Source organism: Pleurodeles waltl, chromosome 10 (genome assembly GCF_031143425.1).
Source record: "Pleurodeles waltl isolate 20211129_DDA chromosome 10, aPleWal1.hap1.20221129, whole genome shotgun sequence".
Lineage (NCBI taxonomy): Eukaryota > Metazoa > Chordata > Amphibia > Caudata > Salamandridae > Pleurodeles > Pleurodeles waltl.
In genome coordinates this window covers 32,351,323-32,423,411 of record NC_090449.1, presented here as the reverse complement: position 1 = coordinate 32,423,411, position 72,089 = coordinate 32,351,323, and the positions used below count along the sequence as shown (strand labels likewise).

Genomic DNA, 72,089 nt, shown 5'->3' with positions numbered 1-72,089 from the left:
AGATCTGGGTTTATTCCATCGTTTTTTTGCTGCCCATGCCATTCCAGTTTGGACCCAGCCATATGCAAATCAGTCTTGACCCTGTTCCCCATGGGAACAGTCCAGCCCAAACTGCTAGGCCAGGTCTTCCCTGGACTGGAAACAAGCATCCTGGGACCGGTTTCGGGGTTTCACCCCTCATCAGCCAGGCTAGCTTGAATCCAGTGGCATGGGAAGCACGGGACCCACGTCTGGGCATACCCTTCCCACTTAGGGCGACAAATGCAAAAACAACAAGTGATGGACAGAATGCTGAACATTGTCAAACATTCACCCCCAGTCACAGATCTGGGTTTATTCCATCGTTTTTTTGCTGCCCATGCCATTCCAGTTTGGACCCAGCCATATGCAAATCAGTCTTGACCCTGTTCCCCATGGGAACAGTCCAGCCCAAACTGCTAGGCCAGGTCTTCCCTGGACTGGAAACAAGCATCCTGGGACCGGTTTCGGGGTTTCACCCCTCATCAGCCAGGCTAGCTTGAATCCAGTGGCATGGGAAGCACGGGACCCACGTCTGGGCATACCCTTCCCACTTAGGGCGACAAATGCAAAAACAACAAGTGATGGACAGAATGCTGAACATTGTCAAACATTCACCCCCAGTCACAGATCTGGGTTTATTCCATCGTTTTTTTGCTGCCCATGCCATTCCAGTTTGGACCCAGCCATATGCAAATCAGTCTTGACCCTGTTCCCCATGGGAACAGTCCAGCCCAAACTGCTAGGCCAGGTCTTCCCTGGACTGGAAACAAGCATCCTGGGACCGGTTTCGGGGTTTCACCCCTCATCAGCCAGGCTAGCTTGAATCCAGTGGCATGGGAAGCACGGGACCCACGTCTGGGCATACCCTTCCCACTTAGGGCGACAAATGCAAAAACAACAAGTGATGGACAGAATGCTGAACATTGTCAAACATTCACCCCCAGTCACAGATCTGGGTTTATTCCATCGTTTTTTTGCTGCCCATGCCATTCCAGTTTGGACCCAGCCATATGCAAATCAGTCTTGACCCTGTTCCCCATGGGAACAGTCCAGCCCAAACTGCTAGGCCAGGTCTTCCCTGGACGGGAAACAAGCATCCTGGGACCGGTTTCGGGGTTTCACCCCTCATCAGCCAGGCTAGCTTGAATCCAGTGGCATGGGAAGCACGGGACCCACGTCTGGGCATACCCTTCCCACTTAGGGCGACAAATGCAAAAACAACAAGTGATGGACAGAATGCTGAACATTGTCAAACATTCACCCCCAGTCACAGATCTGGGTTTATTCCATCGTTTTTTTGCTGCCCATGCCATTCCAGTTTGGACCCAGCCATATGCAAATCAGTCTTGACCCTGTTCCCCATGGGAACAGTCCAGCCCAAACTGCTAGGCCAGGTCTTCCCTGGACTGGAAACAAGCATCCTGGGACCGGTTTCGGGGTTTCACCCCTCATCAGCCAGGCTAGCTTGAATCCAGTGGCATGGGAAGCACGGGACCCACGTCTGGGCATACCCTTCCCACTTAGGGCGACAAATGCAAAAAACAACAAGTGATGGACAGAGTGCTTCCCATGCCACTGGATTCAAGCTAGCCTGGCTGATGAGGGGTGAAACCCCGAAACCGGTCCCAGGATGCTTGTTGCCGGTCCAGTGAGGACCTGGCTTGGCAGTTCGGTCTGGACTGTTCCCATGAGGAACAGGGTCAAGACTGATTTGCATATGGCTGGGTCCAAACTGGGGTGGCATGGTGAGCAAAAGAACGATGGATTAAACCCAGATCTATGACTGGGGGTGAGTGTTTGACAATGTTCAGCATTCCGTCCATCACTTGTTGTTTTTGCTTTGTTGCCCTAAGTGGGAAGGGTATGCCCAGACGTGGGTCCCGTGCTTCCCATGCCACTGGATTCAAGCTAGCCTGGCTGATGAGGGGTGAAACCCCGAAACCGGTCCCAGGATGCTTGTTTCCGGTCCAGTGAGGACCTGGCTTGGCAGTTCGGTCTGGACTGTTCCCATGAGGAACAGGGTCAAGACTGATTTGCATATGGCTGGGTCCAAACTGGGGTGGCATGGTGAGCAAAAGAACGATGGATTAAACCCAGATCTATGACTGGGGGTGAGTGTTTGACAATGTTCAGCATTCCGTCCATCACTTGTTGTTTTTGCTTTGTTGCCCTAAGTGGGAAGGGTATGCCCAGACGTGGGTCCCGTGCTTCCCATGCCACTGGATTCAAGCTAGCCTGGCTGATGAGGGGTGAAACCCCGAAACCGGTCCCAGGATGCTTGTTTCCGGTCCAGTGAGGACCTGGCTTGGCAGTTCGGTCTGGACTGTTCCCATGAGGAACAGGGTCAAGACTGATTTGCATATGGCTGGGTCCAAACTGGGGTGGCATGGTGAGCAAAAGAACGATGGATTAAACCCAGATCTATGACTGGGGGTGAGTGTTTGACAATGTTCAGCATTCCGTCCATCACTTGTTGTTTTTGCTTCTTTCATACAACCAACTTTGAAAAGACTACTGCTGACTGTGGTCTTACTTCATTGTCCATCTCGTCCATGACCACATTGCAGCACACATCAACACACCGGAAGCAGTGTTAGGGTATAAAATATAAGACAGTGTATCTTCAGATAAGCAGGCCGTTAAAATCAGTTGGCCCCTCCTGTACATCAGCCCCACAACAGATATTCTAGAATAGTGCTTGTAAAATGCATAGCAGGGTCGGCTTTAGCACTGTTGGCACCCTGTGTGACAGTGTTTTTTGGCACCCCTAATCCCATGACCAACTCCTCGGATTCCCTCACTACCACCTGGCAAATGTGCCCCTCATCTCTCCATAGCCCCCCTGTCACATGCCTTCATTTGTTTTAAATCTCTAGAAAAAGGCAGCTTTACTAATCCATTCTGCTCCACATAAAATATAGTTCTGTTCTTTGCAGCAGATATATCAACCCTCTACGCAACTTTATGGCAAGTCAAAGCTGCTGCTAGACAAAACTTCCATCTATCTCTCTGGCAGGAACATTAATCACAAGAGTTATCTTGACATTTTAATTGCTTCCTGAAGGCTGGATGTACAAGGAAGTTTTCAGCAGGTGCATTTAAATCCCAAGTCTCTAAGTTAATGCTAAACACAGCGCCCCCTGAGGTCAGCGTCGCCAATCCAGGTCAGCACCCGGTGCAGCTGCATCGCTCACATCACCCGCACCACCCTAAAGCCGGCCCTGGGGAATAGCCACATGTCCTGATTAGTGTAAATAAATAGTCCTGCTGCTTGAAGGGTGGATGTGGATTCGGCACTTAGTGGGTGTGAGCAGGAGGAACAGGGCATAAATAGAAAAATGTCACATTTTTAAGGACATCAGGATGTTCACATTCTTTAAAATTTTCTAATATTAAAAGATTTTACACAGTGGTGAGAGCTGCACTAAGGATGTCTTGAAAAAGTTAATGCAGATGGTGCATATATTAGCACAATAGGTTGCTTTTATTTTTCAAAACACTTCTAGGCTTAAAGAACAATTTATCAAACGAAATAGGAGTTCTACTATGAGAATTTATCTGGAAATGCATGGTTATACTGTATATTTCCGTGCACATTAGGCTGGTGGTGTTTTAATTGCCATAGATTTAAGGCTTCAGAAGTGTTTCCCTAACGTTTTAGAACCACAACCCAATTTTTCAAGAGACAAACTTTTGCGACCCACCTAGATTTAATGGACATGAGGTGAGCAATTTGTTTTTGTAACTAAAGCATTGTGTGGTAGCATCATATGGTGTCATTTGCAGACAGCACATTTTCCATTGGAAGGGACATTACATTTGCATAGACATACCATTTTACTAATAAAACTATATATCATACAGAAATTATAATGCGTGGAAATACGGTTTCAATGAATATTTATTATTTGTGCACCACCAAGATTAGTGTCTTGATTTGTTTTCATCTTATGGAAATCTTTGCTACCATCACTCTTCAGAATTACAAAAAATGTGCTTCGCTTTAACTTTCCTAATTGAGGGATGTGTACAGTTTATTTACAACTATTTGCATTTTGGTATGTTTTATAAAATATGACAACTCACTGCCTTTCCTTTCACACACCTGTACCTCAGCAAGATTCACTTTTTCTTTCTCTGACTGTAAAGTGAGAGGTATTTTAAAACACTGATCTGCATATTTAAAAAGCAGCAATGTGTCAGAAGAGATAGCATGACATTTGAACCCTGCCTCTGAAATGCAGCAAATGTTACAAGATAAATACCGAATTCAATAAAGGCATCTTTATTTAATGGGACAATACCCAAGGTCTGCTAATACAACTGGTTTATTGATGCTGCTGGGGTCTTCCAGAGGTCCTTGGACCCGGGCTGTTGCAGGCACAAGCTGGAAAATGTGCAACTTGCATCAGGAGTAAGATGTGCACCTTTTAATGACAGCATGTATGCAACTGAAGCACTGCACAGACATTTTGGGAATGCAGGCGTGAAAATGTCCTGGTCCTTGCAGGACCTTGCTTATCTGGTCACTGGAAGTCACACACGGGTTGCTTACACATTACCCCCAGGTCTCACCAGTCTTATTCCCATTCCTCACAGTTTGTGAGGAATGGGGCGAGGACAACCGGGCCAGGAGTAAAGAAGTTTACTGGTAAGTAATAGAGCATTACCCCTAGGTCCCTCCAGTCCTCGTCCCATTCCTACTACTTTGTGAGGAATGGGACGAGGACAACAGGACCAGGAGTAATGAAGATTACCGGTAAGTAGTAAAGCATTATACGTTCACCTGCAGATGCCAAACTGCACCCGGTGAATGCACCACACAATAGAGGCACTTAACGTAAGGGTGTGGCAGATGCTGCAGCACCTCCAAATGTCCTGGAGAGATTTCCTGCACATGGGCACATTTTTTTAGCCTGAACTTTTATACCACTTGCTGGTATTGTGTGGAAAAATAAAGCAGGCGGGAAATGTTTACTCCCTTGTTTTCACCCTTTGCAAACGTTCTAAATATTTCAAACTATATCACCAGCTTTGGATGGAAAAGTATGACTCGTTGCATTTTAATGTGTGGTGTAATAGAAACAAAAATTTTGAGTGCAGTTAAAAAAAAAAAAAACTTTACTTATTCTGATGTACTCAAGTCTAATTCCACTCTGAATATTGCTCTGTGTTTAAACTACCTATTTTAGTGATCAGTGCTGTACATATTTATAAATATCTACTTTTAAAGTAACACAGTTCCAAGCCCACACATCAGTGCATTCTGTGGTATCATAGTCAGATCTACGGCTGTGAAATTCTACGTTAGCAGATGTAATTTAGTCTCCTTGCTTTCTTTATAGGACGTTTGGTCCTCCATGGCAGGTACGCGAACTCACTAAGCTACTATACCATTCATGGGCATTGAAAGCTACTTAGTAGCTTCGCTCAGAGAACCATGATGGCATTGATTGGGTACTACTGTGCAGAGGAGATGGTAGTTATGAATGCGAAATTTCCACAATATTTGCAGACATTCCACAGCTGTACGCAGCCAGGGAAGTGGCCCTTGAAGATTTGATGACTACCAATAAAGTAACCACTTTGTGGGCATTAACCAACGTTTTTAGTGACTACTCCACACATATTTAAAATTGTAATCTTATGCCTAAAAGTAATGTGTGACAGGATATGGATAGACACCACAAGTCACTCATTTGTGCAGGAGGCTTTGGTGAAGGAAATACTTTTAATTAAAATAATTTTTCGTCAAAGAATAAAGGGAACAAAAATATTTTGCACATTTCTCTAGTATTCTTACTTTATATGTTAGGGATAGGAATTTGATAAACCTCTTATGGGAAAATTCATTGAAACGTGTTTTCTACTCAAATGTCATTTTGAAGACAGGCAATTTGGATGTAGTTCTTGACTCTTGCTATACCACTTGTCCCTGGGTCATGCAGTCTGAGCTTAAAGTGCATCAAAGTGAGAAAAGGTGCACAAACACACACGAGTTTCAAGGAGGCGCAGGGGAAGAGGAATCTTCATGTAGTAAAAAACAAAAATTATTTGTGCATTTCACTAATAAAGAAATTGCCTTTTTTTTCACAATAAGGCCAGGCAGCATTCAAAGTCGTAGACGACATAGGAATACTCTAATAACATTCATGACATTTTAATGGAACCTTACTTCTCAGGTTTGGGTTTGTAAATGTGAGCATGAGTGGGCACGTAATATCTCTTGCTGAGATTATGAATTTCTTTGTCAATGAGGCCATTAGTGCCTACCAATTGAGGTCATATGTGCCATTCAACTGCTGGCTAGGAGTTTGCCCCTTACTCTCTGATCTTATTTGACGGGGTGTTTATATTTATGTAGCGTGCACTACAAAAATGCCCCTTTATGTTGTTTAGAATTCTTTACTTGGTATTGAATTGTCAGAAATATACATGCACACACAAACTTTTTACTTCTAATCTAAACTGTGGTCAGAAGAAAGTTTGAAACACCCATCTGAGAGACATAAGGGTCTATTCACAAAGGGAACTTTACACCTGAATAAATATGCACACGTAAGTTTACTCTTACCTTTTGAAGTGATTCTACAACCTTTGGCTATGCCACATTTCTGTTTGTAAATCTACTACAAAGTGTAGACTTACATGTCTCTACCCTCTGAAACATGAGTGAACACAAATTTACAACTCTAAAGTTACCACAGCTAAAAACAGAGTTGTAGCGGCTGTGTGTGGCACTGGACTTACTCCAGGTCTGAGCTGGAGTACATTTACTAAGGTTTTGGTTCCTTTTTGGCTGTATTAACTTTAGAAGTGCTGTTTCTGAGTAGCGATGGGCCTACATTTTATATTGGTTGGTGACTGTCCCCGCCCAAACCCATTCTTAGTCCTTCCTAAACTCTCCTTATACCTGCTTAAACCCTTCCCATTAAGCAGTCAGTATTCCTCTTTTCCCAGTCGATCCCTCTGGTTCCTCCCACACTTTCTCCTATGTAGTAAACTTACATGTGTAAGTATCTCCCTATTGAAAAGACAGAAGAGGTGGAAATTTACACTTGCAGGTTTGTGAAGTGCATTTTGTGGTAAGAGGTACTACCAAAGTACTACTTCAGGTACTACAAAATGAAGTTCGTGAATAGGGCCCATAATGCTTAGGAAGAAGCTTGTTCACAGCGCACATTTACGTTTATCAAAAATGGTTAAATAAAACTGCATACAAAAATACAAAACTACATTAGGCTCTTCCTCTCAGGGCAAATTGCCTACTTCTTGTCTATTAACTGATTCTTGCATTCACAGTTACCAGGGGCCATATTTACGAACGCTTTTTCCCATAGACATAGAATGGGTAAAATCCTTTCGTACATCTGGCCCCAAGTGTGGTGAGGCCTTTTTTGGTGAGACTCTGCACTCTCTCAGAATCCAAACTTTTTGCTTGCAGGTCTCTTTGTTATGTTACATGCTATACGGCTACAACACTCAGCTCAGTTAACAATATCATTTCAGCCATTTTACTTGTGAGAAATATCTATTAGTTAAGGCTAATGTTTCAATTTGACACAGATAGGCTGCTACACAAACATATGTATACAGTTAATCCATTGTTCTAATACATTGCAACATGAAGGTGATGGCCAAATACATTTTTGTTGAGCTTCACAAGGCCCCTACATCTGGGGACTGTTGATAACTATGAATAATTAAATACATTCACAAGATCCTTTTCAAAGTATAACAAGCTAAGAGCAATGAACCTATGCCTCTTATGTTAAGTTTCTGATGTGGTTCTGCACCAGTCGTTTTCGTGGTTTAGTAACGTCCAAACGCCATTTTGATGGATAAAGAGCTCACAAAATGTAGGAAAATAGCATCTAACTGCACCGCAGAATCCTATTTTTGCAAAAATCCTTTTGAGAGAAGCTGAGGTTTTGAGGAGTGAGGGGTGTTTTCATACAATATACAGTTTTTGAGGGTTTGTTTTAATAAAACCACCATGATTTGTGCAGCTCATTACACTGGCCAACAACCCCACTCTTAAAACAGCTCCAGGACCTCTGGTTCTACCCCATGGCTGCTTTAGCGACGGAAGTCACAGGACAAGGACCAAGGCGTGCACTCTCTACAGGAGAGATTAGATTAAGAGAAGAGTTCTCCTTCATCATCACCCTTAAGCAGGAGAAGTTTCTGAAACCAGTCAGTAATCATTGACTGTCTCGTGCTCTCTTGACACTCGAGCGCCTTCTTTCCTGCTTATTGGTGTACTGTGCACCACAAGGCTTTCAATGCCCCCAGAGCACAAGGAATGCTTCTGTTGAAGCAGACAAAGGCTGAATGAGAGAAGGGAGCATGTCCTGACTCTACGGAACGTCGAATGCACAAATAGATTTAATTCCTAGCAATAATTACTCTGTATAAATGCAACAACACTCTCTGATAGCATGCAGCACGTCTAATGCTACAAACGTTGTATTTGTTGTCTTTCTAGTAACTGTCTGCAGCCATGGCTTCGGATGCAGAAATGGCTGTGTTTGGGGAGGCCGCGCAATACCTGCGGAAGAGTGAAAAGGAGCGCCTGGAAGCCCAAAACAGGCCTTTTGATGCCAAGAACACCTGCTTCGTAGATGACGAAAAAGAGCTTTACGTCAAGGGAACGATCACGGCTCGGGAGAACGGAAAAGTCACTGTTAAAACTGACGACGGAAGGGTAAGATAAATAATGGCGCTACATTGTAGTCTTCCAGGCTCTGCTTCTCTGTAGCTTTAACTTCAATTCAATTTCCTCCCCTATAGACTGTGACTGTCAAAGACACTCAAGTCTACCCTCAGAATCCTCCCAAGTACGACAAGATTGAAGACATGGTCATAATGACCCATCTGAATGAAGCCTCCGTGCTGTATAACCTCGCAGAGCGTTACGCAGCCTGGATGATCTATGTAAGTACAATCAAAATGAGCAGCCTGGATGATCTACGTAAGTATACGTAGGTATGATCAAAATGAGAAAATCATAAATTATGCTGTGGTGAGTCAGAGCTCAAGATTTACATTAAACCAGTTTGCCTATTGAAAATGGCTATAATGTAACCACTGCTCTTACAATTTGCAGGGGGCATAATACAAATACGCCTTCATAACTTTACCAACACACCTCTGTATAAATCTCTCTTTATGCTGTTTTGACTCCTACAGATACTATTTCTTGCCTTGGCCTGCCTTGATTATGTAACCTGTGGGCACAGCCACTGAAATTAAGTGATTGTGCGGCTGCAGCGATTTTTGCATAATTACAGAATTGCCATATTTGCCACATAATCCATCATCTGCTGCATAATCTGCAGTTTTTACCCCCAAAAAATTGTTTCTAGTTCAAACGGTTAAAAAGTTACTATAAACGCAGTGACAAGTGTTGCGGCGCAGTGGAAGGCCCTTTGTAAATCACCTTTCTGTTTCTTATTGCTATATCTGGGTGTTAAAATGGTACTACAGAGGGGCAGCCAATGCCCAATGTTACCTAGTTTAAAAATGGCAAAATAATGAAACTATACTATTACAAAATGTGGCCCATTATGCCGCATAATTTGCCTTTTCTTGGTGCTTAATTTACTCAACCCTTCAGCATAATTTGCCTCTCTCCTTCTGCATAATTCCAGTGGCCCTGCCTATTGGTACACGTAAATATAAAAAAGAACGCCTATAAACGATCAGTTTTTCTCTTCGACTGTTACTCCTGCATATTCCTTTATCCAATGCATTCACTCAAAACCATGCTTGACGGTGTTTGCTTCACCTTTCATTTTCCTTTCCCTCCGACTCTAGTAGGAAGCCCATTTCCCTGGCAAGCAAGCATTCTTCTTTATAATCCCCTGACTGCCCAGTCTGCATTCACTAAGCAGTCTGTGACTTCCCTCCAGTGTTACATGCTGTTGAGACTTACAGGTGCCAACAGTGATAACATGATTTCTTCCCCTTTCTTATGTGCTCACTTCAGTTATCTCACATTTTAACATTAATCTGCGGTCACCAGTTCATTAATGGAGCAAACTCAAATGTCCATCTTCTTTCCACCTAGACAATTCTGTGGCGTAATTACTGTTAGGAGCCTACTGCCCATTTTGACCATGGAGGCAGCCCACTTTAACCACCAGTGCTGCACAGTTCATCAGGGTTGCCTATGTTGATAAATATTTTTTTTCAGATTATGTGTATATTTCTAGTTATTTCTAGTTTCTTTAGAAAATATGTATTGCTACTATGTCATAACAATAAAATACACACACAATCTTTAAACCTGTTTGACTAAGTATATTTTACCCATGGTTCTAATTATGTATTGTATGTGCAAAATGTGTGTGTATTCATGTGTGTGTATATATATATATATATATATATATATATATATATATGTGTATGTATGTGTACAGGGAGTGCAGAATTATTAGGCAAGTTGTATTTTTGAGGATTAATTTTATTATTGAACAACAACCATGTTCTCAATGAACCCAAAAAACTCATTAATATCAAAGCTGAATATTTTTGGAAGTAGTTTTTAGTTTGTTTTTAGTTTTAGCTATGTTAGGGGGATATCTGTGTGTGCAGGTGACTATTACTGTGCATAATTATTAGGCAACTTAACAAAAAAAAAATATATACCCATTTCAATTATTTATTATTACCAGTGAAACCAATATAACATCTCAACATTCACAAATATACATTTCTGACATTCAAAAACAAAACAAAAACAAATCAGTGACCAATATAGCCACCTTTCTTTGCAAGGACACTCAAAAGCCTGCCATCCATGGATTCTGTCAGTGTTTTGATCTGTTCACCCTCAACATTGCGTGCAGCAGCAACCACAGCCTCCCAGACACTGTTCAGAGAGGTGTACTGTTTTCCCTCCTTGTAAATCTCACATTTGATGATGGACCACAGGTTCTCAATGGGGTTCAGATCAGGTGAACAAGGAGGCCATGTCATTAGATTTCCTTCTTTTATACCCTTTCTTGCCAGCCACGCTGTGGAGTACTTGGACGCGTGTGATGGAGCATTGTCCTGCATGAAAATCATGTTTTTCTTGAAGGATGCAGACTTCTTCCTGTACCACTGCTTGAAGAAGGTGTCTTCCAGGAACTGGCAGTAGGACTGGGAGTTGAGCTTGACTCCATCCTCAACCCGAAAAGGCCCCACAAGCTCATCTTTGATGATACCAGCCCAAACCAGTACTCCACCTCCACCTTGCTGGCGTCTGAGTCGGACTGGAGCTCTCTGCCCTTTACCAATCCAGCCACGGGCCCATCCATCTGGCCCATCAAGACTCACTCTCATTTCATCAGTCCACAAAACCTTAGAAAAATCAGTCTTGAGATATTTCTTGGCCCAGTCTTGACGTTTCAGCTTGTGTGTCTTGTTCAGTGGTGGTCGTCTTTCAGCCTTTCTTACCTTGGCCATGTCTCTGAGTATTGCACACCTTGTGCTTTTGGGCACTCCAGTGATGTTGCAGCTCTGAAATATGGCCAAACTGGTGGCAAGTGGCATCATGGCAGCTGCACGCTTGACTTTTCTCAGTTCATGGGCAGTTATTTTGCGCCTTGGTTTTTCCACACGCTTCTTGCGACCCTGTTGACTATTTTGAATGAAACGCCTGATTGTTCGATGATCACGCTTCAGAAGCTTTGCAATTTTAAGAGTGCTGCATCCCTCTGCAAGATATCTCACTATTTTTGACTTTTCGGAGCCTGTCAAGTCCTTCTTTTGACCCATTTTGCCAAAGGAAAGGAAGTTGCCTAATAATTATGCACACGTGATATAGGGTGTTGATGTCATTAGACCACACCCCTTCTCATTACAGAGATGCACATCACCTAATATGCTTAATTGGTAGTAGGCTTTTGAGCCTATACAGCTTGGAGTAAGACAACATGCATAAAGAGGATGATGTGGTCAAAATACTCATTTGCCTAATAATTCTGCACTCCCTGTATATATTGTTGTTTCTGTGCTTGGCATGTTCGTGGGTCATTGCATGGCTCCTGGGTGGGTTGTTATACTAGATATCTATGAATTCCTGCTCTCATCTTATCACACTTATTTACTCATCATCATATGTCATGTCTCTATCAAACTATCCTCCATTCTCACTCTGACTCTTCCCAAATCATTTCTACTACTTCCATCTCCTAAATAACTCTGCCTAAGCTCTTCCCTCCGCTTCCACATCTAACTCACCAAACCACACTCTACTACCATGACTTCCACACAACCCTACTAAATTCTCCCGCATTTATCTCACCCTGCTACTATGCTCTCCCTAACCCTTCCACATACTCTTCCCTCCTCCACCCCCCTTTCCTCATCCCAAGCCTTTGGGTTGAGTTAATTAAGGATATACTCCCAATTAACACTTCTGGATTTCTTTCCTCCTCCACCCCTCCATTAATCCAGTCAATCTAACTAGCAAACTCTCATATCCGCGGCTCAAATTAACTCATAATAATACTAAAACTGTACTCATTATTTGGTAAAATGATATATCTCACAGACCACAACATGTCATTGAATGTTGCAGTTGTACCTGCTGGAGCAAATTGTAGGTGCTTTCCCCTTGATAGAAAGCTTCCGCTCCTCAAAATTTCCCCTGCTCAGTGCTCTTCTTCACTCTTCCTGGGCCCATCCCCATATCCTCTCTGCTTTAAGTGCTGGCAGTGTCTCAAAACACTAAGGTTTAGCCATATGCCAACCATGTGTTATGCAACCATCTTCTCTTTTTTGACAACCATTTTGACTTCAGAAGTCATCGTATATTTTACCTTCTATAGGAAGTTGCTCATTTACCATTTTTGGTAGTCACCATATTACAGGTTTTTCAGTCTGAGTATGTTGGATTGGGTGGATCTCCTCGCAAATGTGGCATTCAATGAGCATTAGATATATATGCTGACCACATTTTTCAGTCATTACTATAAATAGTGACTTATTTTACAGAATGTAATATTAAAAGAATGAACAACCTACTTAGGTTAGAGCAACACAAAAAAGAGCAAGAACATGACAAATCAACACAAGGAAACAGGGTTAAAGCATATTCAAATGTGTTTCCCTTAATTTCTTACAATCACGCTAGACATAGCAACAGACATCTTGCAGACCTATCTGGTAAAAATCTCGACTTTTCTTTTAGACATACTCCGGTCTCTTCTGTGCCACTGTGAACCCCTATAAGTGGCTGCCGGTGTACAATCAAGAGGTGGTCGCAGCCTACAGAGGCAAGAAGCGCCAGAAAGCCCCACCTCACATCTTCTCCATCTCTGATAATGCCTATCATTTCATGTTGACAGGTAAATCCTCAGTATTTTATCCGCTAATTTTTATACTTGTTATTCTGAACACATGCGTAATCTACTTTCTTTAAATTATCTTTCAACAGATCGCGAAAACCAGTCTGTCCTGATTACGTGAGTACAAAACATATTTCTGAAATATCAAGCAACAGAAAGTTCATTACACATTTTGCCTCACTGAGGTATACTGTCACTCATACTACTGATTCTCTCTGCAGTGGAGAATCTGGTGCAGGTAAGACTGTGAACACCAAGCGTGTCATCCAGTACTTTGCAACAATTGCAGTGTCTGGAGAGAAGAAAAAGGATGCCCCCGCCATGGCCAACAAGATGCAGGTTCGTAAATTTAATGTATCATCACTTGGGCTGTGCATAATATATTATCTATCAGACAAGTTTCTTCACTGTGCATAATATATTATCTATCAGACGAGTATCTTCACATTGAAGTTGTCCTTCTAACAGGGAACTCTGGAAGATCAAATCATCCAGGCTAACCCACTGCTGGAAGCCTTTGGTAATGCCAAGACTGTGAGGAATGACAACTCATCTCGTTTTGTAAGTGAATTGTGCTTGTTTTGAGAAGGTTTATTGACTACTTTCACTCAGAAATACCTGAAGTCACTAAAATCTCTGTTTATTATGTAGGGTAAATTTATCAGAATCCATTTCGGGACCACGGGAAAATTGGCTTCTGCAGATATTGAAACAAGTAAGACCTGCCTTTAAAGCGATTTCAGATATAGTTGAGTTTTTAGGGCCTGATTTCCAAATGTTTTTGAGCACAGAGGTGAAACCTACAAATGTAAGCTCTTAATGCCAGTGGGAGTCACCAAATCGAAGTAACTAGGTAGTCATAATACAAACACTTGCAGTTCTCCACCAACAGTTTTACAGGGAGGGGAAGGGCAAGAATTATATCTCAAACCTAATGGGTGCACGAAGAGTTAATTCCACAGTTAAGATCATTTTTTCCTGTTATTAAAAAACAGGGAAAAAATGCAAAGTGCACTTTACCTTAAGCCTAAACCCAACCCTTAACAATAAACCTGGAAAACTCTGAAGTGGAAATATAGTTTTTTACTTATATCATAGTATTCTTTGCTAAGTGGGCCCTAAGTAATTAAATCTAATCAAGAAACTACCTTAAGATGTGTTTTGTCTCTGTTACAGACCTGCTGGAAAAGTCCAGAGTGACATTCCAGCTCTCAGCCGAGAGGAGCTACCACATCTTCTACCAGATCATGACCAACAAGAAGCCGGAGCTCGTGGGTACGTTGTTGACATGTATCACGGGGTTGTTGACATGTATCACGGGGTTGTTGACATGTATCACGGGGTTGTTGACATGTATCACGGGTTGCAATTCCCTGCTCTGCACACAGACAACCGATTTAAAACAACGCTCGAAATAAAGTCAGACAGATGGAGAAAACAGTACACATTACACAAAGAGCACCACATATTGTGTCAGTGACATTCTCCGTCACTCAATCATTCCTTCAACTGTTTTACTTTTCTTTGCAGAAATGCTTCTGATTACCACCAACCCATACGACTTCCCGCCAATCAGTCAGGGTGAAATTGTGGTTAAAAGTATCAATGACGAAGAGGAGCTGCTGGCTACCGATGTGAGTCATACTTGTGGACGTTTTCAGGAAAATCGAAAACGTTATATTTATACATTTAGATGCACTTTATTTTTACCAAAACTCTCACACTATAACGTAAACTGCCCTTTTGCTTGTCAGAGTGCCATCGATATCCTGGGGTTCAACCAAGATGAGAAGCTCGCCATCTACAAGCTGACAGGAGCGGTCATGCACCACGGAAACATGAAATTCAAGCAGAAGCAGCGTGAGGAGCAGGCCGAGCCCGACGGCACAGAGGGTAAGGCATGCTGTGCATCGAATATAAAATTATTTCAAGAAATCCATCAGTTAGAAATGTAGGAAGTTACATTTTTAGAGACTATGAACCACATAAGCCTCGGCGAGTGAAGAGAGAGAAACATGAACCACACTGTGAGATAACTGTATTTTTAGGCCACGACTAACTAAGAACACATCGTCATGGGATAAAGTGTATGTGATTCTAGCAACATGAGAATGTAATTAAAAATAAGGGACCGATTCAGAATGCTAAACTTACACTTTTTTGTAAGTTGTGTCAGGGCACAGTACTCCGCTTTTACGGATAAATGAGATACATACCAGTTTTTAGGAAATGTACTAAACACTTCTGGGCCAGATTCACAAACGTAAACGTACACTTTTGTGTCAGGTCTACCTCTTTATGTGCAGAGTTCTCCGCCACGATTCGGAGTCGTCACAATTTTGACAGTTTTAAACTTACTACTGTGAATAGCAAAATTGGTAAATTTTACAAAAGTAAAAGTTTACTTTTGTGAATCTGGCCCAAAAATGTTTAATACATTTCTAAAACGTGGTCGTTCCTTTATGCATCAGAAAAAGAATGGCTGCCATTAGAGAACATTTTGTCAAAGGCAATGAAAAAGAACTCACAGGCACTAAACAAAACTGGTCCTCGTGCAGTACCTAAACTCAACGGTTGCAGTTATCAGTCATACACACACTAAAATGACTTGAAGAAAAAAACTATACTGTATTGTTCATAATATCCTCACTCAGCCCTTCATGATGCCCTATGTGTGTAAGCAACCATATAAATATATTCACATACAGAAAATAGAAAAATATGGCTATAAACTGCTTATATTTATGATTAAATGTCTATGCAAGCTGAAACCTTGCAGAGCCTAATCCAATTTCACCAATGAGTAGATGGGCAATGTAAATTAGATGGCACAGAATACTGAGTGCTAAACTCTAAATTGTTTTGCAGTTGCTGACAAGATTGCTTATCTGATGGGTCTGAACTCAGCAGACTTGCTCAAAGCGCTGTGCTACCCAAGAGTCAAAGTCGGCAATGAATTTGTCACCAAGGGGCAGACTGTGAACCAGGTAAAATTGCAATGTCTGCCTATATTGGTGTAATTGGCCAGAATAATTAAACTGGCTAAATAAACTACATATGACTAAAAACACTGCAATTCACTTGCAAACGCAACTCCTTCTTCATTAGGTCTATAACTCCATCGGTGCACTCTGCAAGTCTGTCTATGAGAAGCTCTTCTTGTGGATGGTGATCCGTATCAACCAATAGCTGGACACCAAGCAAGCCAGGCAGTACTTCATCGGTGTCCTGGATATTGCAGGGTTTGACATTTTTGATGTAAGTTTCAGATCTTTTGGTGGTGATGAACAAAATATGCTGACAAAATGTTCATAATAAATACCTAACCAAGGAACAAATGTGTTATGCTTTAGTTCAACACCCTAGAACAGCTGTGTATCAACTTCACAAATGAGAAACTGCAACAGTTCTTCAACCACCACATGTTCGTCTTGGAACAAGAGGAATACAAGAAAGAAGGCATTGACTGGGAATTCATTGACTTTGGTATGGATCTGGCTGCCTGCATTGAGCTTATTGAGAAGGTGGGTCACTTAGAGAACAACGTATGGTTTTCAATATAACATTACAAATGTTCTACGACAGGTTCATAAAACATATCCTTCTTTTTAGCCCATGGGAATCTTTTCAATCCTTGAAGAGGAGTGCATGTTCCCTAAAGCTACAGACACCTCTTTCAAGAACAAGCTGTACGATCAACATCTGGGCAAGTGCAAAAACTTTGAGAAACCCAAGCCAGGCAAAGGAAAGGCTGAAGCTCACTTCTCCCTGGTGCATTATGCCGGTACTGTGGATTACAACATCACCGGCTGGCTGGAGAAGAACAAGGATCCATTGAATGAATCTGTTATCCAGCTTTACCAGAAATCCTCTCTTAAAGTGCTTGCCATGCTTTACAGCGCTACTGCAACAGAGGCTGGTAAATATTACATGCAAATGCATCTAAAAAGTAGACACTGCTACAATATGCAAAGTATGGAACTTAACACAAGCCCTGATATGTATTATTTTTTTGTTAGATGCTGCTGCTTCAGGTGGAAAGGGTGGAAAGAAGAAGAAGGGTGGGTCCTTCCAGACAGTGTCTGGTTTGTTCAGGGTGAGTGTCACAGATAACTGTACATGAACAGATCCACAAAGTGTATTTTTCTAACCTACAACATTACTATTATTGGTATACTGTATATGTTTAGGTATTGACTTTTATATAAATATGCTTTTATCAACATTGTATTTATTAAAATAGGAAAACTTGGGCAAGCTGATGACTAATCTAAGAAGCACTCACCCACACTTTGTCCGCTGTCTTATTCCCAATGAGACAAAAACCCCAGGTACAAAACTTGAACATTTATATGGAACTCTGAATTACCTGTTTTCATTCTGTGCGCTCACTGAAGTAATCTTATTCTATACTTTCTTCCTCTAGGTGTCATGGACAACCATCTCCTGATCCACCAGCTGAGATGCAATGGTGTCTTGGAAGGCATCAGGATTTGCAGAAAGGGATTTCCAAGCAGAATCCTCTACGGTGATTTCAAACAAAGGTACACAGTGTGTTACTCAAAGGGTTAACCTTAGAAACATAATTATTAAACTATAGAGTTTACCCAATGACAAATTTAGTTGTACAAAAAGTAAGACAAAATACATTTGTACTCTAAATACCATACATCCCGCCAAAAAAGTAGTATTATAATATTATGCAATATGCCATCATTTTCACTAAGAAACCATTTGTTATGGTTGATTTTGCACTTGAATTCGACTAGTGATAATAGACGCCACTAAATAACTCTCCACCCAGTCTCACTTTGAAGCAATGTAATATTCTGCACACTGATTTAACAATGTTTATTTTTAAGATACAAAGTTCTGAATGCAAGTGCTATTCCTGATGGAGCATTTATTGACAGCAAGAAGGCGTGTGAGAAATTGTTGGGTTCCATTGATGTTGACCATACTTAGTACAAATTTGGACATACTAAGGTAAGGAACAAACTAATTACTGAATAAAATGCAGTAGGGAGAGAATAGGAATAATTTCAGCGGGAAATATTTCTGAAATGGTGGATGGCTACTGCCCATCAAATTTGGTACTTTCAGTCTCTAGACAATGCACATTACAGAATATTCAGCAGAGTAGAGTTTTGATATTTGGTGACAAGTTTGCCCCGGAAGCTGATATCACAACTTACCTCTACTGCATGGGTCAGAACAAATGGTTGTTGTACTTAAATATCTTGTTATACATATATAATTTAAAAAAAATATAATTTGACCTAATAAGAGCTAATATCAGAAAATTAATGCATTATTGGATCATGTTGTTGCAAACAATATTTAGGGCACAATATTAAAGTCAAGGGTATTTCTCTATATTGCAATTGTACATGCAATCTAGATAAGGCTTTCCACAATAACCCATATTTATCCCCTATTTTGCTGGTTTGTCTTTGAATGGTGGACACTGAGGGTCCCCTCTGCCATGGTAAGGCACTTTGGTCTGGTGGTTAGTGGCCGGCAGAAAAATGAGCTTGCACTTCTACCTGCAGATAACCTAATGTAATGTTCCTTTGCTTGGGGATTTTGGCCATCTATCTGAAATACAGTTTACCTGTATTGATGGTATTCTTATAAGCGTAAGGGACTTTTTTGTACCTTGATTGGTTCCTTTCAAATGTAGAAGAATCAACAAGAAATCTATATTAAATAACATACCGTACAGACAGATCACGTCTTATTTAGTTCCATTAGGATGTTGCTAAAACATACATATTATAAAAACTCATTTCTCAATGATCCCCTTTCTACTTGAAGGTGTTTTTCAAAGCTGGTCTCCTGGGTACCCTAGAAGAGATGCGGGATGAAAAGCTGGCCGACCTCATCACCCGCACACAGGCAGCCTGCAGAGGGTATCTCATGAGAATAGAATTCAAGAAAATGATGGAAAGAAGGTACTGAAATAATTCATTACATCAATAAGATATTTATGAATACCATTGTAGATGCCTTATGATATATCCTTTGCTGTCCATACAGAGAAGCCATAATGGTGATCCAGTACAATGTCAGATCATTCATGAATGTCAAAACTTGGCCATGGATGAAGCTTTACTTCAAGATTAAGCCCCTTTTGCAGAGCGCAGAAACAGAGAAGGAAATGGCAAACATGAAAGAGGAGTTTGAGAAGACAAAAGAAGCGCTGGCAAAATCTGAAGCAAGAAAGAAGGAACTGGAAGAGAAAATGGTTGTACTGCTGCAGGAGAAGAATGATCTTGCATTGCAGGTTCAAGCGGTAGGTAAACTTTAACACACTCACAGTGTTACATTTTAACAAAATATTTATTACTAAACATATTTCATTATCATAACTATTCAGGAAAGTGAAAACATAGCAGATGCAGAGGAAAGATGTGAAGGTCTGATTAAAAATAAAATCCAACTGGAAGCCAAAGTGAAAGAGCTGACAGAAAGACTTGAAGATGAAGAAGAAAGTAATGCTGAGCTGACAGCCAAGAAGAGGAAACTGGAGGATGAATGTTCTGAGCTGAAGAAAGATATTGATGACCTTGAGCTCACGCTGGCCAAAGTAGAGAAGGAAAAACATGCCACGGAGAATAAGGTAACTTGGTAATAATCTTTTTAAGCTGAAACGTTAAAAATGGCTCTATGTAGTAGAATTTAAAGGTTAAACCCAAAAAACTGCTTTCTTCTATGATTCCAGGTTAAAAACCTCACAGAGGAAATGGCAGCTCTTGATGAAAACATCTCAAAGGTTTCCAAGGAGAAGAAAGCTCTCCAGGAGGCCCATCGGCAGACCCTGGATGACCTCCAGGCAGAAGAAGATAAAGTCAGCTCGCTAACTAAATCCAAAACAAAGCTGGAACAGCAAGTGGATGATGTAAGTGCTCACAAAAAAGGATAATGTGAGAGGAAATTGTAAGGTATCTTCAGATACATAATGCCAACCTATGTGGATCTGCCCAGCAATGGTCATAAGAAAAGATTGAACATAGTGGGATTAATCACAGGGGATTTTGATTGAGGTAATTGAAGTTATGGTTCTATCTATTTTACTGTAGTGCAAAATTCTAAGTCAGCTCATTCCAGTAATCTCAGTTTAACTGTGATTTCATTTTATTATTACAATCTTTAATCAAGGCCACTGGAACTATGCTGCACTGAAGGACCAAATTGTGTCCAGGATTGACAAAATTATGTGTCACAAAATGGCAAATTATGTGCAATAATGTGGCATAGTCTATAGCAGTATTAGTTAATTAGATTGCCATTTAAACAATTAATAATGCCCTTTTGGACAACGTTGCACCTCAGTAGTTCCAATTTAACACCTGAACATAGCAATTAATATTGAAAGTCGACAAGTTACCGTTTTTCAATGGGTCAGCTAGTGCGCACCATCATCTTTTGTGCTTTGTGTTTAATAGTATTTGATCAGTTTGACCAAGAAACAATATTTTAGTTAAAATCTGCAAATTAGGGAGCAGATGGTGGATTATATACCAAATGCGACACATGCATATTTATGCAGAAAGCACCTGTCACAGAATAGTATATTCCAGTGACCCTGTCTTCAATATACAGGAGTCATTCTGTATGCCTTTTTTATAACACCCTCATGTCTTACATTTTCACCATCCTTTCTGTCAGTTACTTACGGCAGGGGAACCCCTCTAACCATCACATATTTACTGTTGATTATTTGCACCTTTTTTCATTGTCAATTAGTTATTCTGGTACTCTACACGTTTTGTCTTTTATTACCTTTACAGCTTTTTACCTAACAGTTCTCTCACCATGTTTTTTTTATCCATGTTTTTGTTATCTTGCATTACGTATCCTAAGATTTTTGTATCCCCAACCAGTTAAAAACGAGAATAACACCTGTCATTACTCATTATTTGCCTTTACAAAGGTACCAGGTTAAATTACTGGATTTACCACAAGAAACTGCATAGTTTATGTTGTGTAGGTGAAGTGGGCTTAGTCTACCTGTTAAAACACTTGTTCAACTCAAAAGCAATATCTAATTAAAAAGGATTAAATTATGGTTTTATTCTCTCATTTCTAAAGACTATACTGATCAATGTCGCAAACTAAGATGCAGAATAAAAAAGAGGGAGTAGGAAGTTTTTGAAGTGAGTACACTCAGCTTCCAAACTAATATATCCACACCATCAAGGACGGCGACCTCACTTCAGCCTTTTTGGTTCCTCTCACTGAATACAAAACGTTTTTTAAAAAGACTCTCACCCACCAAGGTTACTAGTGGCTCATCATCATGTACTCACCCGCATATAGTCTGTATCTGGGTGGGCTGAACCATGATAGTCAAGAGTGCTCTATTTATTGTATTGTGGAGGAGTCTGAGTATAAAATTGCCTAATGAAAAACAAATCTCTAAAGCCTATTCTGGATGACATTTGGCAAGGTTAATAACAGGGCTAGATGTTATGAAGTATCCTATGAACTGGAACACCGCTGGGTCTGCATGTTGCAGCCATATACTTTTGCCTTCCGTCAGCTTTCTTCAGGACTGTGTTAAAGATCTCTAAGCTGATACCTATTATGAGTCGCTGTATATGAGGTTAACAAATACTTGTGCCAGCTTCATTTAGCACATTGCACCACAATCATTGAAGCACTCAATGCATCCAAACTAGACTGGGAACTTTCCTCAATTGTGTATTTATTTAATTGTTTCTATAGGCTCCACACAGCATTAGAGATGAGCTGACATTCTAGCCACATCTTTGTCAAAAGTACTCACCAGCATATAACCTAATCGTTCCTCTAAACTTCACATCTGCACACACTGAGATGCTACATGCTCAGTTTTTGCAGTTTTAACTAGCATACCGAACACATATTAAAATAAATGTATTTCAAATGGAAGCACCTCAACAAACACATACTGACAGCTGAAGCTTCCACATTGGTAAAACTGTGGAAAGACTTCAACCAGTGGGTTAATATTTCCTTGAACTGTACAATCAATTATTTAATGTATACTGTCTGTTAAAAACACACAGCTTGAAGGCTCTTTGGAACAAGAGAAGAAACTTCGCATGGACCTTGAGAGGGCTAAGAGGAAGCTTGAAGGTGACCTGAAGCTGTCTCAGGAAACTGTGATGGATCTTGAGAATGATAAACAGCAAAATGAAGAAAAACTAAAGAAGTAGGTAGTACAGCAGAGAAAGAGATATGGTGTTTGCTCCACACAACTATTATACCTTCACAATATATTTGAAGTCTACTCATAATTTACTTCATTTAAAAAAACGTTATTGAGAAAAGAAAGAGATCACAAATTATATATAATCTTACTCATTTCTGAGCTATAGTATGCTAACACAGCATGTACAGCTTTAAACCTTAAATAAACACTCAGTTTAATTGTAATGTGGTGAGGAAATAGCAACACCATTACAAATTCTAATGCCCATGCTTTTTGTAAAACAATAGGAAAGACTTTGATATAAACCAGCTGCAGGGTAAGATTGAGGATGAACAATCCTTGGGAGCCCAGCTGCAGAAAAAAATCTAAGAACTCCAGGTACACATGTATTTCTTCTTAATGGAATCACCAGTTGTGTTTAAATCTTACTGTTAATTAACTAATTGAATAATATAATCTTGTAGGCTCGTATTGAAGAACTAGAAGAGGAAATTGAAGCTGAGCGAGCAGCTCGGGCAAAGGTTGAGAAACAGAGGTCTGATCTCTCCAGGGAACTTGAAGAAATCAGTGAAAGGCTAGAAGAAGCTGGTGGAGCCACTTCAGCCCAGATTGAAATGAACAAGAAGCGTGAAGCAGAATTCCAGAAACTGAGACGAGATCTAGAAGAGTCCACTCTACAGCATGAAGCTACTGCTGCTGCCCTTCGCAAGAAGCATGCTGACAGTGTTGCGGAACTTGGGGAACAGATCGACAATCTGCAGCGGGTCAAACAAAAGCTGGAGAAAGAAAAGAGCGAATTCAAGATGGAAATCGATGACCTTGCCAGCAACATGGAGAATATTTCCAAGTCCAAGGTAAAGCAATTCTGTATGAATCAAACAGTTCCAAAAGATGTACTCTACAGATTCTCTCACAAATATCATCTTTTGTTCACAGGCTAACCTTGAAAAGTTGAGCCGTTTGTTGGAAGACCAACTCAGTGAGGTCAAAACAAAAGATGACGAGCATCAGCGCATAATTAATGACCTAACAACGCAGAAAGCCCGCTTCCAGACTGAAAATGGTACGAATTTCGAGGAAAACGTTTGAAACATGAAACTGAATTTGTTTTTTAATTATTGCATAGGGAAACATTTTTACTTACAGATGGTACACGTTTCTTGCAAGAATGAAAACCCTGCTAAAATCGAAAAGTACTTTCATAAGCACCTATATTTTGTACATGGATAGCTATCCTTAGATAGTATAGACTTTAATAGAAGTTTCAATTCATTCTTAATGTCAATTTAGTTCTCCGTTAATTAATCAGAAAATACAATTTATCCGCAACATGTTTTGATGCTGCAAAATATAATTACTTAAAGTCATAGCTCAATAGTCAAAATATGAGTAACGAAGGAACGATGGGCTGAATACAGTATTTCACAGGTGATAAGGACTGTCAAGCCCATCCAGTTGACCCATCTTCTAGGTGTTCGATATCAAGAGACTCGATTAAATTCACCAACTATATTCCCTGTGTATGTAAATAATCTCAAGTACATTCTACTTTTAATATTACTTGCTGTTAATCATTTGCTAATACATCACTATCAAAATACATTAAAAAAGGAAACACATTGCTTTGTATGACACGTTTACATTCCTTCCTTTGATACATTTAAACTTCTACTCAGATAATTCCACACCCTTGGCTTATATTCTTTCAACACACAGGGAAGGCTTTCAGAACATGATGCTTTGTTTCTCATCAGGTGAACTCTCTCGTCAGCTGGAAGAAAAAGAGTCTTTGATTTCTCAGCTGACAAGAGGTAAACAGGCCTTCACTCAGCAGACTGAGGAATTGAAGAGGCAGCTGGAAGAAGAAACCAAGGTATTTTACTTCCTACATTACATATCTTCTCCGTACTTTGTCGGGAACATGCAAAAACTCCTAACGCTGCCAGTAGCAACAGAGTACTATGCATGTCTGTAGTATTTCTCATTCTGGAAATCGCTGAAATCTGAACACAACCTATGGATTCATGTATTGATCTATTAGTAGATACGTTTACATAAGAATATGGGGCCAGATGTAGGAAACGTTTAGCGACTCGCAAACGGCAAAAATTGCCGTTTGCGAGTCGCTAAACGCGTTTCCCAATGCAGAAATGCATATTGCGAGTCGGTACCGACTCGCAATATGCATTTCGGAATCGCAAATAGGAAGGGGTGTTCCCTTCCTATTTGCGAGTCTGAGTGGTATGGAATACCATTTGCGACCGTGTACGCGTTCGCAAATGGTGTCGCAGTTACCATCCACTTCAAGTGGATGGTAACCCACTCGCAAATTGGAAGGGGTCCCCATGGGACCCCTTCCACTTTGTGAATGGACCCAAAAATATTTTTTCAGGGCAGGGAGTGGTCCCAGGGACCACTCCCTGCCCTGAAAAAATACCGAAACTAAAGGTTTCGTTTTTTTTTTTAAGTGCAGCTCGTTTTCCTTTAAGGAAAACGGGCTACACTTAAAAAAAAAAAAACTGCTTTATTGAAAGCAGTCACGAACATGGAGGTCTGCTGACGACAGCAGGCCTCCATGTTTGCGAGTGCCTATACTCGCTATGGGGCCGCAATTTGCGACCCACCTCATGAATATTCATGAGGTGGGTCATTGCGACCCCATAGCGAGTTGCAGTCGGTGTCTGAGACACCGTACTGCATACCAATTTGCGAGGTGCAAATTGCGAGTCGCATGGACTCGCACTTTGCACCTCGCAAATTTTTAAGTTGCTACATCTGGCCCATAATATGTTCATATACGTTGCTCCACTACCTTGAAAGTGACTTACTATTCAGATAAGAACTGCTATATTTGCTGGTTTCAGAACTATACAAATATGAATACAATGACAATCATAAAACATACACAACAACAAAATAGACAACAGAGTTTATGCATGAACCTGAGACAATTAATTTAAGACTGTTCCAGTTATATAAGGATCAAGACACATCAGTACAATAACGTATTACAGTTTGATAGATGCAGGTAGCTAGGGGAAAGTAGTTTATATGCACTAGCAAGACTCTGCTGTGTTTAGTACAGGACTTGGAGCCCGCCTGTCGCTCACCATTTGTTGGTTTGCGTGGCACTCTTCCTACAGCCTCGTTATTGGTCATGCCTGGCGTCACTCCCGTTTCTGTGTGTGGAGCAGGGATCAAGCACTAATTGATGCAACTTAATTAGTGCCTGTCTGCTGCTCCCAACGTGATTGAGGTACTATCTGTTGTTTTTAACATTGAGTGCCCCCCAAACGGAAGGCTTGTGACTGGCAAAAACATGCCCAGCAGGCACAAAATTGCGAAGTTTCATTTTTTGAAGCTATTTTATTTTGCCAGGTCATCTTTTCTCAGTTTTTTCTCGTGTTTTCTTTTGTTTCTGCTTGTGGGTGCTGTTGTCGTAAGATGACAATTAACTTGTTTGAAATATGTGAGATCTATTACATTGCAAAAGCTTGTTTATTGTAGCTGTTCTTTCCCCATTTCACATCAAATTGGTCTTCGCCAGCTCCATGGCCTTGTCGCACTCCTTAAAGAAATTGGGATCTAAATAAAAGAAACCAATAGGAGTCTTATTCACTTGGTGAACATAAAGACATCATGGGCCATACGTACAAAAAATATGAATTGTGATTTTCAAATTGCAATTTTTACCAAATCGCAATTAAGAAATCACAATTCCTAGTATAAGAAATCCTACGAACTTCACACACTGATTCCTAATGCGGTCACAAATAGACCGACTTCATGTATATTAATGCAGTCGGTCACTATTTGCGCCCCATTAGGATTTGCAGCCATTAAAGGGATGGTGGCTTGCTGAGGCCAGCCACTACCATGTCTATGATTGCTTTTTAAAAAGCCATCATTTTTTTAAAAAATGCAGGCCGTTAGCCTTAAAGGAAAACGGAATCTGTTTAAATCAAATGAAATGTTTAAGTTTAATTTTTTAAGAGTAGGCAGTGGTGCCTTGGACCAATACTGGCTTTAAAAAAATATTTGTTTCAACATCCACAAAGGCAAAGTGGTTCCTTGGGGACCGCTTCCCATTTGCGAGCGGTTACCACCACCCTTACTTTGGTCACAAAACATTCATACGTAGCACTGCCATTCGGTATTTGGAGGGGGGGGGGGGGCCTCAACATGCCACTTCCAAATACTGAATCGCTAAACACAAATTGTGATTCTGTAACATGTTATTGAATCACAATTTTTGTTTTGCACACATTAAAAAGTATTTTTTGTGGTCAGAATGGCCAGATTCTGTATCTGTCCATTTCTGACATTACGGCTTTTGCACATATGGCCCTTGATCTTTTCTAAACTGATTTCTCTACCCATATGCTAAGGCTCACTATGCGGCCTCATTATATCTTAGTTGCCTCATCCTTCACTACTCACCAGATGTTGGAAGCACTGTTAATTTTTCCCACTCCCTCCTGACTATCGCCTCTGTGAATGTGCATAAATCATTTTCAAGCAGCTGCTAAATAACTTCACTTGTGAAAGATTTGAATAGGGCCCGACCAAAGAATAATGCTCATACTGCCTGATTTGTCAACCTTCGTACCTTGGAAAACGTACACATTTGGTATTTCATGCTCACCATCCACTATTTTCCTAATTCTTTATAAAACTGTTAAGACACGTTTCAGCTAAACCCACTTAATTCCACTTTTAAAGTGACTCTCAGTTCACTAATAGATTTACAGTGCTTTGCTATTCAGCCATTAGTATTGCCACGCATTCAGCAAAACTAAAAAAGAAACGAAATAAAGCAACCCTCAAGACTGCAATAAACAATCAATGGATTTGCTTACAAATGCTCCGACCTTTCAACCCTTTGTCAGATTTGTAAAGCCACTGCTGCTTTGAAATTAGAGCAATCTGCACAACTTTACACAGTGATACACAAGAAACACTTTGGGCCAGATGTAGGTAAGTTTTATTTTGTGACTTGCAATTTGCGAGTCATAGCGACTCGCAAATTGCAACACGCAAAAGTGCATGCAGAAAGGTGTCTCAGACACATTCTGCGACTCGCCATAGGGTCGCAAAGACCCACCTCATGAATATTAATGAGGTGGGTCGCAGTTTGCGACCCCATAGCGAGTCCATGCACTCACAGGGATGGTGGCCTGCTGGAGACAGCAGACCACCATGTCTGTGACTGCTTTTTTAATAAAACAGTTCTTTTTTTTCTTTTTGCAGCCCGTTTTCCTTAAAGGAAAACGAGCTGCAAAAAGAAAAACTTCTGAAACCATATGGTTTCGTTTTTTTCAGAGTAGGCAGTGGTCCATAGGACCACTGCCAGCTCTGAAAAAATATATTTTTTTGCATTCACAAAGGGGAAGGGGTCCCATGGGGGCCCCTTCCCTCTTGCGAATGAGTTACCATCCACTTCAAGTGGATGGTAACTGCGAGTTGGTTTGCGACCGCATTCGCGGTCACAAAGCAACTCAGCATGGCGATGCGGTCGCAAATAGGAAGGGAACACCCCTTCCCATTTGCGAGTCGCAGCCTCAAATTGCGAGTCGGTACCGACTCGCAATTTGCGGTTGTGCATCGCATTTGGCCTTTTGCGCGTCGCAAACTGCGTTGCGTTTTTCACAGTTTGCGACGCGCAATAGGCTTCCTACATCTGGCCCTTAATGTTATTGCAGAGTGGCGGCTTGCTGATAGCCTTCCTCTGTTTTCTCAATTTCTAAATAAAGTACTACCTGGAACTAACCTAAGTTATCTCTTAAGTCACAAAGTAATCAATGATGAGATGTGTTAACAAAGACATCTGTTCACAGGCCAAGAATGCCCTGGCACATGCCTTACAATCTGCTCGACATGACTGTGATTTGCTCCGTGAACAATATGAGGAGGAACAGGAAGCCAAGGCTGAGCTCCAGCGCGCTCTGTCCAAAGCCAATGGGGAAGTTGCCCAGTGGAGGACAAAGTATGAAACCGATGCCATTCAGCGCACAGAAGGAACTGGAAGAAGCCAAGTATGTTCAATTTAGCAAGAAGGTACATGAACGTGAATGGCTGTTTTTTTATGATCCATAACATTCTTATTTTCTTACAACATTGCAGAAAGAAGCTGGCTCAGAGACTTCAGGATGCTGAGGAACAGGTTGAAGCTGTGAACTCCAAGTGTGCATCCCTGGAAAAGACCAAGCAGAGACTTCAGTCTGAAGTGGAGGACCCCATGGTTGATGTTGAGAGAGCCAATGGTGCTGCTGCAGCCCTTGACAAGAAACAAAGGAACTTTGATAAGGTAAAATTGAGACAAAATATTTCTTATTAAGATGTCAATGTTCTTTTAATTCGGATTTATGTTTACAATATAAGTCATCTTCACCAGGTCTTAGCAGACTGGAAACAGAAGTTTGAGGAAACTCAAGCTGAGTTAGAAGCCTCTCAGAAAGATGCAAGATCCTTGAGCACAGAGATCTTTAAGATGCTTATGAAGAATCGCTAGATCATCTAGAAACCCTGAAACGTGAAAACAAGAACCTGCAACGTAAGTATCTGTTCAAGGTTGTTTCAATGAATGGAGACACACACTAAAGACTGCTGCCGAGATTTTATCATTGTGTTAAGATTTTCAAATGTGAATATCAAGCATGTTTCTGTTCCAGGACATGCAAGAAGGATGAAACCCGTAGTCTATCTCACTAATTATTCATTCTCAACTGCATTTTGCTTTTTTACCAATTTTTGAGATGCATTGTGTAAGCAGAAGGCAACAAATATAATACAAATAAATTACAATACATATGCATAATTATTACTATTATATATGTTATCAAACAACACATATTCTAGAAAACGGATGCGTTTGTTTATGTTTCTGACAGAGGAGATTTCAGATCTTACTGAACAGATTGGGGAAACCGGAAAGGCTATCCATGAAATGGAAAAAGCTAAGAAGCAGGTTGAGCAAGAAAAGAGTGAATTACAGGTTGCTTTGGAGGAAGCTGAAGTATGTAATAGAAACATTTGGGCAATGCTAACTATGTTTCTCTGAAATATTGTTTTAGATAGTTTTAGTAAAATGTTTATGGTGCAAATCCTCTGTTATAAAAGGGATCACTGGAACATGAAGAGGCCAAAATCCTGCGCATTCAGCTTGAGCTGAACCAGGTCAAGTCCGAGGTCGACAGAAAGATTGCGGAGAAAGATGAGGAGATTGAGCAACTGAAGAGGAACAACCAGAGAGCTGTAGATTCTCTGCAGAGCACACTGGACACTGAGATTAGAAGCAGGAATGATGCTCTGAGGCTGAAAAAGAAAATGGAAGGAGATCTGAATGAAATAGAAATTCAGCTCAGTCATGCCAATCGCCAAGCTGCAGAAGCGCAGAAGCAACTCAGGAATGTACAAGCTCAACTTAAGGTACTTCCATCTGAACCAGATGAGGCTGCCCTTTTATGTCTATTTATGCCCCTACATGTAATTGATAACACAAAAAACTGATATTGATCCTATAGGACACCCAGCTTCATCTTGATGATGCTGTTAGAGGACATGATGATCTGAAAGAACAGGTCGCTGTCACTGAGCGTAGAAACAACCTGCAGCAGGCAGAAATTGAAGAGATGAGGGCTGCCCTGGAACAGACAGAAAGATCTCGCAAAGTTGCTGAACAAGAACTTCTTGATGCCAGCGAACGTTTGCAGCTTCTCCATTCCCAGGTACTTTCCTCTCGCACATATCTTCCCTGGTACACTAATACAAATTGTGGCATGTTTTGAATCATACATTTTGAATCTATGTCTATCTCTACTTAAGAACACAAGTCTAATCAACACCAAGAAGAAGCTTGAGAGTGATAACACCCAGCTTCAGAATGAAGTAGAGGAAGCAATCCAGGAAGCCAGGAACGCTGAGGAAAAAGCCAAGAAGGCCATCACTGATGTAAGTCTTTGAATGAAGTAGCAGAACTCTTAATATTTAGTTTATTTTCACAAGTCAGAATGAATAGGAAAATTACCATTTGGGCATATCTGATTTATTTTCACAACATTTTTCATTTTACAACTTAATGCAAGATGTAAGGTAAAATAATTTCATATGTATGTTCTATGAAGGCTGCGTTGATGGCGGAAGAGCTGAAGAAAGAGCAAGACACAAATGCCCATCTTGAAAGAATGAAGAAGAACCTGGAGCAGACCGTGAAGGACCTGCAGCATCGCCTGGATGAGGCTGAACAACTTGCAATGAAGGGTGGGAAAAAGCAGCTACAGAAACTGGAGAGCAGAGTGAGTTACACATTCTAGAGCTCAGATTATCAAGGCATGGAGGTAGGGGTGAGTGACAGAATAATCTAATCACATCAATACCACTCTTAGGTTCATGAACTAGAGAACGAGCTGGAAGCTGAACAGAAACGAGGAGTAGAAGCCATTAAGGGTGTACGGAAATATGAGAGGAGAGTTAAGGAACTCACATACCAGGTATGTCTTTTATTTCATGCAGTAGGTATGGAACATTGTCCAAGTAACAGACATGTAAACAGAAGCAATTGTTGGTAAACAGTAAAAAATATCTAATTTCGTATGTATATGCACAGACACAATTTCATTTTACTTTACATTTCGTCCTGCAAACTCAAAAACGGTAACAGCTAAACATCCAAATAGCGTTCTAAACGTATTTTCCCATATTTTTGTACTTTTCTGGCAGTCCGAGGAAGATAAGAAGAATATTCTGAGACTTCAGGATCTTGCTGATAAACTGCAGCTGAAGGTTAAAGCCTACAAGAGGCAGGCTGAGGAATCTGTAAGTTGTGTAGTATATTTTCCTAAATTTATGTGGTTCCTTTGTGAAAGGAGGGCAATGTGTTTTTTTAATATATTCCAAGCTTTGATCCCAGGGAATAATACCAGAACTCATGGTTAGACATTGCTCTAACCAGATCATCTCTTCTTTTAAATTTAAGAGTAATACTTCTTTTCATTTATAAAATAACATCATACACTTTCCGGATCCCTAAACAAACCTTACTGAACGTAATACAAACAAAGCATACCACGTGAGACTTATTTTCCTTGTGCACTTGGAATGCATATGAACTACCTCACTTTCAGCTGTGAAATATTTTCAGCATGACGAACAGACTGGGGGGTCGGTAAACGGAGGGAGCATCCACTTCTGTAGGTTTTTATTTCATTTCTTTTGATCAGGGACTTTTAATGAAGCTGTTGTGTGGGAGGCATAGAGCTTTGCGGTTCACCCAAATTTTTGCCATGAACAATTTGGGTGTCTTCAGGCAAGCAACATAATCCATATTGGGCCTTTCTCCTGGCTTGTCTGCAGCATCCTGAACCACTCAGAGGCAATATTATTGACATTTTGAAAATCTGAGCTCTAAGCATATTGCATTGTTTGAAGCAGAGGTGATGAATAGATGGATGTATTTGGAGTTGATGGAGGCAGTGGTTTGAAGTAAGGACTGCACAGTGATTCAAAACATAATTGTTTAGACGATAATGGCTCAGCTTTGGCCTTAGTGTTGGAGTGGCCGACTGGCGACTGAGCGGTGGGGCATTAGTTTTTAAATGAGTTGGATAGTGACACTTTTAGAGTGGAGCAATAGTATTTCTGTTTAAGACCCTTCTATATGGAGAAACTTTTGGCCAACAATAATTATGTGTTGAACAGGCACGTTTTAGAGACAAGGCATGGGTTACTTGCAGAAACAAGTAGTCTTCAGGAAGGGCATATACAGACAATGACGTGCAAGATGACTAGCTATGATCAATGAAAGACTCCATAGGAATCCAACAAGAGTGGATTGCTATATTTTTCTAGTCAAATAGAATTTAGGCTCCTGTTATTTTTTAAAGACATGACAATATGATCGTATGTTCTACTGCAGTGACAGCACCGTCAAAATTTAAGACAAGCAGAAGACAATTAATGGGGATTGTTTCCAACAATCTTCCTGGATTATGAATAAAGATACTTCAGTTTAATGTCATCATTAAATACACCATCAGATAGCTTCAGTGTGAAAAACATTTTACACACATAACTAAAAATCATGTGTACATGCAGAGGCAGTGACAGACAGAAATGTGACATTCTGGAGTATACTGTCCAGCAGCTCTACATGGAGTTTAAGGTGTACTTCACACTACCATCAAGGTAGCACTTTGAGCGCTGATCTTGTCATTTTGCATGATGTCAAAAACTGTCAATGGATAGGATCAACATGTTTGTCCAACTCTACAAACGTATGACATAAAGTGAAAGGCATACAAAATCTATAGGAGTGCCATGTTCCATCCACAGTTAAGCAACATAAACAGGAAGATTGTCTTTCATCCATATTTTCGGGTCAGAAGCGAAAGTGTATTTATGTGATATGCCATTCAACATATTTGATAGTTCTGTCTATTGGTATTAGTGACTGTTCAGTCTGTTTAGGGTATGGCACTCTACAGCTTACAAGAGAATACCTAACCTCTAATGACTAAACTCTAAAATATAGCACACTGTGTTTCTATGAGCTATCTTCATCAAGAGAAATCTAAAACAGTTACACTAGAGTACCCCCCTTTTTCTCCAACCGCCTACACCAACACTCCTCTTTGAAGCTATTGCAGTAATTTGTTTACCAAATAGCCAGCAGCAGAAGTATAAGTACCATAGTGCGCTACTTAACATCAGCACTTCTCAAGTCATTAGAATAAAATGTTTGTACAAATTCAAAACACTTTATTAAACAGATGATTCCATCGTACTTTAAAACCACTGTTATTTATACTTCGGACCGATGTAAAAGTCGGTGCCCTGATGAGTCAGTGATCGTTATGTCACGGGGAGATGTCTCATTTTGTATTCCTATTCCATCCATTGACACAAAAGGCAAGAGATTGAAACAAGCCAAGTGTGATTTAAAAGTTGCAATACAAGCCATCATCCAAAAGACTACTCTTCTGTTCTCCTGTCACTAGGAGGAGCAAGTAAACGCACATCTGAGCAGATTCCGAAAGGTGCAGCATGAGCTCGAAGAAGCCGAGGAAAGGGCCGACATCGCGGAATCGCAGGTGAACAAGCTGAGGACGAAGAGCCGCGACTTGGGAGGCAAGGTGAGCTCCGTGAGCCAGAGGGCGCGCTCTCGCGGTGCGCGCGATAATGTCAGCATTTCCACGCCGCTGTCCCTCGCTTAAAGAGAATCATTCTTCGGCTTCGCGTTTACTAACCCCAAACAAGACTTACCGAGGACAGGAGTAGAACGTAGTCCCATAAAAGGGGCTTCACTAGGGGGCATATTTATGACTTTAGGGCGCAGTGGAGGCAGCAAATCACCTTCCTGCCCTGTCCTGCGTCACAGGGAAAGGGCAGGAGTATCCCGTATTTATCCAACACAGTGAATACCTGCCCCTTCCCCTTGTGCTTTCGCCATCTTGGCAGCCTAGCACCAAAGCAGGCACCCTTGCACCATTGCACATGGGTGCATGTGTTGTAGGCATGAGAGGATTTTCTCCCTTTCTATTTGTGCTACAGAATGCAGCACACATAAAAAGCCAACAAAACGAGAATAAAGATATTTCTGCTGGTTATGCCTCTCCTGAGGAGGCGTACCTTTTGGCGCCTTCCCATATTTACAAGTTCTTGTAAATAGGGGAACATGTCAAAATCCATGGATGTTGCGTTGAACACTCATGCAACACCCATGGACAAGCCTCCCTGGCGCAGACTAATGCAACGCAGTGATTTGCGCTGCGTTGCATTGCAAGCGATTTCTGAAACTATGCAGGTCCAGGCAAAGTGGCCCTGCCTGGCTTCATATGAGCCGCTCTTGCACCACGTTCTCTTGCTGAAAGAGTGATGGAAACCAGGTCATAAATATTGCCCTTGGTGTGGGTGGAGGAATACTAGAAGAATTACATGATAAATAAGGTATATTACTTGAATGCAAAGCCTGAAGATGTTTTCAGAAACGTATTAGAAAATTGTATTTTTATGCTTGAGCTGAAGCAGCACAGGTCACATTCTGTACATAACAGACTGTATTAACTTAGTAATTTAAATGTTATAAGTGTGCACTACATTCAAACAACCTTTTTTTTCTCTCCAGAAAGCTGAAAGCGAATGAACGCGCGCACATCTAAAAGGAGGAAACTGAAGTTTGCAATATGCCAAATCTAAACTTCTTTGAAAAATCTTGTCTACCTCTGAAAAAAAAAATATATTATTACGTTTTATGCCACCAATGTCTCGTCATTTTGTTCTGCATGTAAGGAGCACCCCAAGTCACTCGTTAGAGGCAAGTTAAGGAAGGGCACGCGCTGAGTACAATTTGGTTTGTTCTACTGAACTGAGCATGTATTCCTGATTGTATTTATGTGAAAAGGTAGTCGTAGCTGCAAGACTAGGACATAAGGCACATAAAAGCTTGTTGACTGAAGGGATACAAAGCTGTCACCTAACTGGCTTCAATTACAGATGCGTTTGAATTATAGAGGGGCTGCTAATAGCAGTCAGTGACCCCATCGCAATTGCAAAGTTTGGTGTAGATCTGTGAACATGGAACATTTCTCCCAAGGACTCCAGCTGCGGAAGTCGTTGAAATCAACAGGTACTGACGTGCAGAATTTTCAGGCGAAATGGAACCGGTGGAACCTTGGTGTGCTTGTAATCCCCTTCAACTGTATCTTCGGGAGTTACCTGTAGCCTTGGTACTGGCACTTAGAGTTGGGGACTGAGTTACTCACCAGTCTCCGAGGCACTCATGATGGGACCACATAAGCCTTTGTAAGGTATGTTGACTCCAAACCTGTCCACGAAAATAGAAGTAGGAGTTCCGTATGATGCATCAGGTGCCTAGTGAGAGCACTACCAACTACCAAAAGTACAGTTTTGTGGGATACAACTGGTGCAGCACTGAAAATGAAAACTTTATTCACATCAGTAAGCTCATTAACACTTCCCCTTAGGATGACTACTATCTGCCTAACACTACTGCCCCATCATGTGTTGCCTGAAATTTAGGAAGGGAGGGTACCCGCCAGAATTAACCATCTCCGATGGTATCTCAACTATTGAATCCATCCATTAAAGGTAAAGTTTCTGCAATGGGGAATAACACGTGGCCCATGGAGAACCTTTTTTTTTTTTTTTTTTTTACCACACTGGGATTCATGATTACATTGACTTCTACCACAAACGTTGTCCACCTGCCCTGAGTAGGTGGAAAATGTGAGTAGGTGGGTGGTTTATCCAGATGTGGAAATTTACCAGGTAAAATGGGGCCCGGTACCCCTGCACCGACAATTTCGTGTGCGGCAAAAATGATCCAATAAGAATCAGCTGGAATAGTGTCTTGTCAAGGATACTGCTCTGGCCGAATCGTAATGAGGGCCTGTATGTTTAAAATTTAATTTATTTCAAAAGTTGTCAGTTTCTTATTACGATGACACAAGACAGATATAGAACACATTTCCCTCGCACAAATGAACAAAGAAACCACTGCAAGCTCACAAATACAATATTTGCAAGATTACGCAAATCAACTGTTAGCAAATGGTTAGTTTGGAAAATTAATTTGTTAGATATTGTAAATAAAAGCCACTTGGTGTTGCACCACTGCACACCAGGACGCTTTTTCAGAATCAGTAGTTTGGAAAAGCCTTCTCCTAGTACTCAACTTATTCTTGACAAAGAACTCAGCATGACCTCGTCAAGTGTATCCAATTTACCATAAACCACGGTCTCCTTACACTGAAACGTCATCCATCTAGGAACAAACTTCAACCAGCAATGGTAGGAGTCCTATACTGGTACATAACTGTCCAAATCCAATGCAGTTGGACACCAATTTCTCGAAAAACAAATTGGTAGCCATTCCCTGCTACAACAGGGAGACTTATAGTAACCAGGGGCCAGATGTACGAAAAAACCAAATTGCGATTTGCAATTTGCGAGTCTCTGCGACTCGCAAATTGCAAGTCGCAATTAGGGATGCAGAAAGGTGTCTCAGACACCTTCTGCAAGTCGCTATGGGGTCGCAAAGACCCACCTCATTAATATTAATGAGGTGGGTCGCAAATTGCGGCCCCATAGCGACTATGGGCACTCGCTAACATGGAGGCCTGCTGACGTCAGCAGGCCTCCATGTTAGCGACCTGCTGCTCAATAAAGCAGGTTTTTTTTTTTTTAAATGTAGCCCGTTTTCCCTAAGGGAAAACGAGCTGCATTTTAAAAAAATCCGAAACCTTTTGTTTCGGTTTTTTCAGGGCAGGGAGTGGTCCCTGGGACCACTCCCTGCCCTGAAAAACTATTTTTGGGTGCAATCACAAACTGGAAGGGGTCCCATGGGGACCCCTTCCAATTTGCGATTGTGTTACCATCCACTTGAAGTGGATGGTAACTGCGATGCCATTTGCGACCGCATATGCGGTCGCAAATGGTATTGCATACCATTGCGAGTCGCAAATAGGAAGGGAACACCCCTTCCTATTTGCGAGTCGCACATGCATATTGCGAGTCGGTAACGACTCGCAATATGCATTGCAAACCCACGTTTGCGAGTCGCAAACGGCGATTTTCGCCGTTTGCGACTCGCAAAAAGGTTGCTACATCTGGCCCTAAATCTCCCCCTGCAGGCCACCATGCAATGCTATACATTTGACTTTGCTTCTTCAACCCTCAATCTCGATTTCCTGGCATTAAGGCCCATTTAGAATACCATATTATTTTTAACAACTGCTTTAGAACGAACACAGCCTGAGCTCAGGGCACACCTTTATTCAGCACAATATTTGCTGATGAATGAGCAAAATGACCAATACGTTTGGCGCATTTATAATAGACCTGCTAAAAGCAGGTGCAAATTGCACACCTGCAAACTTGCCTTGGAGAAGGGTGCACTAATTAACAAGTGCCCAAACTGTGCACGATTCAAAGCTTCATACTCAGAATGGGAAATAATACATGATATTCTTACTCATTCTTGGGTATATAAATATTGGAAGTGCGCTAGTTTCTCCCTCAATTTGTGGCAGGTGAATTTAAGAAGGAAACGCTCATGTTGGATTCAAAATGCTCCTCACTTGAAATTTCCTTTTTGGAGTGAACTCCCGGATCCCATCGTGATTAGGAACTAAGGGCCATAAGTTTACTTTATTTGCACCGCATTTGCGTCAGTTTTAGACGCAAAAATGGCGCAAATTTACAAAGTACAATGATATTTTGTAAGGTTGCGCCGCTTTTGCGTCAACAAATGACGCAAATGCGGTGTAAAAAAGTATAAATATGGGCCTTACTGCAGTCATTCTCCAATTACAATGAGCGGCAGCAGAACAATGTATAAAAAATCCGTCAGGGCCCTGTTTAATCCTTCAGTGCTTAGGGTGTATACGGCATTACGTCACATTACGCTGCATTTCATGGCTGTCCAAATTGCATACATCTCTTGCACCACGTGATCACTGTTGCAACCTGAAAAAAACAGTGTTCAAACCAATGCATATCTCAGTTGTGCAGGTAAACTTCGTGCTGCTCTCATGATATCCAAACCCAAATTACATCATATACCCCGGTGAGTAGATATGAAATAAACAGTTGAACTGTTAAGACTTTTGTCACTCTACACAAATGGTGCTTCATTTAACAGTCCCTTCAACCTCAATACCTCAATCATGTCACAAGGATCCTGTCTAGCAAGGAAGCGTTTGCTTTTTCAGAATGTATATAAAACCTAGTAGCCTCAGGCATTTTTCTACCCTCTTTACGAGTCCCCTACAATGAAACTCCATTGGCGCCTGAAATAAGACCTAAGCTCCATAGGAAGCTGGTCTGGTGTGTGGTGGACACTTAGGGGGTCATTACGACCCTGGTGGAAGGCGGAGAACCGGCGGTAAGACCGCCAACAGGCTGGCGGTCTCCCCTCATGGGATTATGACCATGGCGGTTACCGCCATGGTCATCCGCCGGTTCTCCGTTCCGCCCGCCAGGGCGGAGACGACCACCGGGCTGGAGACCTGGGTCTCCAGCCCGGCGGCCATCACTATACCGCTGGAGGTATTTTGACCCGGCTTACCGCAGTGGATTTCCTGCGGTTTGAACCACCATAGCACTATCAGTGCCAGAGAAGGAATTCTCAGGCACTGATAGGGGTCTCTCCCACCCCCCACCCCCACCCGACTCCCTCCCCTACCCCCAACACCACCCCTGCCACCCCCCCAAAGGTGGCAGGGTCCCCCGACCCCCAACATGACATTACCCATTCCCACACGACACGCACGCAGGCACCACCTACACACTCACACGCACACACGGCAACATGCATGCCTACATACACACACACACAGTCAGACACGCACACCCACATTCAAACATTCACGCACACATCCATACTGACATACCCAGACATACACGCACTCATTCCCATACACACAACACCCCCGCAAGCATACACACACTCACACCCCCTTCACATACCCCCCCACCCCCCTCACGGACGATCTACTTACCTGGTCCGACGATCCTCCGGGAGGGGACGGGAGCCATGGGGGCAGCTCCGCCGACACCACACCACCAACAGAACACCGCCACGGCAAATCACAGGACGTGATTTGCTGGGCGGTGTTCTGTTGGCGTGGAGGTGGAGCAACCTCCACTTCCCCGCCTCCCGCCAGTATGGCTGTTGGCGGCTCTCCGTCCGAAAAAGGACGGAGAGCTGCCAACGGTCATAATGGGCAGAGCGGAAAACCGTCACCACTGGCGGTCTTCCGCACGGCGGTCCCTCGGCGGTCTTTCAAAAAGACCACTGAGGTCAAAATGACCCCCTTAGTGTTGGCACCTTATACCAGGTCCAGGCAACCCTTATTAGTATATGAAGACAGTGTCTAGAAATCCAGGGCTCACTAGAGGTAGCTGTGGATGAGTAGCCAAAACTTATCTGGGAGACATGCAAAGCTCATGCAATATCACTACAGTCACACAGCAACTTAGGGCCCTAGGGGAGGACCAAACCATATACTCAAAAAGTGGAATGTGAAGTGAAGTCCCCCACCCGAGGATATGGAGTAGTTAGAGGGGAGCTGGGAGAACTTGGGATCCCAAGAGGTGACTAAGGTGACTAAGTGAGCCCTAGCAACCAGGAGAGCAGAGGTAAGTACCTGGTCTTCCCAAGGACTAACAGGAGGACTTAGAAAATGGATTGTGCAAGAACAGGTCCAGACCAGAGATACCCAAAAGTGGATTCTGGAAGAGGTGGCCCTGAAAAAGAAGGGGAAAGAGTGCAGTCATGATGGTGTTTCCAGACGGGGCAGGAGCCACTATCTACCATTGTGTGGATGAAGATCCAGGACGACGGGGAAAGAAGGTTAGCTATGGAGCCCAGGACCTGCAGCGAAGTCCATGGAGCTCTGCAGATGACGTCCCGCTTCGGTTGCCGGGTCGAAGATGATCAGTGACTAGGAAAACTACAAACAAGCCTTGGCAATTGCAAGAGGAGACAAAAGAAGAGTTGCAAGGCTGAAGAGGACCATCAAGGTCAAGGGGACTCAATCCTTGGAGGGAGAACCAGCAGAATTAGTTGTCGGGTAATCAGCACACCTGGAGAGGAGTCCCACGTCGCTGGAGCACCACAAGGGAGACTCCTTGCAAGGATGAAGAGCTGGAGGCCGGGGCTACTCGGAGCATGAAGATCCCTTGGAGCAGGAGGCAACAAGCCTTGGTTGCTGCAAGGGTCACAGTGCACAGGGGTACTGCCCTGCAAGGAGAAGAAAGGGCTCACTGTCTCCCAAAAAAGGACAGAGGTCAGAGAGGACAAAGGGGACCACCCCAGATGACCACCTGTGTTGTAGGATCCACCCAGTTCCAGAGGAGAGAAGATCCACACAGCCGGACGTCGTTGCTGTAGGTGCAGGGGAGTGACTCCTTCACTCCAAGGGAGATTCCTTCTTGTTTCTTGGTGCAGCTGAAGTCTTGCCAACCCCAGAGGATACACAGCCATGGAAATGTTGCAGTTGCTAAAAGGAGCTGGGGAAACAATGTTGCAAGGCAAGGTCATCTCAGGAGTTGCAGTGTTGTCGGTTCCTGAAGTGTCCAGTTGTAGTTCCAGTGGCCAGGAGAAGAAGTAGACGATGCAGAGTAGTCCTGGTGGAGTCTTGCATGCCGAATCTGGGAACCCACCTGCAAGGGAGTCCCTAAAAATGCTCTACCAGGGGGATTGGTCACTTTGCACGGTGATCACCTAACAGAGGGTGTCACTGTTTTCACCTGCCTGACCTGACCACTTAGATGCTCCCAGGGGCCTCTGTACATCTTGTTTTCAAGATGGCAGAACCAAGTGGCCATCTGGAGGAGCTCTCGCCACCACCCCTGGGGTGATGATGGACAGGGGAGTGGTCACTCTCCTTTCCTTTGTCCAGTTTCGCACTAGAGCAGGGACTGGGGGTCCCTGGACTGGTACAAACTGGTTTATGCAAGGAGGGCACCAAATGTGCCCTTCAAAGCAAACTGGTGCTGTGGGGAGGCTACCCATCCCCAGCCTTGTAACACCTATTTCAAAGGGAGGAAATCCATTGTTCTGCCTTCCCCTGCCTGAGCTGGTCGAGCCACAGGAGGGCAGAAACCTGTCTGAGAGGCTGCAATAGCGCGGCTGCCTGGAAAACCCTGAAAGACTGGCAAGAGTATTACTGGGGGGCCTTCTAAGAAGCCCCCAGAGTGCACAGGATCAGACAACCAATACTGGCATTAGTATTGGGGTATGATTCCGATATGTTTAATACCAAACATGCCCAGGTTCAGAGTTACCATTATGTAGCTGGAGGCAGGTAGTGACTCTGTGCTGCAGCAGCACAGCAAAGAGGGATGCCCACTTAGCAGGAATTGCAGAGAGGACATCGTTCGTGGAGCTGGAGACTGCTAGTAGCCAGGGCTTCCTGGAGCTAGGAAGTCTTGAGGTGCCTGTGGATGCAGGGGAGTGACTCTTTCACTCCAAGAGAAATTCCATTTTGCTTTCCTAGTGCAGGCAGAGCCCCAGTGACTCTGGAGGATGCAGGGCCACAGGGTTGCAGAAGTCTTTGCAGAACTTGGAAACAAAGTTGCAGTAGGAGCCCTCCTCCTGGTTACAGTCTTGCTTCTGGTTCCAGCGAAGAGCAGCAGCCGTTCCGGTGTCCATGTTGCAGAAATGTCTTGCAGATGGAGCCTGAAGTCTTGGAGACGAACCTGGGGTCCCACCCTTATTAACGCAGGAATGGGGTTGGACACTAACTGCAATGACCCACCTATCAGAGGGGGTCAGGGATGTCACCCAGCTAATATGAGAGAGGAGCTTGTAGGAAATAACCCTCTTTTGGCAATGTTATCCCCATGTTTTACCTGTTATCAGTGTGCTTAGACTGTTTTTAATGAGATCCTGCTAACCAGGACCCCACTGATTGTGCTTTCTCCCTCCAAATGTGGTTACGTAGGACCTTTGTGCACTCCACAACTGGCATACTGGTTCCCTTTTTAAGTCCCTAGTATATGGTACTTAGGGCCAGATGTAGCAAAACTAGGTTTTGCGATTTGGAAATTGCGACTCCGAGCGACTCGCAATTTCCGAGTCGCAAAACCATATGCAGAAAGGTGTCTCAGACACCTTCTGCGAGTCACTATTGGGTCGCAAAGCCCCACCTCATTAATATTAATGAGGTGGGTCGCTTTGCGCCCCCATAGCGATTCAGGGCACTCACGGGGATGGAGGCCTGCTGGGAACAGCAGACCTCCATGTCCGTGACTGCTTTTAAATAAAGCAGTTTTTTTTTTTCCAAGTGTAGCCCGTTTTCCTTAAAGGAAAACGAGCTGCACTTAGGAAAAAAACCCGAAACCTTTAGTTTCGGATTTTTTCAGGGCAGGTAGTGGTTCCTTGGACCACTGCCTGCCCTGAAAAAATAATTTTGGGTCCAGTCACTAAGGGGAAGGGGTCCCATGGGGAATTGCATACCACTGCGACTCGCAAATAGGAAGGGAACACCCCTTCCTATTTGCGACTCGGAAATGCATTTCTGCATAGCAAACATGCGTTTGCGACTCGCAAACGGCAATTTTTGCCGTTTGCAAGTCGCAAACAGTTTGTTACATCTGGCCCTTAGATACCCAGGGCATTGGGACACCAGGGCTGCAGCATCTATTGTGCCAACCCTGGAAGCCCATACAAAATGTGTCTGCAGGCCTGCCATTGTGCTTGGTGCTAGAGGGCCATGCTGGGGACTCCAACAATTCCTGCCAGCTCTCTTGCTTGCTGAGGGCTGGCCCTGACCTACCTGCCAAGGTTGGGTTACCTGAACTTTTCTGTTCCCCCCAAATCCTGCCAACTCATTGCAACACTTTTCTGCATTTGGCAAGGCTTTTTGGTGGTCCAGCTGACCACTGACCCCTCGGCAATTCGACAAACAGCATGGGACTGCTCATGGACGACTCCTGGGATCCACCTGAATCGCCTGGACTCCACAGTTGCACTTCTTCGTCCTCCACACTACAGGAAGTATCACTGAGAAGGATGGGCATTGCCCTCCTGCACCGCCTGGGCATCTCTGGGTAGTCTGGACTCTGTCCCCTCTCTCCTTAGATCCTCTTCTTTCAGAATCCACACCTGAGTTCCATCAACCTGGTCCACAGGTCGTGACAGCAGCTGGACAACTGAGTTCCCCATTGAAGTCAGTGGGAGGTTCCAACACGGCATCACCCCTATGCACCTGGGATCCCTGGTGTAGGTACTTCACTGTTCTGGGTATCCATGGGTGAAGGTACTATCCAACCTCCCTTGTCCCAAAAGTGTTTCTCGGGGTCCTCTGGAAAGGGTCCTAAAATGCAAAAACTCCAACACAACTTCCCCATGTTAGCCTATAGACAATGACCTGAGATTACTACTCTGCACACAGGCGCCTGGGGAATCCCACCTACTTACCTTTGGGGTTCTAGTACTTCCCTAGTCCTAAGGGTCCTTGGATAGTAGCGTGGGTAGGGAGTGATTTTCTCATTCCATTTTTTTTAGTAAATGGTTCCCCCCACCCAACTCCATAGGGGGCCCATGTTATTTAATGCTTTTACTTACCTGTTGCTAAATATATTTTTGTTGGACTATATCTCTGATTAGGAGATATACTCAAGTTAGTTCTAGAGTGTATGTTACAATAAATATTACATATTTTTCTAACACTAGAGTGCTTCTTTCCTGTGTGTACTTTACTGACTGACCTGTTTGGTATTTGCAACCGCTTTACACCATCCTAGATATGCCTTAGCTGCTCTCCACAGCTACCCTTTTGAGAGCTCTGGCTATCTACAGCCGCCCACACTATCACTAATGGTTGCCTGGACTCAGTACAGGATGCCTCACCTATGGGAGTACATCATATACGGAGCCAGACTCCTACAGCAACTTTACTATTAAAGAGGATTTTAAATGCAATTCATTTTAGTGTACACAGCATTTCTCTATGTAATCCCAAACTGCTGTTATCACTTATTACGTGTAATAAGGTAAACCAGTGTTAGTCTATTGGAGAGGTAGCCTTGCACATTGAAAAATGACTATAGGAATTTTTCACTGCCAGAGCATGTAAAACTTAAACCCCAATGCCCTACTTTTTAAATACCACGTTGCTCTACCTTACAGGTGACTTATAAGCATTAAAAAAGAAAGTCTGAGACCTGGCAAAGGGGGTTATTTTGCCAGGTCCAAATGGAAGTTGAAAACTGCACTACAGACCACAATAGCAGGCCTGAGACATGTTTTTGCAGTGTGACTTTAGCGGGTGACACAATGGGTGCAGCAGCTCACTTGTATCATTTAATTTACAGGAGCTGGTTGCGTGTAGTATCATTTACTTAGGACTTGCAAGTAAATTAAATGTGGCAATTGAATGCGTGACGATTTTACATGTTTGAAGAAAAGCACAAGCACTCTTCCACTGACGGGGGAAAGTGCACAGATTCCTAAAGTCAACAAAGAGAGTTTATAAATTAGGGAATTAATGTAGAATTTCTGGGGGAATACCACACCGAGGATGTCAGGTCTAACAGATCTCAAGGACTGTAGTCAGTTCACACTCTTTCCGTCACAGAGTCATTATCAGAATTAGGCACTGATTGTGCCTAACCTTCCCCACTCAAGGTAGTGCTTCCTGTTAAATGATGGAGTAATGTAAGTCATTGATGACTCTGCACTAAGTGGCTCACTTCCTTCCTCCTAAATTGAACACATTGGGAGCTATTCACAAACTGCATTTTGTATTGCATTTCGCAGTACTACAACAGTAGTAGAAACATACCTCAAAATGCAATCTGCAAACTGCATTTTGTTGTATGTTTTGCAGTACAACAAAACAGACTACAAAATGCAAGGGTCTATTCACGAAGGCAACTTAGACCTCTGAATAATTTACACATTTACTTTACCTTTGCACTTTTGAGTAAATTTACAAATTTTGGCTATTCACAGAATCTGACTGTAAAGTTACTCAAAACTGTAAAGTAATTTACATGTGTAAATCACCCCAAAGAGTAAGTTACCCTTGTGAATAGCATCGTACTTGGTGGAGACATGTAAGTTACACTTTTGGACAAAAATTAAACTTGGATTTTGTGAACAGCCAAAAAGTAGAAAACGTACCCAAAAGTGTAAATTACTGAAAAGTAGAAGTAACCTTTGTGAATTAGGACCATTGAGTCAAATTGGACCTTTTCTTGTACAGAAACAACAACATCTAACATTGAGTGATTCAAGGATCAACTCTTTCGATCATACATTGCTGAATCTTTACATGCGTCTGCTTGGCTGGATTTTCAACTACAAAAATACTGAATACCAAATATATCACAGCGACTCACAGATACTTCTCAAGCTCCGTGACAAACCCAGAGATCTTCCCAAAGTACTTCTGTGCCTAGTTCAGGTTCAGCTGTAGATGCAAACAACTTGCTATGCTTGAACTACGACAAAAATGAGATGCTACTTTTTGTGGGCGAGCACAAAGTGCTCCGTCCATTCTGTAATCTCTCTTTGGGCTTGAAATCACGCCCATGCCACATCAGTCACTTACATTGGTTTGTGGGCTTGCCTTTTAAAATCTGCTTGCTTTCATTTGTGAAAGCCATGCATACGTCATGCTTTTTCCGGTGTTTAGCCCACCTACACAGCACCGGTAAAGTACCAAAAACATACGAGGCTCGATGTTTTCAGCCTGGAGTCCGGACTACTTTATCTGTTTATTTTCCATGCAGCACAATCGCGCTGCATTTTACATAGCGCGATCGCGCTGTGTTTTTTTTGCTTTACAACGATAATAGCTCTAACTCGAACAAATGTGAGACCCGTTGCAATGAAAATGCTTGTTTAGTTTTGTAGACCCCTCACCCTTACTAATGATCTGGCTCAATTCAATGGGAATTCCCAATTACCTGAAGATTAGCTGATGCCATAAATAAACACTTTTCAAATCGATCTTCCTCTCTTTGTATATTCTTATAGGCATCCTGCCTCGCCTCTCACAGATAGCTTACTAGTCCTCATAGTGAGCACAGTGGAAGCCCTGAACCACCGTAAAATAAACTAAACAGGACTTTCCAGACATTTCTCAATAAACTACAGAGAGCTCAGAATAACACTGTTGATTTACAGTACAAGCTCAAATTTCAGCAACACAGGTGTCTTTTTGCCAGGTACTGATAAAGCTGTACCTGGATGTAGCACACGCTAGCTGATCGAGCTATTTACTCTTGTCAACTATCAGAGTATGTAAAATAATTCCGCACAAGGCCTCTCCATGTTCATGGCTTCCCCAGGTGGACTAATTAATCATGATAGTTGAGATTTCAAAAGTCTTCCCTCAAAGTCAGGAAATCTCTCAAACCTCACTTCTTAACCATCTTTTTACACTTGAGTGGCTACACTGCAGCTGTACTATCGTTGATAGGGTACTCTTGTTTCTCAGCTGGTCAGCAGCTTAAGAGTGGCTAATTCTCTTTCCACATCATCTAACACTATTAATGTGACTTTGTGTTCTGCACATATCCAAGCTTTGACATAATGTATTCATCTACACTGAGATATGTTTGTACATCTGTCTTTACTTATTAAGATTTTGTATATAGTGCTGCTGCACTAAATAGTAATAGAGCACTTTATATGAAACAGATAGACACAGGTCAACCAACAAGTAAACATTACTTCAACAGCACAACACAACTGAACCTCAACAAGAGGTGAAACAGTACAAGCAAGGTATGTGGGCTAGGTGCGGGTGTTGTGTGAATGGAAGAATGAATAGGGAATATATCAATCTCAACTTAAAAAGAGAATATGAGGGAAGAGGAAATAATATTGTGAGCCTTGTAACAGAAAGAGGTTTATGCAAACAACCCAAACTTAATGCAAGATATTTGTATTGGGGCCTGGATTGTCACAGTAAGTTTTGAAAAGCTGCTTAGACCTTTTCCAAAAGATAGAATGTTTGGTGACGATCTAAAAACTGGAGGGGGCGAGGTTGAGGTGGAAGTGGCAGAACCATAACCAGTTCACATGGGGTCCTACTCTTTCCACATACTCCTTCTGTCCCTTCTCTTACTACTCTGAGTCTACCCTACCTGGTACACAAAACCTATAAAATAAATAAAGAGATGCAATTAAAATTGTGGCCAAGGGCTGAAGTTGGGATTAGATGCCAGGTGTTCAAGATACAAGTTAACAACCTTAGCTACTGGATGAATTCTCTCTTCTTTATCCTCTTTCTCCGCTGCAGCCATCATTCATCTATGGTCCACAACTTTTACACTCGAGATCTAAGAAAACACTAACCATATTTCAGCACAATGTCCACAATAATGCAATTCTTCATCCTCTTCACAAGCACCCCTTAAGTTAAGCCTAATGAGAATGGCTGCTGAAATTGAAGCAACTAAAGCAGTTTTTAATAAAACTGTATTTTTCCCCCTTAAAACTTGTCCTGTTTCTCAATTTTTCCAAAAACAATACAGATTGGTTCTTCTATTTTGTGCTCCAAATTTACTCTGGAAAAAAAGTTACTTACCAGTAACTGAAGTTATCCAGTATCGGTATCTTTCATAGATTCATCAACTTGAATCATCCCCTTCGTCAAGCTGGGAGTTCCATGGTAGGCATAGTAAGCAGGACAGATGTAAAAACACACAGAAAAGCTTTAACATGACCACAACTGTAGCCATTCACATTATTATAAAAGATACGAAATGCAAATAATCAAGCAAAGTACAGCATTCACTTCTCCTCACCTAGGCAACCATAATTTAGATTTCACAACTGTAGAGTAATCTTTTGTGTACATGTGTGCCTAAGTCGGGGAGGAGGGTGAGTCACATGTGAATCTCTGAAAGACAGCAATACTCGAAAATATCACAGGTTAGTAACTTTTTTATGCAGTATTGGATCTTTCATACATTCAAATGCTTGAAGCAAAATAGCAAGCAGTTAATACAAGTCAAGTATTAGTCAGCGTTAGTAAGGTAACAAAAACTAAAAACGCTTATCTTACAGGAATAAATGACACAGGGCAGCTTGCCCAACTGCTGCATCTCTTTGTGAAGCTGAAACAAGGCAGTGGTGATGAATAAATGAGTGTCTATTTCCATATTGCAACTCTATTTGTGTCAACAATGGATATACTAGCGAAGAGGGTTGTAGCCATAGACACACTTCTTGTCAAATGGGCTTTTATGGTTCCTTGCAATAGCTAACCTGATTCTCAATGACAGAAACTATCACGAAAGACACCCAGCGAGCTGATCTCTATTTTGACAATTGTTTGCCTTTCCATGAGTGACCATGTGCTAAAATTGGTCAGATGTCCCAACTTATTTAGTTTTATGAATGTAAAATGTAAAACATCTTTTAATATCCAGAGTATGAAGTGCTCTCTCTGCTGTATTAATAGGGTTGGGAAACAAAAAAGTCTTTAGAACTACTGATTATTTCTAATGAAAGTCTGATGGTACTTTCAGTATCAAATGCAGATATCTTTGTGTCCTCCTAACTGGAGGAATGGTTTTATAGTTAAGACGGCTTGAATCTCACTGACCCTTTTAGCTGATGTAAGACCTAAAAAAGGAAGGCAACCTTCCAGGAGCTGTACTTAAATTCTGCCCTATGTGCTGGCTCAAAGACCTTTTTCACTAGTTTATATAAAACAATATTTAGCCACAATGACGGTAGAGGGTGTTGTATTGGTGGGAAGACTCTGAAGAGGCATTTAAGAAATTCTCTAGACTAAAAAGATAATTGGTTCCATGTTCTCTTTAAGTAAGAAATATATCTAAATGTACTCTGACACAAGCATGGCTCAGTCCTGAGTTTGACAGCTGCAGACGTTATGATAATATTTGTCGAAGCAGCGAAAATATAGGGTTCAATTTATACTGAGCACATGATGAGAAAAAACCTTTCCAAGTCTTATTGGTGGACCTCCCTTTAGATGGCTTTTCTTTACAGTCTTTTAGAATGTTTAATAGTTGAAATTCATTGAATTCAGGAGCCTGGCTGCCAAATTCAGAGAGTGAGGATCTGGATGGAGAATTTGCTTGTTGCAGTGAGGCAGTGAGGCAGTAGGTCATGTGCTGGTTCCAATCGTTATTTGTTGTTATTCAGATAGGAGAAGTATCTCAGTGACCCAGTATTGTCTTGGCCACCATGAAGCTAGAAGGATTATTCGGCATGGCTCTCTCTTCATTTTCGATAGCACTCTTGGTATTGTGGGACTTTGGGAAATGCATACTCATAGACCCCTGACCAGCCTATAGAAAAGAGCATGTCCCCCACGACCCTGGTAGGGTGTGCCAGCTGGAGTAATACTGTCATTACCAGTTCTGGTTGGTAGCAAACAGTACTAGTTTTTGTTTTCTCCTGTGATTAAATATCTTCTTTAGTTGAGCTTGAATGAACTCCCACTCGTGACCTTCTCTTGTCCTGCTGAGGCTGACAGCCCAGGAATTCGATAGGCCTGAAATATGCTCTGCTTTTATCTGAATGTGATGTTCTCTTGTCCCCCAAGCCCATATCTACTGTGCTGCCTTTGGATAATATGAGAAATCGCACTATTGCCTTGTTTGTTATATACTACATGCTTGTTGTATTTCTGTACGTACTAACACTAATCTATTGCGTATTTGTGGCAAAAAAAGAGCTGTATTATATTTCATTAATGTGCATTTGACCCGTTTACTCTCACTGCTGACTTGTAAATCTTGCAAGTGAGTGCTCCAACCTTATAATGAGGCATCAGATGTCATGATAAATTAAGGGCCTGATTACAACTTTGGAGGAAGGTGTTAATCCGTCCCAAAAGTGACAGATATACCACCAGCCGTATTACGAGTCCATTATATCCTATGGAACTCGTAATACGGCTGGTGGTACATCCGTCACATTTGGGACGGATTAACACCTCCTCCAAAGTTGTAATCAGGCCCTAAGTTTTATCTTAGAGAAAAGGCAGCCTGAAAGCAGTGTTCTTGTGTTGATCCCACCTGGTGAGGGCTCTTTTCATCTAAGATGTTATTGGTATCCGATTGCCAAAAGAATCACTCTTCTACAATTGCTGCTTGTCCATTGCTTATTTAAATTGCCTCAAGTAAAGGCAGCAATACAGGATCAAAGGAAGGCAGGATGACGTCATCCTTAAAAAGGACTTGAAAATGTGCACAGTGGTTGTTTTTTCTTCTTGCAGGGAAATCTCTAGAGCTGCTAGGCAAGACACTCTCCCTTATGTTGGGGAGACTTTGTTTATCCTTGTGTCTAGAACAGCCCAGAGAAAGTGAATGCTCCTTCAAGGTAGTACAGAAGATTTTTCTTTGTACAGTGTTAGCCGCAGACCCTTGCAAATGTGCACATAGTTTGTTGTAGAATCTATAGCTGCTTTCAAGGTTTTTGCTTTGATTAGCCAATCATCTAAATAATCTAAACAGTGGGTAACCTTGTCTCCTGAGGTAAGTACTAGTGACATGCACTTAAGAAAAAAAATTATTCGAGAATATTTGAGACCGAAAGCCAGGACTTTGAATTGATAAGGCTCATCGGCCACCTGGAGTCTCAGCAATCTTCAATGAGTAGGTCAATAGGAATATGAAAGTATTCATCCTGTAGATCCAAATATGCCATATAGTTATTTGCTTTTTAAAATATTGTTGAGGTTTCGGAAGATCTACTATCGGTCTCCATTCTCCAGTTTTTCCTCTTATAAGAAAAAAATAGAAAAAATAGTAATACAAGTCGAAGTTCCTTTGTGTCTTTGGGACCAATTCTATTGATCCCCTCTCCAACATGTGTTGATTTCCTTCTGCAACAGATGTAGATGTTGATTATTCATCTTGTGCAGTGGTGTTGTTGGAGGTTTTTTCTACAAATTCGAACTTGTGGCTATATTTTATTAGATCCAACACCCAACGATCAGCTGTAATGTTGACCCTGTTTTTGTAACAACAACAAATCTTTCCACCTACTGGCATACTGTGAAGTATTGTGGCTGTCGCCAACTTGTCAATTCCTCCTTGACCCTTTGCTGCTAGGAGGTAGGTGGCGAAGCTATATAATGCAGGTGATAGGGTTGGGGATACTGAAATTGAGAGATAGTATACAGTTTAGTATCCATAGAGCTGCATGAATACATACCTCTTCCACCTACTTATCAAAAGGACTGAGTGAGTCTTTGTCGAGGCACACCAATGGATCTGACTGTTCTAGTGTCCGATTTAATGGACAGTAGGGCCTCATCGATGTAGTGGCTAAATAAAATCTTGCCACTGTATGCCATATCTAATATCCTGCTTTGCACAAAGGGTTTAAAGCAAGTAGCTCAAAACTACCTTGTCTATGCAACACAGCTACTCCAGCTAGTTGTCTGAAGATGGTTGATGTTATGACCATAGCCTAATCAATAAGTGTTGAAGACATAGGGCCTGATTATGAGTTTGTGGATGGTTTACACCACCCACCGAAGTTTTTCGACAGAGAGGTTGCCACCATACTGGCTACCTCCCCGCCGGGCCCATTAGGAGTTTCCTGCTAGGTCAGAGGGTGGAAGCCTGAGGGCATCGTTTGAGAAACTATTTTTAAAATTATTTTAGCCAATGCATCACAAATTTCTTAGAAATAATAGCTCAATAACCCTTATTCAGCGAACAACCAACGAGAGAGTGGGACCAGGAACGTTTTTGTACAAAAATATAAAATTCAGTTTATTTACATTTGTAAATGATTATAGACCGTGTCAACGCAATCAAAGTAGCACTATGTCCCAGCTTCACATCTAAGCCCTTCGGTCATGATGATCACTGTATAACCAGCACAGTATGCATGGTCCTAGTGGACAAGACAAGGAGTCCACAGGCCATCAGCACTTTCTGTTCTGCAGCTTTCTTTCCCTGGGTGAGCATGAAATATTAGATTTCCTTGACACAGCATGGGAGTAATGTGGCATAGCAGTCAAACTCATGACACAGGCAGAGACTTAGTGGGCTATTGAGACACTGGCATTGTCTTCCTGCAGGGCTGGAAGATCTTATTCTCATGCATCACCTGGCGTTTCATCTCCTCGTTCATGGGGGAAGTCATTGCTTCGCCCATAAGGGAATCCACCTTTATCAATGCATATTACCTTGGTGGATTCATGGGCACAAAAACTGGAGGGTCCTTGGGGATCTCAAACATGAGGCACAATGATTTTGAAATTGGAGGCTTGTAGAAAGGTCCTTTCTAAATATCTAGGATGGTCATCAAGGTAAAGATGCCCTCTTTCTTTGACAATAGTGCCAGTGTCACAGTAGACAGCACCTGCCACCCTTAAAACCCTAACCGTGACAATCTAAAAGTGGCTAGTTACATGCAGCACTTCAGCCTTAGTGGTTCTGTCTTTTGAGTCGGTGTCCAGGACACTTGAGGGAGGCACTGCTGCTAGGAATTGTGTTCTGAATTAACTGACTACTGGTACTGGCCGAGACTCATGAGAGTACTTACAGGTGTGCCAGAGAGCCCAAAATCCACTCCAAGAGAAAGTGGAGAAACAAACCACTGAGAAATAAACAAACGCAAATAGTTCACAAACACAATCAGTTTGATTATAACATAACCTACTTAAGACCGGCAGACATATAGCAAATGTTCCCCACAGATAAGGGACAACAGTCCATAAAATTAACAAAATTGTTGCTTCCACATGTTATTTCCCATTCATTTTTTTGCTTCAAGTTCCATCAACAGAAGGATGCAACTATAACTCGTGGTAGGGGTAGCTGCAGCACTTAATCTATACGTAAGTAGTCCTGTCAGTATTTATCACTCTAATGCTTACGCGTTGTCACTGTCAGGAAACTAATACATCTGAACACACACAATTTCATGTATCACTCACGTTCATTATGAATATCTATTCACAATGGAAACACAATTAATATAAATGTCAGCTTCTCAAAAATAGATAAAACGTATAGCTTCAGGCAATACACATTGAGCTAGTAAATGATATAAGTAATTGAAACCCGTCACCCATACCAGGGGTACATATATAAATGCATTCTACAAACACTCACACATATATAACACAAGCACACACATGACCATACAATTACCTAAAAACCTTTCTGTCAATTAACGATTGCTTACAGACACACACACATTCTTGAACCTCACAGTGTCATAGACAACATCATATATGACATTATTATTGACATCGCATTTCACATGACCATGACATTTTACATACAGATGTAACACAAAATGTAAACAAACCAGGCAGGCAAGTTGTCATTCGTACACTGCAAGCAGATTGAGTCTCCATTAGCAAATATCCCTTAATTTCACTGGAATATCATACTGAGAGAGGGTAACCTGGCTGTGCCATTACACCTCTTAAACGTGAAAAGAAAGGGTGGGTGTTTTTTCTACAAAAGAACTATGCTTTAGCGTGGTGCACGGTAAAATATATGAGCTAAGTACAAAGACTCATTGTCTGAAAGAAAGTTTATGTTATAGTATTTTAGAAATACTGTTCTTTATAATCAATATATATATTTGACATGAGACATTTAGAAATTCACTTAACCTGAAAAATGTATTCATGTTTAATTAGTAGGCCGGAGTGAAGGCTCATATAGTTTACTGTGTTTTAATCTTCAAAGTGCAATTGCTTTTGAATGTTTTTCTAAAGCAGCTGGTGTCAGGATACTAGAAGGAGTTAATAGGAAGCTCATTGGTTGAGATGATAAGAAAAGCCCAGCTGAATGCTTATCCAAGCTGTGAGGAGTATTCTGGGCTGGCAGCTGTAACTCCTATGAAATTCCAGAGCGCGAGAGTGTACCAAGGTCAACGCCAAAATGTCAAATAAATGGAGTATAATGCACAGTCACGTTTCTGAACTGGAAAAAGTAATTGCAAATGAGCTAATCCTTGGAAGGAATGGGATTTAAGTGTGGTGGTCTAGTTAGCGATGAGATCCAGATTCCTTCTGTCCTTAGTAGAGAGCGGATCTTACTTAGATACTTCTTTTGAACTCTAATTTTCTTGGCTTCATGCCTCCATACCTCTCTTGATGGAAACTTCACCAAAAGTTCTGTCGTGTTGACTGCTTTCCTGAGTCCATGAATATTAGCTTTGTTAACAATTTAGAATAATGATTAGGCAGGAGAACATGGATTTCTACTCTATACATCAATTGTTTTTCCTTATTTTATGCATTATTGCTAATGAATTAGTGGTCTTTTACATGTTAGTTAAGTTTCAAATTGTATAACGTTTTGATTCACCTTTGGTTATTCTGTACATTTATACTATGATTTTGAGACTATATATATATGGTCTACACTGAAATTAATTTGAATTATTTGATGCATTGTCTACTCACCTTTCGGAACAGAGAAGAAAAATTTGTCAGACTCCAGAATTGAGTATTAGGGCCCAGAGCTGGATCAGATGGTAGCGACAAGGATGGGTCAGAATTGAGGAGAACCGGCATTAGACTCTAGAACAGTTAGTCCCTAGAGGCCACTCCAGATGGTTGTATCCAGATTTGGAAGATCAGCAGAGTTGTGGTGATGTGGAGGAATTGTACTGGCAGCAGACGAGTTAGTATTGACAGGGTTGCAGATTGTTGTAGATTGCTGTTAGTTTGCAAATAAGTCAGGTCTTGCGGAGATGTTTTTGCATGTTATGTGGGTGTGATGATTTATAACAAAGATTGAAGAGTTTATCGGGTCCGACGTCGCCTACGATCCCGGAACAGGTTAAAAGGTGTAGAAGACACCATATTGTATTGTCTGCTCAGTGGTTGTGTTGTTGTGAGACATCGTCATGGCACAGTGAAGATAGAGACTTACTTCGTGTGAAAATGAGGTGATTGGTATGGTGGATCTTAATGCGCAGAGTGAAGCTATACACATCTTGTTCACGCCCCACTGGACCGATGTTTCATTAGAAGTGATTGTCAACTCTCTTGTGTGTTCCAAACTATCTGCTTTAGTGGAGCAGACACAGGTTTTGAATTTTGTGTGTGTGTGTGTGTATGTGTTATAGTGTAGTGAGTGTGCAAGCAGATTGTAAAGGAGGGGAGCTGCTGTGAGGAGCAAGGTCTTTGTCACGGTGTACAGCACTGGCAAAGGTTGGTTGGTGTACTGTTGCACTGCTATTGATGGACAACATCATACAGCGCTGCACTGCAATTGGTGGGTGCTTTGGAGCAACAAATTGTGAATATGATATTGTTGTAATTAAATAGAAGGTTCGTGAAAATTGGTGAAAAATGAAATGCTTTAAAGTTATGCAAGATCTGTGCAGAGATGGTGCTCATATTCCTAGTTGAGAGGGGAAGTGGCCCCTCCTGAAGGTACTCCTGGACATTATATGGCAATTAATGTAGGGCTACATACATGTGTTTGGCTTGGTCAGTGGTACAAGAACACAGAAAAGGATGGGCCATTGAGAATTCCACAATATGTCACATTTAATTTGAGGATTATTGAAAATCTGAGGAGGGTACTGTATGAAGTGAAACCACATAATGACCTCCACAATGTGAAGCACTTAATATTAGGGAACGTGCTGCTCATGCGAAGTCAAGGGAGGGATACCAAGGTAAGGCGAAGAAAGCTATGAGTTCCTATGCAGATGCTAAATGGGATGCTGAACAGAAAAGGTGGAGATTGGATATGATAAAGGGGGTTAAGCTGTATCTTGCTTTGACCACAGATGTCAATGAAGGAGAAGGGGAAAGAAAGACCAGTAGAAAGCAAAGGGAGAAGAAGCAGAAGGAATCCAATGACGTGAGCATCGATGATGATGACGATTCATGAGATAGTCTTTTGGATGTTCTATTGTCTGAACGCCCACTCCTGTATAATGAAGCTAGAGGTGAGAGTTGGAACATTGGTATTGGAGGAAATGGTGTAATTTCCTTTCCTCCTGCTCTGGAGAAGAGGGTTTGTTAGTCCTGTAGGACCTATTCCTATCAGTGTTCCTTGCTAACTAAGGGGTGAGGATCTGAGAGAATGTGTCCCAGTTGACCCTACTGCGAGTACCGTTGATTCTCTTACAGCACCAGTTACAATTGGTCCCCTAGTTTCTATTTAAAAATCAGAAGGTTCTGGAAGAAATACATATAATCTGGCAGTACCTAATAGAGCTGCTAGATCAATAAATGCTCCAAATAATTCAGGTACTAGAGAATTTGTTCCTTTAATTCCTATACTTACACGCACTCCATCTGAAGCAAGTGCAGAAACGATTTTGAATATGTCGGGATGTGCTTCGATACACACATGCCAGAAAATTCCAAATCATACTATGTCCTGTATGGGAACCTTCGTTGAATTTGGGAAATGGTGTTCAGGGAAATTATTCCACACCTAAGATTCCTGTAGTAACCCAATCTATTACTGCAAAGGACATAGACAATTGAGTACAATTCTTTAATGGAAGAAGTCCGTCTAAGGAGAGTATGAGCACAGAAAAGAGTCAGGGAACACTTCCATCAACACCAGGAGAAAGAGCTTTGGATGTAGCAAAATTGCCAATAGAACTGGATGCAATGATTGTTGGAAATCTTTGCTTAGAACGACTGGAGACTTATTAAGAGGATGAGTTCATATTAATGTGCAGGGACATCACTAAGGGGGCGGGTCAAGTATATGATAAATTAGCAGAATTGGCTCAGAAGTATAAAGTTAACCTAAATTAGACTAAGGCTCTGCAAAGGGGCTATTTAGTTTGCATCAGTGAGAAAGACATTGCTGATATGAGAATTCCAGGGTTGAAAACTCAGATCAAAGAAATGATCGAGAACTTTAGGAAATGGAATGAATTAGATAAATGGTAGACTAAATGGGTGAAAAAGAAGGTAAAGAAACTTCTGATGAACAGCCTCCGGCTGGAGCAGAAGGAGAGATTGCAAACTTCCCTTTGAGAGAAATACCTGGTGAATGTTATGTACAGGTGCCATGGAGCAGAAGTGACCTTACATCATTTACCAATGATTTCCCAAAATTGCGAGCGAAACAGGTGGAATGATATCATCAAGCTGAAAGATTTGTGAAATTTTCACAGGTGTTCTGGATTGATTTGAATATGTTGTTTGACATTGTTTGTGCAAGTGACCTGAGGACAGAATGTAAGATAGCTTTTCAATGGCCTGAGGTGGAACCAACTAGAAATACATTGTCAAAGGGTCCTTCACCACTGGCAATGAAAAAAATATCAGGTGGTCATAACATTCTTGAAAGGGAAAGTGCCTTTTCAGGGTGTTAATTGGGTCAAAATTGACAGAACGAATCAAGAACCAAAGGAGTCGATTAATGCTTATTATGAGAGGTTGTTGCAAGCATTTAAATACTACAGTGGCATGGAGAAGTTACAGACAAAGGATATGTGACATTTTGTAGTGAGTTTTGTGGCAGGACTGAGGCCAGAAATAAGAATTATGATCCAGCAACATTTGATCTGCTGGCAGATTAAGTCTATTGATGAAATTCTACATTATGCAAAATGTTGCCATGATGAAATAGAGAGGAGGCAGAAAAAGCTGAAGGAAAAAATGATGGTGGCCCAATCAAAAGCTGTACAAAGAACTAGCTGGATGCCACTAGCAGTAAATAAAATGGGCATAATGCAAGGTTTATACCAGCAACTACAAAATCCCATGCAAGGTGAAGGTCAAAGAATCTCTATAGATCCGGGTACAGGGATGGATATAAATAGTCTAAAAAGATCAACAAAATGTCACATCTGCAATTAGGTGGGATTTTGGAAGCGGGAATGTTGTTTAAAACCAGCAAATCAAGCTCAAAATGCTGGATTTGTACCTTCTCAGAATAACAGTTTCAATCAGGTGCAGGGTGTGCAAAGACCTAGAAATTGAAATTTAAATGTGCCCCGATCCCCAATAATGCAAGTTCCTTAACCTCTGATGCCACAGAAAAATGCTGTTGGTTTGTCAGAACATGAATCAGGGTTTGAGAATGAACACAATTCTGACACAGGATAATAACACTTTTCAACAATTCAATTTCCTCTGTTTAATTTGGATGAAGGAAATGGCTCAGATCAGTCAGCCTAACAGTGCCTGATGGGGGAGGGAGACTGCATACTTTGCACAGCCTTAGAAGTGGAAAAAGCAGATCATTAATAGAAAATGAAGTGGATGGCTGTCCTGTGTCATTCTTGGTCGGTACTGGTGCTACCCATTCTACTCTGAGAACAGTAGAAGTCTCAAACCTATCCCCTTCAGGAAAAACAATACAAGTTGTTGGTGTAGAGTACGAACGAATCACTGCTCAAGAAACTGCCGTAGTTAAAGTGAAAATAGGATCTTTTGAGGATAGCCACAAGTTTATCATATGTGATCACAGTCCAGTGAATCGCTTGGGAAGAGACCTGCTTAGAAAAATTCAATTGTGTTATCTTTTGCACTTCTGCAGAGTTAGAAGTGCAAACCCATAATGAGGATGCTGTTTTTAAGCTAATGAAAAATAAGGTATAGTTTCTTACCTGTAACTCCAGTTCTCTTGTAGGGGTATTTCCATGATAGTCATAAGCGTTGAATATTCCCCACCCGCCTGCGGGGATCCCGGAGCACTATTTCCAATATAACTTCTTAAGTGTCCAGGTTCGCCTTACTTCAGAAAGGAACTGCCAGTCACTTAAGAATGGTCCTATGCAGCCTATGGGAAAGGCTACAGTGTTCAAACTTCTTCATCCAGCTTGTTTTTTAGATAAGTGCATTTAAATGCCTGAACAAATGAATATTTTTCCAGACAAATTCCTTCACAAACCTTTTTTATATTAGAAACCCCTATGAAGGAGTGCAGAGCAGGGTAGCCCATAGGCTGCCATTAGTAATGAAGAAAAAGGAGACTATGGCCCTCATTACGACCCTGGCGGTATAGAACCGCCAGGGCCGCGGCACGCGGGAGCACCGCTGACAGGCTGGCGGTGCCCCGCAGGGCATTCTGACCGCTGCGGTAACGCCGCGGTCAGAACAGGAAAACTGGCGGTCTCCCGCCAGTTTCCCGTGGCCCGTTTGAATCCTCCAAGGCGGCGCAGCTTGCTGCGCCGCCGAGGGGATTCTGACAAGCCATACCGCCATCCTGTTCCTGGCGGTTCGGCCGCCAGGAACAGGATGGCGGTATGGCTTGTCGTGGGGCCCCTGGGGGCCCCTGCAGTGCCCATGCCAATGGGCCCATGGCATGGGCACTGCAGGGGCCCCCGTAAGAGGGCCCCACTTTGTATTTCACTGTCTGCATTGCAGACAGTGAAATACGCGACGGGTGCCACTGCACCCGTCGCACCTTCCCACTCTGCCGGCTCGATTCCGAGCCGGCGTCCTCGTGGGAAGGTTGTTTCCCGCTGGGCTGGCGGGCGGCCTTAAGGCGGCCGCCCGCCCGCCCAGCGGGAAACTCAGAATGCCGGCCGCGGTCTTCAGAATGCCGGCCGCGGTCTTCAGACCGCGGTGCGGTATTCCTGCGGCGCAACTTTGGCGGGCGGCCTCCGCCGCCCGTCAAAGTTGTAATGAGGGCCTATGCCTTTAAGAGCAGCCAGTCCTCCAGTATCTCATCATGCCTAGAGAGAGGCAGTTACCTCAGTTCTTTTTGAAGGCAGTTCTTAGCTGATAATAATGATTAACCTAATTAAGCAATCTGTCTGCTCCCCCGGGGAGGTGGGAGGGTTGCTTATGACTATCATGGAAATACCCCTACGAGAGAACTGGAGTTACAGGTAAGAAACTATACCTTCTCTCGTAGGGGATTTCCATGTATAGTCATAAGCGTTTAATAGAATAGCAAGTCCATCCCATAAAACGCGGAGGAGTAGACAGAGCACTCATAAACACTCTATCAAGCAAAGAGGTTACTAAGAGAAGCCTGTCCTACTTGAGCATCTGCCCTAGAATCGGAGTCAAGGCAATAATGCTTGGTAAAGGTGTGAATAGATCTCCAAGTCGCAGCTCTACAAATGTCTGCTAATGGAACATTCCTCAATAAAGCAGTAGTTGCAGACTTGCCTCTGGTAGAATGCGCTTTTGGTTTGCCCTGTAGAGTTTTCTTAGCTAGTTAGTAGTAAAATAAAATACAGGAGACAATTCATCTCGATATTGACTGTTTGGAGGTGGCTAAACCGGTACGGACCGTACCATAATTAACGAATAGTTGTGAAGTTCTCCGAAGAGAATTAGTCTTATCTAGATAACATTTTAACACCCTTTTTACATCTAGAGAATGGAGAGCTCTCTCTGCTGGAGTAGATGGGTTTTGAAAGAAAGTAGGTAAGGAAATTGACTGGTTGATGTGAAGGTCGGATATAACCTTTGGCAGGAATTTAGGATGTGTTCGCAATACTACTTTGGAGGAGTGAAATACTGTGTACGGCTCGTGGCCATAGAAGGTCTGAATCTCGCTCACCCTTCGTGTTGATGTGATTGCCACTAGAAAGGTGTTGGAGAGATGCCTTGTGTATGGGTTCAAATGGATGTTGCATGAGTCGTGAAAGGACCACATTAAGTTCCCATGGTGGGGAAGGGCGCCTAACTGGAGAAAAGACCTTCTTTAACCCCTCTAGGAAATCTTGATGACTGGAATCCTAAAGAAAGAGGTTTGCGAAGGAGTTTTCCTATAAGCAGTCAAAGCTGCCAAGAAAGTTGCAGGCCAGATCGAGCCAAATGTAACAAGTATGGAAGAATGACATCTTCCTTCGAAGATGTAGGGTCTATCCTCTTAGAAGAACACCAAATGCAGAACCTTTTCCACTTGAAGGAATATGCCGAACAGGTAGATGGACGCTTCGCCTCCTTTAGGATTTCCATACAATCCTGTGGAAGGTTTAGATGTCCGTACTGGACTAACTCAGGAGCCATGCAGCCAAATTCAATGAGGAGAGATTGGGGTGTCTCATTTGCCCTCCGAAATTCGTCAGGAGGTCCGGTTCTACAGGGTAGCTTGAGATGTGGACGGATTGATTGGTGAAGGAGATCCGGGAACCACCACTGTCTCGACCACTCTGGTGCAATGAGGATCATTGTGGCTGACGTCATCGCGAGTTTGAGGAGGACTGCTGGGATCAGTGGAATTGGTGAAAAGGCATACAGAAATTTGTGGGACCAGTCTATCCACAGAGCATTCCCCAGCGATTCTGGGTGGTAAAACCTGGTGGAGAAGGCGCAGCATTTCCTGTTTCCTTCTGTGGCGAAGAGGTCGATAGAAAGTGTACCCCACAAATGGAAGATGTCTCGAGTAACGTCTTCGTTGAGCACCCACTCGTGGTTCTCTTCTAGAACTCTGCTGAGGGCACCCGCTTGCACATTCTGAACACCTGGAAGGTGGGTTGCCACTATGTTAAACTTCCTGGCTAGCAGCCAGTGCCATATTGTCTGGGACTCTTGAGACAAGACTCTGGATCTGGTGCCCCCTTGCTTGTTCAGATAGTACATGGTGGTGGTATTGTCTGTCTGTACCAGCAAGTTTTCGGTGGTGATTGAGGGGAGATAGGCCTTGAGAGCTAGGTGCACCACACGTAGCTCGAGGAGATTGATGTGGTATAATGATTCCTTGGGAGACCATCGACCTTGTATTTGCAGATGATCCATATGAGCTCCCCAACCGAGGAGAGAGGCATCTGTCACAATAGTATGTGCTGGAGACTGTGGAGGGAAAAGCATCCCCTTTAGGAGATTGGCTGGAGAACACCACCAAGTTAGAGATCTGATTGTGTGGGTGGACAGACAAATTCGGTCTTCCTTGTTCCCCGACAGTTGATTCCATTGGTCCTCCAGGCATGTGGAGGCGAGCGTTGGGTGTCAGAATGATGCAGGAGGCCATGGAGCCGAGAAGTGAGGAGACTGTGCGCTCTATTGGGTGATGCATTGATCGGAGTGCCCAACAATTCCGGAGAATGGATAAGCGTCGTTCCTCCGAAGGACACACTTTTGCCTGCAGTGTGTCTACGGTAGCTCCTAAGTAGTGTAACTTTAGGACAGGAACTGTTGTTGACTTGTGAAAGTTGACAAGAAGGCCTAGCCGATACAGGAGATCGCAGGTCATCTGGAAATGCAGTTTGGCTTCTGCATAGGTGGATGCTTTGATTAGCCAGTCGTCCAGGTGTGGATATATGAAAATCCGTTTTTTTCTGAGATGTGCTGCCACCACAGCCATGCATTTGGAAAAGGTTCTGGGTGCTGACCTGAGACCGAATGGTAGGACAGTGTATTGGAAGTGATCTTGACCTACAACAAACCTCAGGAACTTCCGATGCTTCTTCTCGATGGGTATGTGAAAATACGCATCGTGTAGATCCACTGAGCAAAGCCAGTCCTCTTGCTAAATCTGAGGGTATATCTGGTGTAAGGATAGCATCCTAAACTTTTCCTTTCGGACCCATTTGTTGGCATTTTGAGGTCTAGAATGGGTCTAAACTCTCTCTTGTCCTTCTTTGGGATTAGAAAGTATTTGGAGTAAATGCCCTTCCCCCGTTGGTTGAGGGGAACAGATTCCACTGCTTTCTTTTCGAGGAGGATGGAAACTTCCGCCTTTAAGAGGTCGAGGTGCGCAGTGGAGGATTTGGGCGGAATGGTTGGAGGCGGTGTGGAAAACCTGAGACAATATCCATTCTGTACAATGTTTAAGACCCAAGCGTCTGTTGTAATTCTTTACCACTCTACCAGGCAATTGGTGACGCCTCCCCCCACCGGAGTGGTAAACGAAGTTGGGGGAAGGAAATTCTCAGGGTTTTGAAGCTGCAGGTTGTCGGGAACCCTGATTGGACTGATGGGTCGATCGTCCTCTCTGAGCTTTACCTCTCTGAGATTGATAGGATCGTTGGTACTACTGGTGAGATCTTGTAGGGGCCCATTGAGGGGTTTGAACCCTCTGCATGGTGTAGCGTCGTTGGAAAGGTCGGAAGGGCCTTCGTTGTTCCTTAGGCTTGTCAAGACCCACTGTGTCCACCTCAGCCTTCATCCTTGCAATTTCATCATCTGCATGGGAGCCAAATAGAGTGGAGCCTGAAAATGGCAGATTTATAATGCGTTGCTGAGCATCCGGCTTCAGGGAAGTAAGCCGCAGCCATGAATGTCTCTTTAGTGTCACCCCATGGCAGTAAGTATGCGCTGAGAGTAAAGAGGAATCCGCTGCTGCACTGATGATCTGATTCAAGACCATAGCACCCTCCTTGGCTATCTCTAAGAAATCCTCCCTATGATCTCTTGGGAGATGCTCTGCAAACTGTAATATGGAATCCCATAAGGACCTATCGTATCTGCCCAAAAGGGCTGTTGCGCTTGCAGTTTTCATGGAGGATTTGGCCGAAATGCAGACTTTACGGCCTGTTGAATCTAGTCGTTTACTCTCTTTATCCGGGAGAGAGGTGGAAAACGGAGAGGTAGCGTGAACTTTGTGAGCAGCCAATATCACCACTGAATCAGATGGAGGGTCGGAACGCAAAAACACAGGATCTTGTTCAGGAGGACGATACCTTTTCTGCAGTCTAGAGGGTGCAGGTCGTGTTGTAGCCGGTGTGAGGAAGACTTCCATAGCAGGCTCTAAATGGCCAGGTACCATATGTAGCAAAGGTCTGGCTGCTATACGCTGTTGGAGAGTCTCAAATATGACCGACGTAGATGGTGTAGGGGCAACGATCAAAATGTTAAGTTTTGACGCACCTCGGACCAGCACTTCATGAAAGGTGCTAATATCATCAACCGGTGAGGACCGAGGTCGGGGTGAATCTGATAAAGTCGGAGAGTAGTCTCTGGTAGAAGATGAAGAATCTCTCTGACGACCCCTTGAGCTTGATCTACGTCTAGATCTGTGGTGAGATCTTGAGCGTGATGAGTGATGGCCATGTCATGAACAGTGGCACGATGTAGAGCGCGGTCTTGCTGGGACACTGATGGGCACTGGAAGTGGCACAGGTGCCGGTAAAACCTGACCCGTAGGTCGCCGTGTCTGTGACTGAGGAGAAGCTGGTGGTAAGTCTGGTGGAGGAGAGGCATGAAGAGATGCGCGAGTAGAAGGCGACGAGGGAAGCAGCACTACAGAAGTAGAATGCTCTGAGGAAGAATACATTTTTCTCCTTTTGTGTATCCTCGACGTCGATGCTCTCCTCGACATCAATGCTCTCCTCGACGTTGATGGGCTCCTCGACGTCGATCTTCCTCTACGTCTCGTCGTCGACGTTGTGCGGGACCTCGACGTCGTAACATCGACGTCGATCTGCTCCTCGACGTCATGTGTCATGGAGTCTTCAACGTCGTGCAGTGTCTTGACATCGAATGGCGACGCTTGTACAACGTCAAGCCAGACTTCGATGACGAGCATGTCGGCGCCGTACCTCCTCTCGACGTCGATCTTCTCGACGTCGACCGGGATCAAAAGCGTTTTCTACCTGAAGAACGCCTCTCAGACCTTCCACGTCCACTGGAGGCTGAGGTAGGAGCTCTAGTGGAAGACTGACCTTCCCCTCGCTCAGAAGTTCCACTGGTTTCCTGGCATCCTCTCTCTGCTCTCCCTTGAAGGCGAATCTTCTCTCTTTCATGCAGGGTGCGCCTAGAAAATGTCTTGCAGATGTTACAGGAGGCAGGAATGTGTGAAGAAGGCAGACAAATGATGCAAACCTCGTGAGGGTCTGTTTTGGCTTTTTTTCTTCTACATTTTGGACGTTTGTTGAATAAAGAAGGCATTTTTGTGTAAAAATGCATAAATTCTTGTCCGAAAAATTCAAAATCCAAGAGAGAAAGTCAAAAGACGTTGTGTAAAGTTATTTTTTTCTCAAAGTTTTTCTCGAGCTCAATGCTCCAGGGTCCTGTCAGCAGGAGCCGGAAAAAAGAACTGAGGTAACTGCCTCTCTCTAGGCATGATGGGATACTGGAGGACTGGCTGCTCTTAAAGGCATAGTCTCCTTTTTCTTCATTACTAATGGCAGCCTATGGGCTACACTGCTCTGCACTCCTTCATAGGGGTTTTCTAATATAAAAAAGGTTTGTGAAGGAATTTTCCTAGTAAAATATTCATTTGTTCAGGCATTTAAATGCATTTATCTAAAAAACAAGCTGGATGAAGAAGTTTGAACACTGTAGCTTTTCCTATAGGCTGCATAGGAACATTCTTAAGTGACTTGGCAGGCCTTGAAGTAAGGCGAACATGGACACTTAAGAAGTTATATTGGAAAAAGTGCTCCGGGGTCCCCGCAGGCGGGCAGGAATATTCAACGCTTATGACTATCATGGAAATCCCCTACAAGAGAAACCATGTTACATGATGCTAACATTGGTAACACTTGATGATTTGCCCCCAAACTTGACAGAAACCGTCAAACATTACATTTGGGACTTTACAGTGAAGGATATCGAACTGATCAAAGGTGTTGAACCTGTCGGGATTTCTATTGAGCCTAATGTTTAATTCCAGAGAACCTTAGAATATAATTTGACACCAGAAATTATTGCTGGGATAACTCCTGTGATTGAATCCATGATATAGGAGGGAATTCTGAAGGAGATAATGGGAAGTCCTTGTACTTCCCTGTAGGACGTTGGCTCTGTATACACTCTGTATATACTATTTCAAAGTAAGAAATAGTGTGCACAGAGTCCAAGGGTTCCCCTTAGAGGTAAGATAGTAGTAAAAAGAGATAATTCTAATGCTCTATTTTGTGGTAGTGTGGTCGAGCAGTAGGCTTATCAGAGGGTAGTGTAAAGCATTTGTTGTACACTCACAGGCAATAAATGAGGAACACACATTCAAAGACTTACCCCAGGCCAATAGGTTTTTATATAGAAAAATATATATTTCTTAGTTTATTTTAAGAACCACAGGTTCAAGATTTACAAGTAATACTTTAAATGAAAGGTATTTCACTCAGGTATTCTAGGAACTTTGAATAATCACAATATCATGTACATTTTTGGCAATGAGCTATTTTAAAAGTGGACCCAATGCAAAAATCAACAGTTCCAGGGAGAGGTAAGTAAATGTTAAGTTCACGGGTAAGTAAAACACTTACAGGGTTCAAAGTTGGGTCCAAGGTAGCCCACCGTTGGGGGGTCAAGCCAACCCCAAAGTTTCCACACCAGCAGCTCAGGGCTGGTCAGGTGCAGAGGGCAAAGAGGTGCCCAAAACACATAGGCTTCAATGGAAACAGGGGTGCCCCGGTTCCAGTCTGCCAGCAGGTAAGTACCCCCGTCCTCGGAAGGCAGACCAGGGGGGTTTTATAGGGCACCAGGGGGGACACAAGCAGGCACAGAAAGTACACCCTCAGCGGCACAGGGGCAGCTGGGTGCAGAGTGCAAACAGGCGTCGGGTTTTGTATTGAAAGCAATGGGGGGGACCCGAGGGTCTCTTCAATATGCAGGCAGGCACAGGGGGGGGCTCCTCGGGGTAGCCACCACCTGGGCTAAGCAGAGGGTCGCCTGGGGGTCGCTCCTGCACTGGAGTTCGGTTCCTTCAGGTCCTGGGGGCGGCGGGTGCAGTGTTGGTTCCAGGAGTCGGGTCCCTTGTTACAGACAGTCGCGGTCAGGGGGAGCCTCTGGATTTCCTCTGCAGGCGTCGCTGTGGAGGCTCAGGGGGGTCGTCTCTAGTTACTCACGGGCTCGCAGTCGCCGGGGAGTCCTCCCTGAGGTGTTTGTTTTCCGCAGGTTGAGCCGGGGTGAGTCAAGTGCAGAGTGGAAAGTCTCACGCTTCCGGCAGGAAACATGAAGTCTGTAAAGGCCGGTAGGGCTGGGGCCAAAGCAGTTGCCGTCTCCGTCTTCACTGCAGGGCTTCAGGCCAGCAGTCCTTCTTCTTGATAAGGTTGCAGGAATCTAGTTTCCTATGTTCTGGGGGCCCCTAAATACTGAATTTAGGGGTGTGTTTAGGTCTGGGAGGGCAGTAGCCAATGGCTACTGGCCCTGAGGGTGGCTACACCCTTTGTGCCTCTTCCCTGTGGGAAAGGGGATACAGCTCTAATTCTATTGGGGGAATCCTCCATCTATAAGATGGAGGATTTCTAAAAGTAATGGTCACCTCAGCTCAGGACACCTTAGGGGCTGTTCTGACTGGTGGGTGACTCCTCCTTGTTTTCCTCATTATCTCCTCCAGCCTTGCCGCCAAAAGTGGGGGCAGTGGCCGGAGGGGCGGGCATCTCTACTAGCTGCAATGCCCTGTGGCGCTGTAACAAAGGGGGTGAGCCAGGTGTTACAGTTCCCGCAGGGGGAGGTGAGAAGCACCTCCACCCAGTACAGGCTTTGTTCCTGGCCACAGAGTGACAAAGGCACTCTCCCCATGTGGCCAGCAACATGTTTGGTGTGTGGCAGGCTGGCAAAAAGTAGTCAGCCTACACTGGAAGTCGGGTATGTTTTCAGGGGGCATCTCTAAGATGCCCTCTGGGTGTATTTTACAATAAATTGCAAACTGGCATCAGTGTGCATTTATTGTGCTGAGAAGTTTGATACCAAACTTCCCAGTTTTCAGTGTAGCCATTTTGGTGCTGTGGAGTTCGTGTTTGACAACCTCCCAGACCACATACTCTTATGGCTACCCTGCACTTACAATGTCTAAGGTTTTGCTTAGACACTGTAGGGGCATAGTGCTCATGCACTTATGCCCTCACCTGTTGTGTAGTGCACCCTGACTTAGGGCTGTAAGGCCTGCTAGAGGGGTGACTTACCTATGCCACAGGCAGTGTGAGGTTGGCATGGCACTCTGAGGGGAGTGTCATGTCGACTTAGTCTTTTTCTCCCCACCAGCACACACAAGCTGTGAAGCAGTGTGCCTGTGCTGAGTGAGGGGACCCTAGGGTGGCATAAGACATGCTGCAGCCCTTAGAAACCTCCTCTGGCTTCAGCGCCCTTGGAACCAGGGGTACCAGTTACAAGGGACTTACCTTAGTGTCAGGGTTGTGCCAATTGTGGAGACAAAGGTGCAGTTTAGGGAAAGAACACTGGTGCTGGGGCCTGGTTAGCAGGCTCCCAGCACACTTTCAAGTCATAACTTAGCATCAGCAAAGGCAAAGAGTCAGGGGGAAACCATGCCAAGGAGGCATTTCCTTACACTCCCCCATTATGGGTCTTCAGAAACCAAGTGGCAAACATAGGATTGTACAGAATCTGAGGAAAATAAACAACAACGTTGTTGTTCCTTGTTGCCTCATGGTACCAAATACAGCTGTAATACTGCTCCACATTCCAAGTGAGGCTGCGTGGTTCACTGTCATTGATTTGTGTCAGGCGTTCTTTTTGATACCATTGCATGAGGACAGTTAGTTCCCTTTTGCATTCTGGCACGTTGTATTGTGTTCCACAAGGGTATACTGAAGCTCCATTATTTTTAATAAGATTTTAAATAAAAAAATGTGAATTCTTAGTCATGCCTTTCATCTCAATCTTGATCCAGTATATTGACGATCTAATGGTGGCATAGAATACTCAAGAAGCTTGTAAACAAGACACTATCGTATTGCTGAACCACCTGGCTGAGAATGGACAGAAAATGTCATCAGGAAAGTTACAATATTGTCAAAAAGCAGTCCAGTATCTTGGACACCACACTGAAAAAGGAGTGAGGAAAGTTTCACAAGAGATGATTTCAGCCATATTGAAAATGAGTCCACCAACCACAAAGAGGTAAGGCAGGATGTTTTTGGGAATGGTGGGTGTTGAAGGCAGCTTGGTCTGTCTGGCTAAAGCGTGAGCCCAGCCAGGCAGAGCGCATTACTCCTGTCTGTGGTGGTCAGACACACCTGCTGAATGGCCTATACTCACCCTTGGGTAGCTTGGCACGGAGGAGTCGGGCTTACCTCGGAGGCAATGAGTAAAGCAACAGCACAGAAAGCTCCTACAACACTCTGGATGAACAACCCCAAAAAGAGACTTCACACAGGTTCTATGCATAGAAAAGTTGTATTCAACACATTTCGGTTATAATGTGATCTTAGACTAAGGGTCAATGAGCACACAATGCACAAAATAGACAATGTAAAGCTTGGGTGTTAATCTCAATGAACAAAGCAACACATGATAACAGGCCCCAATTCGTTGAATATCAATTACTGTTTACACAAAACCCTCATTCCCTCCCCACAGCCACATAAGATGCCTGCTCACTGTTAGCAGTGCTTGGGGTACTAGAGGAAGCCAGGGGAAGGGGGAAGCCTGGGGTGGTACTTCCCTAAGTCAGGAAGGAGTGCCCTTCACCTTGCAACCGGTGAGAGCACAGCAGGTTACCAGGCTATGAAAGCCATACTGATTGGTATGTTTGGGGGAGAACCCAAACCATCCCGTCCGTGCATACAACTTGCTGTTGTATGCAGGACAGACCAGGCCGGGGGCAACCCTCAGGAAGTTAAGATGGCAATTCCTCCACAATGGGTGGCAGAGATGTGTGTTAGCATAGGTAATTCCCTATGGAGTTGGAGGGGGAATGGGTCTCATGCTCCGACTCATAAGAAGAGGAGAGACGGAGATGGGCCAAAGCCCCCCAAAAAGTCTCATGTCCCCTCACCATTTGGGGTGGGCACTGGAGACAGGCCCGTGTCCAGTGGGTCTCATACTCTCCCTCACAGTGAGGAAAGCACAGGAGGAAGGTCAAAGCCCAGGAAGCCTCAAGCTCCCTCTGAAGTAGACAACAGCTCTGGAGGTGGGCCATTGCCAAAAGCACCCATGATCTAACCCCAAGGACCAGGGTAGCCCCACTGGGGGGGCTACAGGGGGAATCTGGCAACGGCCGACAGATTTTTCATTGGGGGAGACCAAGTGAGAAATCTCCAGGACGCACTACAATTGCCAGAGCAGATTGCAGTGGTTAAGTGCCATGCACATCGTTCTGAAGATGATTATTTAACTTTGGGCAATAGGGATGCAAATGAGGATGAAGTTGCCAAGTACTGTGTACATAGTGTTTGTACATTCAATGATGAGCTCACAAATGAAGGAAGGAATAAGACTAACATTAACCTCTTGTTAACAACAGTTGATACTTGGAATGAAGTGAAGAGGCATCAGGAGGCGGTGTCTGAGAAGAACAACAGTGTTGGGTCAGAGCAAGTTGTACCAAGAGAGATGATAACAACAGATGGACAACAGTCTGTTACCTCCTATGACTAGACACTTTCATGGTGCAGCTCATATTGGGAGGAATGCATGAGATTGTTTAGACAGACTTGGTTCAATCCTAAATTTAGGTTAATGGCAGAAGCATTATGTCATAGATGGGTCTTGTGTCAATAGAACAATGTTGGGAAAAGCACTGCAGTTACACTGAGTCTTATAAGAAGGTCAGGAGGACCCCCCACCTCCCAGCCCCTCGCCCTTCCTCTCTGTTCTTCCTCCTCGCTCCTCTTCTGTAATCTTCTTCTGTACTCTTCTTTTCCCCGTCTTCTCTCTTCATCTGTGTGCTTCTCAGCCTCTCCTGTCGCCTCTCTTCTTCTTCATCTTCTTCTGTGGTCTTCTGCCTTCTGTTCTTCGTGTTCTGTATCTTCTTCTGTGATCTTCTGTCTTCTGCTCCTTCGTCCTCTGTCTTCTGTTCTTCATCTTCTGTTCTTCATCTTCTGTTCTTCATCTTCTGTTCTTCTGTCTTCTGTTCTTCTGCTTTCTTCGTCCTCCGTCTTCTGTTCTTCCCGCGCCTGCCCTCCTGCTCCTGCCTCATCCCCCTCCCTCACTCGCCTCCCCCTCTCTATCACCCCTATCTACCCCGTTCGCTATCTGCCTCCCTCACTCCTCCTCTCTACCAATCTACCTATCTCTCTATCTCACTATCTATCTCCCTCACTCACCACCTCCTCCTACCTATTTCTCTATCTCTCCACCTATTTCTCTATCTCTCCCCTCCTTCCCGCCACCCCCTCTGTTACCTATCTTCCTATCCTCTCACTCTACCTCTCACCCTCACCCACCTCTACAACCCCCCCTCCCCTATCTTCCCAACCCTACTCCTATCTCTCTCCCTAATCTCCTAAACCTCCTAAAACTCACCCCCCTCCACCCTTAAACCCCCCTCCCCCAGCTCTTCTCAATCTACCTGTCCCCCCCTCCCTCGCTTTTGCCCGCCGTGACCTCCTGCATGCCCCGCCCCCCAGCTCCCATTCGCCCCCAGCTGACCCCCCCCCTCCCTCTTATGGCGGCCGCTGCGCGACAGTGGTAGCGACCCTTGACCCAAGGGTAGGTCGCTCCCCCTGCCGCTGCAGCTCCTCCAGGTTCCTTAGACCCACCTCGCAGTAAGTACCCCCCACCTCCCAGCCCCTCGCCCTGCCCCGCGCTACTCACCCTCTCTCCTGCTCCTGCTTCTTTTCTTCCTCTCTGTTCTTCCTCCTCGCTCCTCTTCTGTAATCTTCTTCTGTACTCTTCTTTTCCCCGTCTTCTCTCTTCATCTGTGTGCTTCTCAGCCTCTCCTGTCGCCTCTCTTCTTCTTCATCTTCTTCTGTGGTCTTTTGCCTTCTGTTCTTCATCTTCTGTATCTTCTTCTGTGATCTTCTGTCTTCTGCTCCTTCGTCCTCTGTCTTCTGTTCTTCATCTTCTGTCTTCTGTTCTTCATCTTCTGTCTTCTGTTCTTCATCTTCTGTTCTTCTGTCTTCTGTTCTTCTGCTTTCTTCGTCCTCCGTCTTCTGTTCTTCCCACGCCTGCCCTCCTGCTCCTGCCTCATCCCCCTCCCTCACTCGCCTCCCCCTCTCTATCACCCCTATCTACCCCGTTCGCTATCTGCCTCCCTCACTCCTCCTCTCTACCAATCTACCTATCTCTCTATCTCACTATCTATCTCCCTCACTCACCACCTCCTCCTACCTATTTCTCTATCTCTCCACCTATTTCTCTATCTCTCCCCTCCTTCCCGCCACCCCCTCTGTTACCTATCTTCCTATCCTCTCACTCTACCTCTCACCCTCACCCACCTCTACAAACCCCCCTCCCCTATCTTCCCAACCCTACTCCTATCTCTCTCCCTAATCTCCTAAACCTCCTAAAACTCACCCCCCTCCACCCTTAAACCCCCCTCCCCCAGCTCTTCTCACTCTACCTGTCCCCCCC

At 43.2% G+C, this 72,089-nt stretch overlaps 1 pseudogene; it reads left to right on the top strand.

Annotated features, from left to right (window-relative positions):
• Nucleotides 1-16,252: 16,252 nt before the first annotated feature.
• On the top strand, nucleotides 16,253-34,714 carry LOC138262301 (myosin-1B-like; annotated as a pseudogene).
• The last annotated feature ends 37,375 nt before the right edge of the window (nucleotides 34,715-72,089 follow it).